The following is a 72,089-nucleotide window of genomic DNA, read 5'->3' as shown; positions in this document are numbered from 1 at the left end:
ACAGTAGAAAGGTTAAAAACATTCTTACAACATCATAATGTGCAAAGATCTTCTCAAAGTCTCTCTTTCTCTCATCTTGACTGCTGGCCTGAAGAGGGTAGGAAATAGAAACAGTATCATGCACTGCTTTGCAACAAGTTATTACATTTAGGAGTCACAAAAGATGAAATGAATAAGATATAAAGTACTAACATCCATTTTGAACTGCAACAGGAAGTTGTCTTGCAGAGCCAGAATTCTGGGGAGGAAATACAGTTTCATATTTGATGGACTTCACAACACTGACCCTTTTATTGAGCTGAAATGGATCAACATTGAACTGACTCGAGCTGAATAATGACACTTGGCTGCTTATAATTCAGTTGAGCCCATCCATAATTGATGAACTTTGCATTGAAGAACGTTAACATGTTATTTTCCAGTTTATTACTGTGAAGCGGCTTTGAGACAATCTGTCCTGAATAAAGCGCTATATAAATAAAGGTGACTTGACTTGATAGTGTGCACTTCACTGCCATTGGCAGCTGCTCCCAAAAGTCACTGCTCATTTGCATAAAGTTAATCTTTCTCAAAATTGTTGTGTCACTAGACACGGCCACATGGTAAATTTCACTTGTTTTGCCTGAAGTGAGTTGAGCTAAGTGCCATTTACAATTTTCTGCTGAATTTATTTTGTAAATCATGTAGTTGATATATTACTATATTCATTGAGTTTTCAAATGCAGTTTGGTTGCTTTAATTGTCACGAGACTAACTAACAAATATTAAATTGTCACCTGTATGTCACTGGCATGTCGTCTACTTAGCATTTTAACCTAAATGGATTCTAATATGTGACTGATTTGGAAAGTTCTACCATGCATCTTGCAGATGTTTTATAAGACAGCATAATTATACTTTTTGGATTAGTCTCTTAAAAATGTGTTAATGAGTGTAACGGTGTGTTTGCTTCTCGCTTTCAACAGCACAAACATTCACACAAAGAGCCATTCTCACCCTCAAGGCCTAAACAGCTCCACAAGCACAGAACAAAAGCACTTTTGTTAAACACACATCACCTGGCTAGATCATTAAGATCCAGTCTCCCATCTTTGTTTTTGTCAAAAATGCTCATCTGCAAGACACAAACATTGTATTTATGATTGAAAAAAGTGATATCAACTTAAAGAATTACAATAAATGCAATCGTTTTCACACTCACTGTCAATTTCTAAAATAGCTTTTTGTGCACTTAATTGTACAGAAACAATGTGGTATACAACATATGCTCTAGGCATATCAGTAGCCTGTAAAAAACTGTCATGGGGGCCACCATTTGAAAACACATGCACAGCCAAACACTACTCACTTTAATGAGTAACACTGACAAATTCACTTGCTGTGCTAATGGAAAAACCCCAGACTCCTGAGTTCAGGTCAAAGGAAGGTTAATGCATGGGCGATCAGCTGCACTTTGCTGATGGCTGATGTAAACAGTGCTATCACTCACTAATTGACCAATATGGCCAGCATTTTAAAAAAGCTGTGGTTTTTTATGTGAGATGAGACTGAAACAATAGCCCAAAAATGACTTATGTGTACATAGACAAACAATTACAAATAGTGTATATGGAAAGCAAAAAGGATCTCTTCTTCTGACAGATTAACAAAAGTTGTAAAAAATAGTTGACACGAATCAAGGAACGCGGTATATAGCACTGCCCTTTCAGACATATTTACTGAGGTGAATCATTATGGAACATGCTGATTATGTACTGCATTTGCATTGCTCCAGTATAAAACAACAACAGCATCAACAACAACGTATACGGTAGTAGGAATATTAAATGTCAAGATGTAACCTTACAGAGGTGTATCATTTGAGAAATTTAAGTATATAAGAATTATTAATAAATGGGGAAGAATTAAAAACGGCAATGTTACCATGGTATTTGTGTATTCATCCAACTTCCTGGAGGGAATATTCTTTTTGTGGTGCTGAAACAAGTCCTTCAAGAATCCCTGCCACCAGAAATAGACAAACAATCAAAACACTATCCTTAATATTCAGACATTTTCTGTGATTGTCATGATATGTTAATGTAACTGACAGTCTCTGCCATTGAGTCATGTGTGTGCATTTACCTTGAGCTCCACGGCTGATATGTAACCACTGCTGTCAGCATCATAATTCCTCCAGATCTATCACAAGAAAAGGGCAAAACTTTTATAACCAGCAGCCGGTATATCTAATTGATGGTCATCACAACTCTAATAAACTACAACCTGAAATCACAATACTGCCGTGTCTGATGGCAACATTTAAGACAGTTTAAACATTAGATTTAAAAATGTTGTGATGTGATTTGTGTGAGATGGAGTAAAGGTTTACCTTCATGAACTCCACACTGTTATCCAACGGAGCCTCTCTACGGAAGATAAGAAGGAAGTTCTCATCCTGTGGCAGGATCATGTTGGCTAGCTAATATAAATGCAAACACACATTCAATAAAATGAGGTCATTAACTAACACACGGTTTAACTATGACAAACATTATTCTGTCTCTGCTCATAAAAGTAAACTGCTTCCTAAACTGTTCTTAAACTGTTTTTTATATAGCCAAAACAAAGAATTATTTTTAATCATAACACTGAATGATTGAATTACAGCAGTGTAACATTGTAAACATGTAAAGACATGACAATGTAAAGTCTGTTTGCAGTATAGAATCATAACCGGAAAGTGTAATGATGTCACTTTTGTCAGATAAAATTACCACTATGTGATTATATACAGTCCATTAATGACTGCACTAATGGCTCTAATTACTGGAAATACTGTTACATCTAAACCAGCATTTCAACCATCCATAGCCTCACTTTACTTAAAAAAAAATCTACTTTGCAAATATAATGGAAGCAAACCAAACCATTAACATGACAAAGAAAATAACAGATACACTTTAATGTGGTTAACCAACTGACGCAACCGTGCTGGAAACAGCCGGAAGCCATAAAGTTGCTAGATACCATCTGCAGCAGCAGAGAAAGCTTTGCCATCACTGCATGCAGAAAGCAATTTAAAGGGTTACTCCACCGCAAAATGAAAATTGTCATTGATCACTAACCTCCATGTTGTTCCAAACCCGTAAAAGCTTTGTTCGTCTTCGGAACACAATTTAAGATATTTTGGATGAAAACCGGTAAATAAATAACAGTGTCAAGGTCCAGGAAAGTATGAAAAGCATCGTCAGAATAGTCCATCTGCCATCAGTGATTCAACCGTAATGTTATGAAGCAACGAGAATACTTTTTGTACACAAAGAAAACAAAAATTACGACTTTATTGATTCTCATCGCTTCATAACGTTACGGTTGAATCACTGATGGCAGATGGACTATTCTGACGATGTTTTTTATACTTTCCTGGATCTTGACACTGTTATTTACTTGGCAGTCTATGGGACAGTCTCACCAGTTTTCATCCAAAATATCTTAAATTGTGTTCCGAAGACGAACAAAGCTTTTACGGGTTTGGAACAACATGGGGCTAAGTAAATGATAACAAAATTTTCATTTTGGGGTGGAGTAGCCCTTTAAGAATGACTATTTATAGTACAACAGCCTGAGTAAACTCCATTTAAAAACACATTTGCATCTTTCATGATTGCTCTTTTTTTCTGCAGGACTAATAATAATAAAAGGAAAATGTAAAAAATTGTGATGTACTTCGTGGATCGCCAAGCGTCCATCAGATGTGAGATCATAGGTAGACATAAAGCTCTTCTTTATCTGCTGTACTCTCTCCCCTGTAATCTTATCCTAAAGACAGCAGAGAAAACAAACTGGTTACCATAACTACATTTCCATCATTCAACTCTCATTATTTCCCCATCATCACTCATCATAGCCATTGGACTGGAACAGCTGTGCACCAGATATTCAATGAATATCTGACACAACCTTTATTATAAGCCTTATTACAATACATCCCAATAACTCTTATTCGATGGGTTTTAGAATCAGTATCATAGAGGACATTTGTTTGCTTAGTAGGGACAGTGCAAGTTCATAAACATCAGTGTCAAATACAAAACGTAAACATGCTGCATTATAACAACTTTGTTAGAACACTGAAAATCTATTTTTATCTTGTATGTCTAACCACAGTTTCCTGAAAAGAAAGTGTTGTCTGATTTCTTGAGATGTTGCACAAGTTCCTGAGTAACAGTCTAATTTAACACTCTAAATATATTGGTTACGAGTATACAAGTGCACACATACTTTTTTAAAACCATTATAACCATAGTTTCCATCCAAACAGCATAAATACTACAGATATTGTAGCTATAATGAAACTCTTCTATAGTATTAAAAAAAAAATAAAAAAAAATGACAATATATATATATATATATATGTATATATATATATATATATATGTATGTGTATGTGTGTGTGTATAAAACATTCTTAGGTCCACAAAGACTTTAAATTCTGTCAAAAGGTGATCCAGTTTTGTCCAGTGGCAGTGTCTATTAAGTATCTGCTGCTATGAAAGGTAAACAGATGTTAAACGGCTGTTGTGTGTGTTAGAGAGCAAGGGAACAGATCCTAATGTGTAAACTGGCCAGAGAGCACTCTTAGAGAACACTTACTGTACAGAAAGAGTGCTTTATGTCTAATGGGCTTCCATACTAATGTGCTGCACAATGTAATAACACCCGTGTCATCAAAAACAGTTATAAGAGTGATGTGTTTACAAGATTTTATTCATTCAAATTTAATAAACCGCGTGGGCTTTAATTTCAAGTACTTTTTTTTTACATACCTTTGGCCCTAATTTTTCCAGCATGTGACGGAAAAAGTCATCCAACTCTTTCCCTTCAATGTAGCCATTATCTGCGGAAAAGTTTTTATCTTGTAATCAGATGAGCAAGATACAGAGGGTATTTCAATTTGAACATGCATCACTATGTAAATAAGTAAACCTTTAAAAAACCACAAATAGTTATCATTTGAAACCAGAATGGAAATGATTTTAAATTCTCACCATCAGCATCAAAGTGTTGCCAGATTTGTAGAAAACCAGCAGCATCTAGATTGGCAAAGGCACAGTCCATGATGGAAATATAAAATAAATGATAGTGATACTGAGCAAGAACAGAAATGTGATGCAGCTGTGCACAGAGAGGGACACTTTTCCTTGGCTCGCTGAGTAAACACAGAATAAAACCCCTCCTCTTTCACAACACTCTCATCAGTCATTTGCTAAAAGACTGATACGATCTGAGGTCAAACTGGGTAGGTTTCCATGTTTTTTTTGTTGTTGTTTTGTTAATACCGTTTTTTTATTTTATTTATTTATTTAATCCAAATAACCATTAGGTGCTGTATTATATAAACTCTGTAACAGCACCATAAGTTACCCCTATGTTTGCTGATGTTTCCCATTGTTAGATAACTTTGGTTACTTTATTCTCTAGTCTAATGTGCATATTAGACAGAACAAGCAGGGGACATTGCAAAAAGATTTTTTTTTTTTACATTTTTTTTATTATTATTATTATTATTTTATTAGAGTTTATCAACTTAATTTTCTTACTTTAGTCTTTGGGTTCATGGCTACAGCATGTTTAAGTTCTTAACTATTTATCCATTATAAAATAAAGCAATGTTTATTTTACTGTTATTTATTTATTTTATATATTCTTTTGCAATGGGACATTTTCTATAAAATGTATAATGTTATTATTATTAATATTTTTATAAAAAATACATCTCACGTTGTAAAAAATTTGGAGCACACTTTGGTTTGACTGAACCTCAGGCTGGAATACACTACATGACTTTTAGAATCTGAACCGATTTTAAAACACTAGGCATCATACACTTACCAACTTTGTAAACAGTTACAGAGGAAAAAACTGAGCATTCTACAGTTTAGTTCTGTTTCCTGTGACCTAGTTTTCCTAGTGTTCCTGTCCTTAATAAGTTTATCTGCACACCTGTTTTGCCTTTGAGTTGATTGCCATGTGTATTTCTAGCCCTCTGTGTCCTTAGTTTGTGTGGTCGGTCTCATTGCTAGACATTAGTTGTGTATTCTTGCTCACAAGCTTCTTTAAATGTATTTGGTACTTGTTACCTTCTGTCTTCGTTTCCTCTCTTCCCCCACATGTTGTGACAGAAGACCGAACCTACACTTAAGAAAAAAAATAGATGCGCCATCGCTGCCATCAACACTCCACCACCCAGCTAAGGAGAAGCGGTGTTGGCGTTCATTTTTCAGTGCAGCCAGTGTTTGGAGGACTACGTGGAGGAGTTCTTGAAAACCTGCCACCTTGCCCGCTGCGATGAGGTCTGCTTGATTGAGGAATTTCGTTACGGGCTGGTTGGCGACATTTGCATCATCATGCCTCAGGGAGATCCGTGCTGGACTATCAAGAGCTACATCAACTTTGCTTACAGGATCTGCATTCATGGTTGATGAAGCAGATGTCGAGGATTACATCAGCGTCCAGCCCCAATGTGCAGACTTCTCGCAGTGTGGCCCAGAGCCCAGCCAGTATTCATCCCGGCGGAAACTAGATCGTAAGTCTGAGCCCACTACAGAGACAGAGCGGCACCTGATCATGTGTAAAGAGCCAGCTAAGGAGACTGAGCTATACAACACCACGGAGCCCGAGGCCTATGTGAAGTCTGACCAAGTGTGCGAGCCGGCAACATCAATCGTGTCCGTGAGAATATTAGTGGAGTACGAGGGCATGAAGGATAGCCCCACCCACATTCCTACTACTGAGGGTGAGCTGCTCAAACTATTTGATCCCTTCTTTTCCAAACTCTCTCTTCCTTCTGGTCCTGTCTGTCTTCTTCCCTGGCTCTGTCCAGCCGTAGCCTTCTGTCTTCACTGTTTCCCTCAAACCCAGAATCTTCTGTTTCCCAGCCAGTTTTATCTGGCTCTGAATCTCCTGTCTCCCTGCAGGTTCCGTCTAGCCTTGAAGCATATGTGTATTCGCTGGTTCTGTCCAGCCATAAACCTTCTGTTCCGTCCCATCATCTCCACCATGGACTGTTACCCTACATGCTCTGCCAGTTTTACTCATCCCTCTGGCACCTCTTTGGACAAGCATCCATGCCAGCCAAGCACTCAGTCCCATCTCCACTGCCACCTGTCATCCCCTCACCTCACCCTCAGCCTGCCATCACTTATCTGGGTTCGCATCAGGTATTCCAGTCTCATTCTCCGCTTAGGTGTGAGGATCCCTTGTCTCCACCTCCAACCACTGGATCTCTGACTCCAACTTGGGCCTGCGACCCATCGACTCCGTCTTGGCTCCTAGCTCCCTTGTCTCCACCGTGGCCTGTCATCCCACTGGCTTCACCCGGCTCCCCCGTCCCTGTGGCTCCACCTTGGTCAGTCACGACCATCCGCTGCTTCAGGATTCCACTCCTCCTGCTTCACCTCGTCCCTCCATCCCTCTGGCTCTATCAGGCTCCTCCCTCCCTCCGGCTCCATCTTCATTCTCAGTCACTCCAGCATACACTGGTAAATCCCCTGGAGAAGCACCTGAAAAAAATCAGGGCATAAGGGTGGTACTAGACATGGCTGATGGCCTGATTGGTCATAACATTACATGTGATAATGTTTTCACATCGTACGCCCTGGGTTAGGAACTGCTAAAAAGGAAGGTTACCATGTTGGGTTACCATGTACCATATTAGTATCCTTGATAACAGAAAGAACTGTTGTGTTTCTTACTGATTTTCTGATGGTAATAATGTTCTTAAAAAAAAAAAAAGCCTGTGTGAAATTGTTTGTTTTTCTTAGGGTCATATTGACCCCAAACATAATTTGTGTTACAATCCTTGATAAAAGAAGTTGTTAATCATTCCAAATGTTATAAATTACAAAAATATATACTTATTAATAGTTTAAAACAATTAAAACACCACAAATGTATATACTTTTCAAATTTTAGGTGAATTAGTGAGATTTTATGGTGATTCGCAAATTTATCCACAGTCTTGCAATAGGTATTCTGGATGTATAAGGGGCAGGGAATAGGTAGTGTTTTTTTGTTTGTTTGTTTGTTTTAGGCCTCTCTAAATAGTCTACAAAGACATAAATGTGATGTTTTCACATTTCAGGGTAACAGGAGGGTTAAATTAAAATACTATTTCACAATATTAGAATACTGTATTTTTGATCAAATAAATGCAACCTTGATAAGCATAACATTTTTTTTTTCAAAAACAGCGTCTTACTGATCACACATATTTGAATCACAGTATGCTTTATTTACATATTTCAACATTTAATTAATTAGTTAATTTTGTATAATATATAAAAAGGTGAAACATTTCTTTTAAAACTCAGATCTTGCCTTGGAGTGCCAATGCCTTACTGTATTAAATTTCAACTATATTTATTTTTATTTTTGTTAACATATCCTGTTCTTCTTGTTGCCTAGGAAATCACATGTAAATAAGTTTGAACAGGGTTTGAGCTAAACTCTGCAGGGCAGTGGCCCTCCAGGACCAGATTTGAGGAACCCCATTTTAAAAGAATAACACTGAACGTTGTAAGGCACGTCAAGTGAAGTGAGGTTTGAGACACCTAGACTGGTGGCAAAGTAGTTCATGTGACTTTCTGAAATAAATATAATCTAGTGACATTACCAGTTAGTTTCACAATCATTACATCCATTTATTCAAATACTAAGAAATTTGGTGTTGTAAACAATCACAACCTTATTAATCACTTTATAATGACTCTTTGCACACTATTAAAAAATAAAAAAAAATAAAAATTTAAATGTAACCTGCAACTGTTACCTTGAACATTTTTGTTTTGTTTTGTTTTTATGCATTAACATGCATTTTTTTGTGATCTGATTGTTAGGGAAGTTTAACCCTAAATAGGATTAAAAATGGTTTCCTTAATCTGAGTGGTAAATTACTTTGTTACATTTTCTAAGTTTGCCACCTGAAGAAAAAAAATAACCTTGATTCAACAATGTTAAGTGTTTGAAAAATAATTATTTGGTCCTTCGTGGACAAGTGGGCAGCCATATGAAATGAATGGGTGAGACTATAATTCAGAACATTTTTTTTGTCCAATAAAAATCAATGAAGTTCATATATACTGTGACGTGTGTCCCGAGCGCTCGTCAGCGTCGCCCTGGCAACACAGCGGAATCACCGGCACTAGCTCGTCACGGGCTGAGCGGCCGCACCTGCAGTATGAAGAGGCGTCTACTTCAGCCGGGGAGGAAAGCAGGATGGTGAGCAATGTCTCCCGACACAGAGCCTAACTCTTTCCTCCTCTGTCACAGAGAGCAGCATGTGACCGTCAGCCCCCACCAGGAGAGCACCGCACGGGATCCACCACTCAAGACCCAGAGAGCACGAGGGAGTTGGAGCACTACGGAGAGCACCGTCTCACTCAGAGCACTAAGTTATTAATAAATCCACCCTTCGGGGATTTTCTCGTCCATCGGTTGTCGTGTCGTTCCTCACCCCGCCACACTGGTGGAGAAATGCGGGCATAGTGTGAGGTGAAACACCGACAAACCGACCCCTGAGGAAGTCACCGTCACCCATTTGTTTTTGCAGTTTGTTGACATTTGGTTTTTTGTTCCCTCTGCTCTGGTTCCACAGGCGGCCGCTCCTCCCCCCGGCATGGAAGAGCTGCTTAAACACCTCACCGAGGTGAGCATCCGCCAGCAGCAAATAATGGAGCACATGGCCTCACGTCAAGGAGACGCCGAACGCGAGCTCGCCACTCTCCGCACCGCCGCCCACCGCACGCCGCTGCCTGACCCCCGTGTCCAAGCCGTCCAGCTGATGCCGCGAATGACAGCGCACGACGATGTGGAGATTATATGCAAATGTTTTGAGGCCACCGCGATCCGGGAGGCATGGCCAGAGGACGAGTGGGCCAGACCTTCTCGCGCCGCTGCTGACCGGGGAAGCGCGGCGGGCGTATTTCACCATGACGGCGGAGAGAAGCCGGAACTATGAAGAGGTGAAAAGGAAATCCTGGGCCGAGTAGGCCTCTCCCCAATCTGTGCGGCGCAGCAGTTCCATGACTGGGCATATCGAGCTCGACAGCCCGCTCGCGCCCAAGCGGGCAGAACTAAACCGGTTGGCCCACCATTGGCTGTTGACAGGGGGTCCCTCCGCACACAAGGTAGCTGAGCGTGTGGTGATCGACCGACTCCTCCGCGCCCTCCCCCGCGCGTTGAGGCAGGCGGCTGGCATGAGGAATCCCACCGATCTCGACGAGCTCGTGGAGGCCATTGAGCTGGCGGAGGCCGCCCAACACCGGGAGGTAGGGGAGCGAGCGCCGCCTTTTCCCCGAAGGGTGGTCCAGGAGCGACGCTCGCCGGAGGGCACCCAGCGACCCCGTGAGCAGGCCTGCGGTTTCCCAGCCCCCAGGACGAACCGATGCCCACCGAGCCGCCGCGCTCCCCAGGACGGATATGGCTAGCAGGCTGTTCAGTGCACGACCCGCCGCCGGAGGCACCACGAGCCGAGGTGCATATCAATGGCCGGCCGTTCATCGCCCTCCTCGACTCGGGCAGCGGGGTAAGCCTGATACAACCCACGGTACTTCCGCCCAGAACCGGTTCCAGAGCCCGGCTGGCGATAACGTGCGTGCACGGGGATACCAGGCAGGTACCCGGCACGGCGAGTGACCATCACCGCGACACCTGGTTCCTTCGAAGTGGGAATCTTAAAGGACCTACCGGTACCCGTTCTCCTCGGCCGGGATTGGCCGGGGTTTGATCAGCTCCTCCCCCCTCCAGCACACAGCCTGCTAGCCGGGCCGGGGACCCACCGACGCCGGAGATCAGCAAGGCGCCCTCGACGACGCCCCGCGCTGCTGACATCGGACAGCCCGCGAGGAGGTGAGTCCCCCTCCCAAAACTCTAACCTGTTCTTTGAGGTCTTCCAGCAGATAGCGGGAGGGGGAACCCTCGCCAACGAGCAGCGCGGGGACGAACGCCTCAAGCATTGCTGGTCTCAAGGTCGGGTGGCGGAAGGAGAGGATTTACAACCGGCTCCCCACCCCACTCCCCATTTCGTTGTCCAAAACGGCATGCTTTACTGTGTCGCGCAGCGAAGGGGGGAGGAAAAGACGTTGCTGGTGGTACCGCGAAGCAAAGTCCAAACGGTGTTGGAACTCGCCCATGCCCACCCGATGGCTGGCCACCTCGGCGCTCAAAACACCGCGCAACGGATCCGGGATCGCTTCCACTGGCCAGGACTGGAGGGGGATGTCAAGCGGTACTGCCAAGCTTGCCCGACGTGCCAACGGACATTTCCTCCCCCCAGCCCGCTGATCCCGCTGCCTATCATCGAGGTGCCCTTCGAGCGCATCGGGATGGACCTGGTAGGGCCGCTGCCGAAGTCCGCCCGGGGGGCATGAAACACATCCTGGTTATCGTGGATTATGCCACCCGCTACCCAGAGGCCATTCCCCTCCGCAAAGCCACCGCAAAGAACATCGCACAGGAGCTCTTCCTATTGAGTAGTCGGGTTGGCCTACCAGCGGAGATCTTGACCGACCAGGGCACTCCTTTCATGTCCCGGATCATGGCTGACCTCTGCAAGCTCCTCAAAGTCCGGCAGATCCGGACCAGCGTATACCATCCACAAACGGATGGACTCGTGGAACGGTTTAACCAGACCCTGAAACAAATGCTGCGACGAGTCGTGGCCGAGGACCAACGCGACTGGGACCAAATGATCCCGTATGTGCTGTTCGGGATCCGGGAGGTGCCCCAGGCTTCCACCGGCTTCACGCCCTTCGAGCTCCTCTTCGGCCGCCAACCCCGAGGGCTTCTGGATGTCGCCCGGGAAGCTTGGGAGCAACAGCCGGCGGTAGGTCGGACCACCCTCGAGCACATCAAGGCCATGAGAGAGCGGATCGACAGGGTCATGCCATTGGTCCGGGAGCACATGTCCAAGGCCCAGCAAGACCAGCAGCGCCTCTTCAATCGGGCCGCCCAACCACGGGAGTTCCAGCCGGGAGACTACGTCATGGTTCTGGTCCCCACATCCGCCTGTAAATTCCTGGCACGCTGGCAGGGCCCATACACGGTCACCGAACGGGTAGGACCCGTCACCTATAAGTGCGCCAACCAGGTCGCCGAAAAGAGGAGCAGCTCTATCATATAAATCTGTTGAAGCGCTGGGTGGGGACCGGACCCCAGCTCTCGGCCCTCGCCACCACCTCTCCCGTGGTTGTAGGCATGGATCCCAATCTCTCCGCGGCCCAGAAGACGGAACTGCAGCACCTGGTCGGTCAGTTCTCGGATGTGTTCTCCCCCCTGCCAGGTCGGACGACCGTCATCCAGCACGAAGTCCGAACACCACCAGGAGTTATCGTCCGGCAGCGACCCTATCGTGTCCCGGAGGCTCGGCGACACGCCATCGAGACAGAGGTACAGGAGATGTTGAAGTTGGGGGTAATTGAGCCCTCACGGAGTCCTTGGTCCAGCCCCATCGTAATGGTCCCGAAGCCCGACGGCACCCTCCGGTTCTGCAACGACTTTCCGCCGCCTAAATGAGGTCTCGGAATTTGATGGCTACCCCATGCCCCGAGTCGATGAGCTCCTGGACATACTGGGAAGGGCCCGGTTCATATCGACTCTCGACCTCACCAAAGGTTATTGGCAAGTCCCTCTGTCTAAGGATGCCAAGCCCAAGACAGCCTTCTCAACCCCCGGTGGCCACTGGCAATACCGGGTCCTTCCCTTCGGCCTGCACGGGGCACCAGCCACCTTCCAGAGGCTCATGGATGTCCTGCTGAGGCCCCATATGGCCTACGCCGCGGCCTACATCGACGACATGGTCATCCATTCCGAGACCTGGGGGGAGCATTTAGAGCGGGCTCCGGAGGGTGCTGCTGGAACTCCGCCGGGCGGGGCTCACCGCCAACCCCCGGAAATGTCCCCTGGCTCTCTCCGAAGCCAAGTACCTGGGCTTCTGCGTGGGTCGCGGCCTTATCCGGCCCCAGGAAAAGAAGGTGACAGCTATCCTCTCGGCACCGCGGCCCCACTACCAAGACCCAGGTGCGAGCCTTTTTGGGGTTGGCGGGATACTACCGGTGTTTTATCCCTAACTTCTCCTCCTTAGCCTCTTCCCTGACAGATCTGACCAGGAAGGGGCAACCCGAGAAGGTAGCCTGGAGTCCGGAAGCGGAAGAGGCCTTCCAGCAGGTGAAATCAGCCCTCACCACGGAGCCAGTCCTGCGAGCCCCCGAAACCTGCCCCTTCCTGGTGCAAACCGACGCCTCAGACACCGGGTTAGGAGCCATTCTCTCCCAGGTCCAGGACGGCGAGGAACACCCGGTGATCTATATTAGCCGGAAGCTGACCCCGACCGAACAACGGTATGCCGCCGTGGAGAAGGAAGCGTTGGCTGTCAAGTGGGCAGTCCTGGAGCTTCGTTATTACCTCCTCGGCCGCCGGTTCACCCTGTTGACCGATCATGCGCCACTGCAGTGGATGGCCCGCGCAAAGGACACCAATCCCAGGGGTGACCCGGTGGTTCCTTGCGCTCCAGGACTTCCACTTCACCGTACAACACCGGGCGGGGACAGCCAACGCCAACGCGGACGGCCTCTCCAGGATAGGGGCAGCTTTCGCAGGTCTGTCAGGCTCCACTCCCCACCCTCCCCATATCTCCCCATTGTTCCGCAGGCGCAGGTCGACGCTTAGGGGGGGGGGGAGTGTGACGTGTGTCCCGAGCGCTCGTCAGCGTCGGCCTGGCAACACAGCGGATTCACCGGCACTAGCTCGTCACGGGCTGAGCGGCCGCACCTGCAGCTCATGAAGAGGCGTCTACTTCAGCCGGGGAGGAAAGCAGAATGGTGAGCAATGTCTCCCGACACAGAGCCTAACTCTTTCCTCCTCTGTCACAGAGAGCAGCGTGTGACCGTCAGCCCCCACCAGGAGAGCACCGCACGGGATCCACCACTCAAGACCCAGAGAGCACGAGGGAGTTGGAGCACTACGGAGAGCACCGTCTTCACTCAGAGCACTAAGTTATTAATAAATCCACCCTTCGGGGATTTTCTCGTCCATCGGTTGTCGTGTCGTTCCTCACCCCGCCACAATACACATAAATAAAGGGGTAAGTTTATACTACACTTTCAGTGTGGCGCACACACACACACCCACACACACACACACACGCTTCAAAGTCAGATCAATGTCCTACTGCAAGATTTGCTGATACTTCCAAACAAAACATGTCTGAAACATGCTACTTGCTAGGTTTATTGTTTATTCTTACCTGTTTGGTACCCTTTTACTTTTTTAATTATTTAATATATATATAAATATTTAGAAATAAATGATTACTCTGTCTCCTACTTTGTCTTGTCCTTATCCTCTTAGTATTCCTGTAAAATTAGCCTAAAATGCCTAAAACACGCAGTGTACTGCAGGCAGTACAGTGGAATGCTTAATAGGTTATAGCATGGGCAGATTTGTCTGTAAGCATATTTTGGCATCTTTGTATAGTCTCACCCAACACAAATGGGTTTGAAAAAAATCTACAGTTTTAATTTGTGATAAAATCTAAAACAAGAGGTTACGTTTGTTACAACATTGGTTTAGATTTCAACCTATGCAGCCAGTTAGTAGGCCTTCTACAGCCATCTAGTGGCCATTGATAATTCATGTTATTGCTATTTTTATAAATAAGCATATTTTACATGAAAGTCAATGGAGTAAATTTGAAATTTAAAAATTTCAAAAATACCAAAAAATCACAAAAGAAATGCATAAATTGATTGGTTTTACTTTGAAGATAGGGTTATGACATTTTTTTTTTTAATAATTAAGGATCACACCTGAGACATTCGTGCTTAAATTTATCCACGAAGGACTCATTAAGGGCTGCTCTATGAAGGATGCTTGAGAGTTAAGAGTAAATAAATATTTTATATAAAATATATGGTAACATCTTATGTTAGGGTCTCTTAACTAGTTGCTTATTAGCATGCATATTACTAGAATATTAGCCATTTATTAATACTAATTAAGCACATATTAATGCCTTATTCTGCATGACTTCATTCTACCTCCCTAATCCTACCCAATACCTAATTTTTTAGATTACTTTATTATTTATTAATAAGCAGCAAATTAGGAATTTATTGTGGGAAAAGTCATAGTTAATAGTGAATGTAAGTGTTCGCTATTTTAAGTGTTACCAAATATATTAATATATTATTAAATATATATATTGATGCACGTTCACGAGAGTGCCACAACACATATGTATAGAACATCCATCTCTCTTATACCCCTTTTCCACCAAGTGCTGGTTCAGAGCCTGAGCCTAGTTTCAAATCGGTTCTTTGTTTTTTGACACCCAAAACACCAGCTCCAAACCAGGAAAAGTGGTTGGTAAGTAGCACCAAAACATTGCTGGTCTAGAATTGGGAGTGATTGGAAAGCAGACGACTCTCTTTATGCTTTCGGATCGCTTTCATCGATGCTTTGGTGTCGTGCACTGATTGGTTTGCATGGTGTTGATGCATCTCGAACAAGCTTGGTGTGTTTGGTGCTGCTGTGCTAGTGTTACTGGGAACATATTCACATATTCATTGACATAAGACCTGGGTCTGTGGTGGCTCTCTAGCCCGTGGAAAGGCAAACCGGTTCTTAGAAGGCTCGCCAGTTGAAACAGCTCTGAACCGGCAATAGCACTGGGTCTGAACTAGCACCCAGTTCACAATGGTGGAAAAGGGGTACAAGTTCATCTTCTGTATATTCTGGTTCGAATAAGTAAGGCTGGGCAAAAAAATTGCAAGTGATCCTCTCTGTCGAAATCTTCAGACATGTTTACGAAGACAATAAATGTTCAACACAGAATGCTGGCTCCTGCGTTGGCAGCACCACACTCATGGGTCGTGGTACTCTATTGAACGTGCATTGAAGACTGGCATGTAAGAGAAAAAATTGTTAAATAAAGTCAAACTGGGCCTTGTGACAATAAATGATGCCGTTTCACTACTTTCTGCATTTACTGGAAGGCCTTGTTTATAACAAACATGCTTCCATCATTCTTCCGGAGCGAGTCCCGTTCAACGCTATTGAATGAAGCACGTTGATGGGTGGGATCTCACACTCGCTCTTGTTGATGTGTGCGCGGACATGCTCTTCCAGGAGAAATGCCCATATGAGGAGCCAAGAACGAAAAAAACTTGTACGAACCCGGAAGTAAGATTTTTAGCACAGAAATATTCCGTCATACGTCCAATTTTTTTTTTTTAATTTTGTCCATGCTTAGCATGAGAATCCAACTCTTTAACAGCGTAAACAACTCTGAACGCATGAAACAGCATTGTACCCCCCCCCCCCCCCCCCTTTAAGGTTGAACCACTGATGTCACATGGACTATTTTATCGATGTCCTTGAATTTAATTAAGAAATATCTTAATGAACAAAGGTCTTACAGGTTTGGAATGATGTGAGGGTGAGTAATTATTGACAAAATTTTTGGTTGAACTAACCCTCTAATGTTGCCCCCAAATGATTAGTTCTGGGTTGCTGTGTGTTCAAGCTTCCATACCATTCCAACCACTGTGGGGTAAGAGTCAGGCTTGTATATACTGAATTGTATGGGTATTAATTGTGTGTTCCTTGATATGCTTTTTTATTCCCAAAACGTTTGTGTGTTTGGAATGACTTGAAAGTCTAGTAGTGTGTGATCATAAGTCATGTAGTGTATGATGGCCAGTTTTCCCTCTGTGACTATTTGCAATGTCGGTAAGTGTATGATGTCTAGTGTTTTAAAAATCTGTTCAGAATTTAAAAGTTGTGTAATGTAGTCCAGCCTTAAGATTGCACTATATCTTGTTATTGTAAAATGCAGCTAGACAAAAAAAATTGTCAAGACATACTTTAGGTTGGCTTAAGAAAGCCTAGCCTGGAAGTTTGAATTAGTTGTAAAAGCTTTAAGTCTAAAACCATTTTAAAGTATTTTCATGAGAGTTGACAGAAGGATCTGGTGGTTAACCATGTCAAAAGCAGCGGACAGATCCAGCAGGCTTAGACTTACATTGACGTAATATTTCTGTGGGGACAAAAACATAAACCATAAACTCAAAGACAGTGGACACTGTTTATTCATACTGCAGCACAAACAAAAGACATAGAATTATATTGTTTCTGTCTTCCTAATGATTCTACCCCACACTATAATGACAAAAGAAAATGTAACCACTGGTGAATAAATGGTACTGAATACACACATGGTTCCCATAACAATGCACATATGTTCTGCTTAATAACAAACAATCTACATGCTGGTTTGGGAAACAAAGCTTAATCCATCATAAAAAAAATAAAATGAAAAAAAAAAACGAGTGTCAGTAGATAAGATGATATTAAAAGCATAATTTGCAGTGAGAAACCCAGCTTGTAGGAGTGTGGCATCAGTAAGACATTAATTTTGAAAGAGATGTATATAAAACAATGAGTGATCAAAACACTTAGCAGAGAAACAAATAATATAATCAAAGAATCACACAGACACTTAAGCCATGGATATGTTCTGCTGTTCTGGGGCTCAAATACCTGTGAACAATAAATATAATAAAGTGACATGTAATAGATTCAAAACAAATATATATCATATTTTTAAAATATGCAGAAACAATACATCAGAAAACTGAATTAGATGAGAAAAAACAAAAACCTTGTTTCTTTTCAGACAACACCAGGGGACCCATGGAAATGGAAGCACTGTCATGGAATTCGGCAGACCTGCCCTCTCTCCAGTGGTATCCAGAGTCACATTGCTAAAACAGAAAAAAATACAGGATCATTGGGCTGTGTACTGATTAAAGCAATCAGATGATTCTATACTTAAAACAGAGGGCAGTCGAAACAAAGATCTAAGCAACCATGTGTTTTAGGACATATTGCAATAAAACATGACATGATACTAAAATATGAAATGTTAAATCATTAAATTTAAACATTTAGGATTCAGCATTTATTGATATCTTTATTTATTGAGGTTTTGTTGGTGATCAATATTGTATTAAAGAACTAAAAAGACTGACAATATTGTTTTTTTTTTTATTTAAATAAATGACAGGAATTTCAGAAAGTATATATGTAAGTAATAATTGATAAGGGTCATTGATTTATTAAAAAATGAATGCACAACCATTACACTTTCAAACTACTGTAGCAATGATGGCTTGCGCTGTCTCTAAGCAGTCACTAAAGAACAAGAGGACAAAGGACAAAAGAGACAACTTGTGTAATTATCTTTTTAAATATTTGGTTGAGAGATAAAGTATGTTAACAAGTGGTTTATTTATTTATTAAATTTAATTTATATCTGTATTTGTTAAGGCAATATTTATTTATTTAACTGAAACTGCACATTTCTGTTGTGAAGTTTCTCACAGAAAACAGCAGATCAAACACATGAAATGTGTTGTATGCAGTCAATGAAGTAAGGACAAGGACAAGGTTCACCAAGGTGTGTGTGTGTGTGTGTGTGTGTGTGTGTGTGTGTGTGTGTGTGTGTGTGTGTGTGTGTGTGTGTGGTGAAAAAGAAAGCGAGAGCTTGTGTAATTATCTGCAAAGTGATATAGAACTGTAATGTGATCAAACCAGGAACTACTTCATAGCTGGGCAGTCATTGAAAATTCATCAACACCTTGGAATGTCTTTCAACCATTGTGCATATGTATGAATATACATGTCCTTTTTTGTGAATTGATTGTATAATTCCCTTTTAAGAAAAAGGGAATTATACAATCAATTCACAAAAAAAAAAAAAAAAAAAAATAAATAAAACTATAACCATGCTGAAAAAAAAATCAGAAACATTTTATTCATTTTGAGAGGGTTTGCAAACTCACAGTTGAGCAGTGGTTTCCCGTAAGAAGGCAAATGTGAACAGTACAGTGCACATAAACCTTAGTGAAGTTTGCAGTGAAGACAAACATACTGAAGGAGAAACGGCTGGATGTGGAGACTCCATTCTGCAGCAGTTCCACTGTGTTATCATTTGGACTTGGACACCTGAGAATAGCAGTAGTGACAGTCAACCATTGTATAAAAGGACCATTGTATAAAAGAATTATGTCTACAAAAACACAGAAAAATGATTTGCAGAATCACTAATCATCAAATTTATGGTAGCGTAAAAGCAGTGCTTTCAGAAAATCTGTACCCCAAAAATGATAAGAATGTCCTGTAAAGCATCACAATAAACAACAATTTCTGCTCTTTTAAGATTTTTCTTTTTAGATTAAAATACAGCCTTACTCTCCGCTGATGAGGTCCCAGTGGACAGAGTGATTAGGATCATTCTCAGGTGTAGCCCAACATGTGTCAATCACTGTGGCAAACTGACGGCTGTCAACCCCCTCTACACGAATTTCCAGAAACATCTGCTGGTTCAGCTCCACATTCACACTTCCAGTGAAGGGCTGGGAGAACTCAGCATCCTGATACGGAACCATCCTGACCTGATATGTCCCTTGACCAGCAGGAAGCTTCTTGTGGACAATGCTGTTAAAATAAATGTAGGGTTGATATGTTGATAAATTGATTCTGTATCAATTTAATGTTTATTTTCCGATATACAGTAACAACCCTGTTGAAAAAAACAGCATATGCTGGTTAGGTATGTTTTGACGCTGGGATGCTGGTTTATGCTGGTCCTTTGCTGGTTTGTGCTGGTCATGTGTGGTATATGCTGGTCCTTTTGCTAGTTTATGCTGGTCCTTTGCTGGTTTATGCTGGTCATGTGCTGGCAAACGACCAGCAAAAGGACCAGCATAAACCAGCATATGACCAGCATAAACCAGCAAAGGACCAGCTTAAACAAGCATCCCAGCGTCAAAACATACCTAACAAACATATGCTGTTTTTTTCAGCAGGGAAATGTGCTCTCGGTTTATAGAAAATTACCATATATAAAACTATTTTTTAATTTAAAATAAATTGGCACAAACAGAGACAGAACATGAAGTCCCACCTCTCTAGTGGATTGATTTCCATATTCATAGAAAGTGTTTGGGTTTGGGGGTATATACAGCTGAAATTCATCTTCAGAATTCTCTTCCTGCTGATGGGACCTTTAGTCGAGCCCGAAGTTCCAAAAATAAAGTTCTCATAAATGAAGTGGGTGCCATTGGCCTGTGGACCAGAGACATAACATTTTAGTTTGAATTTAATTCAAGATTGTATTTACACGATTTTGTATCTACAAATATATTTTAATACCAGATTTCATTAAAAGCTACTGTATTAAGAGCAAAACTCATCAGTCAACTGAAAAAAGGGGGTAAAATGTTTGATTAAAAAAAGCTTAGCACTCTTTCCTTAGTTGTACTTCGGCATTATTCAGTCAGTGGTAAACTGAGATGTGTGAGAGCTGAGTGTGTTTTAAATAGCATATACTCTTATGGGTTTAAATAGCATAATATCTCCTACCACAAGACTTGTACCACAGATGTGGTCATTGTTGTCAAAATAGAACTCCACTCTGCCATTCCAGACTGTTCCTTTGCAGTTGGGGTCATTGAGGTGTAAGTTGTCAGTAGGAAAACCAGCCTCAAAGAGCTGACAGCGAGACAGAGACATGGAACCAGAGCTGCTTTCACAAACCTCAGAGAAATCTGACAGAAAAATAAATAAATAATAAGAACACCCAAGTAAGCTTTAATAAAAAATGTGACTGATTACTGAAAACGTAGATTTGAATTGTTGTTGTGCAGTGTTGTCCAACCGAAAGATTCTGGGTCGGGTCTTTGATGACTCTTGTTACAGAAACAGCCATAAACACCATTTTTCTCTCCACACCATTCATCCTCCGTGCAGTTGAGCTCAAAACAGGGGTCATTCAAAGCTAAGAGAAAAAACAAAGAATGAATGAAGCAGGTGGAACATTTCATAAGCTTAAAGAAACTAATTGAATTACATTACCAGGGTCATATGTACAAAGTTTTAGCCCTCAATTTAATTATCAACTTGGATTATTTTTATTTATTTAATTTTGTTAATAATAGCAAATTAATGATGAATATTTTGTTTTGCTTATATCTGTTTTACTCATTCAGTTTCTAATCTCTCTTTTAAGTAATGCAGTCTGGTATGTTTAACTTTACTGTGAGTTATACATGAAGCGAAATGTACTCATATCCTTTGAGCAACTTTTCCTAAAGTCACCACTGGGGGTGTTATGACCAAACAAATCTAATCAACAGTACTGCGTGCATGCTGTTGGCAGTGTTGCTGGGTCTGTGGTTTTCTCTCGGAATTTGGCTACTTTTGTTGTGAAAACCTGGCAACCCTGGCTGTTGGTGAGCTTGACCCCATAATTAAGGAATAAATGGTACATAATTGAAAACTTTGTTGTGCCGTTGAAAAAAATAAATAAAAATATTCTAATGATATATTGGTTCTTTAAAGTAGATCATGTTATTTGGATCATGAAATGCTGTTGTATTGCTAATGAGAAAAAGTCCTCTACAACATCATAGCTATACAACAGTTGTATAAATGTGTTTGACTCACCTTGGCAGATGACTCCAGCATCTTCTTGGTGCCCACAGTTATGTGATCCCCATCCAAGTGATGAACAGTTTTTCAGTGTTGATTCATTCCCACGGCACTGAACATCATCCAACCAGATTTGTCCAGAACCTTGTCCAAAATAAGCAGAGCTCTTTGCCTCTATCACATTCCCACAGCCCAGTTCTCTACACACCACTGCCGCGTCTGTTGAATCCCACAGATCATCACACACTGTTCCCCAGATTCCATTGTGGAGAACCTCCACTCTTCCAGAACAGAGGTTGGATCCATTCACCAACCTGACAGCTATTAATCACAAACAAAATAAAGATAGAAGAACAGGTCATTAGAATTTTTTTGCTTGTTTGTTTGTCATTTTGATGAGATAACTAAGTGGTAATATAGTGGAGTTTCATCCTCCCCATCGTCTTTACCTCCGACTCCTGGCTGTGAGGCAGTTGTGTTCAATGTCACTGTTGCTGCAGGAAAAAACAAACACACAAATACACAACATTATGGTTTGATGATAATTTTGGAATGTCAGATTGATTGCAGTGCCTCAGATTTGTCCAGTTCAATCAAATGCTTAGGCTGTTTTACAGGTGGTGAGAAAAACAGATCTGGTTCTAATTCAAAGGTGTATAATTACCTGTCCGTGGTGCTGCGCTAGTTTGTGCCTGGCCTATTTCAGAAAAAGAGAGATAACTGAAGTCTATAAGAGTTCAAGAATGGATTTCTGCATTTGCATAATCTTTTCCACAGTGAAAGTGATATTCAAACAGACAGTAAACAAGAAATGGATTTTTAATTCTCTATACCATTTGCTGTTAACATGCTAAGAAAGTCGACCGCAACGATGCCACGCCAGAAGTGAGGCGGTACCTTTGCAAATTGGAGCAAAATTCAGTGTCTGACACTGAGATCAGGCCAATTAATTTAGCTAACGCCACCAACTGGGCAAAAGTTACAAAGTTACAAATGAAGCAAAATGTACTCATATTCACTTTAATCGACTTCTCCTAAAGTCACCACTGGGGGTGCTATGACCAAACAAATCCACTCAACAGTACTGCATGCATGTTGTTGGCAGTGTTGCCTGGTCTGCGGTTTTCTCTCGGAATTTGGCTACTTTAACATTGTTCCCGCGGGTTAAAGCGACCCCAGTAACGTGATATTTAGCCCCTGGAATGCAAATTTTACCATGAACCCCACCAAAAAATAACCCCCAGAACACGATTGGGCTGGATTTGTGCTTGTTTTGAGTAGCGATTTGGTGGCTTTTGTTGTGAAAACCTGGCAACCCTGGCTGTTGGTGAGCTTGACCCCATAATTAAGGAATAAATGGTACATAATTGAAAACTTTGTTGTGCCGTTGGAAAAAAAAAAAAAAAAAAAAAAATATTCTAATGATATATTGGTTCTTTAAAGTAGATCATGCTATTTGGATCATAAAATGCTGTTGTATTGCTAATGAGAAAAAGTCCTCTACAACATCATAGCTACACAACGGTTGTATAAATGTGTTTGACTCCCCTTGGCAGATGACTCCAGCATCTTCTTGGTGCCCACAGTTATGTGATCCCCATCCAATTGATGAACAGTTTTTCAGTGTTGATTCATTCCCACGGCACTGAACATCATCCAACCAGATTTGTCCAGAACCTTGTCCAAAATAAGCAGAGCTCTTTGCCTCTATCACATTCCCACAGCCCAGTTCTCTACACACCACTGCCGCGTCTGTTGAATCCCACAGATCATCACACACTGTTCCCCAGATTCCATTGTGGAGAACCTCCACTCTTCCAGAACAGAGGTTGGATCCATTCACCAACCTGACGGCTATTAATCACAAACAATATAAAGATAGAAGAACAGGTCATTAGAATTTTTTTGCTTATTTGTTTGTCATTTTGATGAGATAACTAAGTGGTAATATAGTGGAGTTTCATCCTCCCCATCATCTTTACCTCCGACTCCTGGCTGTGAGGCAGTTGTGTTCAATGTCACTGTTGCTGCTGCAGGAAAAAACAAACACACAAATACACAACATTATGGTTTGATGATAATTTTGGAATGTCAGATTGATTGCAGTGCCTCAGATTTGTCCAGTTCAATCAAATGTTTAGGCTGTTTTACAGGTTGTGAGAAAAACAGATCTGGTTCTAATTCAAAGGTGTATAATTACCTGTCCGTGGTGCTGCGCTAGTTTGTGCCTGGCCTATTTCAGAAAAAGACAGATAACTGAAGTCTATAAGAGTTCAAGAATGGATTTCTGCATTTGCATAATCTTTCCCACAGTGAAAGTGATATTCAAACGGAGGGTAAACAAGAAATGGGTTTTTTAATTCTCTATACCATTTGCTGTTAACATACTAAGAATGTCGACCGCAACGATGCCACGCCAGAAGTGAGGCGGTACCTTTGCAAATTGGAGCAAAATTCAGTGTCTGACACTGAGATCAGGCCAATTAATTTAGCTAACGCCACCAACTGGGCAAAAGTTACAAAGTTACAAATGAAGCAAAATGTACTCATAGCCTTTAATCGACTTTTCCTAAAGTCACCACTGGGGATGCTATGACCAAACAAATCCACTCAACAGTACTGCATGCATGTTGTTGGCAGTGTTGCCTGGTCTGCGGTTTTCTCTCGGAATTTGGCTACTTTAACATTGTTCCCGCGGATTAAAGCGACCCCAGTAACGTGATATTTAGCCCCCTGGAATGCAAATTTTACCAGGAACCCCACCAAAAATAACCCCCAGAACATGATTGGGCTGGATTTGTGCTCGTTTTGAGTAGCGATTTGGTGGCTTTTGTTGTGAAAACCTGGCAACCCTGGCTGTTGGTGAGCTTGACCCCATAATTAAGGAATAAATGGCACATAATTGAAAACTGTTGTGCCGTTGAAAAAAAAAAAAAAATATTCTAATGATATATTGGTTCATTAAAGTAGATCATGTTATTTGGATCATGAAATGCTGTTGTATTACTAATGAGAAAAAGTCCTGTACAACATCATAGCTACACAACGTTTGTATAAATGTGTTTGACTCACCTTGGCAGATGACTCCAGCATCTTCTTGGTGCCCACAGTTATGTGATCCCCATCCAATTGATGAACAGTTTTTCAGTGTTGATTCATTCCCACGGCACTGAACATCATCCAACCAGATTTGTCCAGAACCTTGTCCAAAATAAGCAGAGCTCTTTGCCTCTGTCACATTCCCACAGCCCAGTTCTCTACACACCACTGCCGCGTCTGTTGAATCCCACAGATCATCACACACTGTTCCCCAGATTCCATTGTGGAAAACCTCCACTCTTCCAGAACAGAGGTTGGGTCCATTCACCAACCTGACGGCTATTAATCACAAACGATATAAAGATAGAAGAGACAGGTCATTAGATTTTTTTAGTTATCTTTTTGTCATTTTGATGAGATAACTAAGTGGTAATATAGTGGAGTTTCATCCTCCCCATCATCTTTACCTCCGACTCCTGGCTGTGAGGCAGTTGTGTTCAATGTCACTGTTGCTGCAGGAAAAAACAAACACACAAATACACAATGTTATGGTTTGATGATAATTTTGGTATGTCAGATTGATTGCAGTCCCTCAGATTTGTTCAGTTCAATCAAATGTTTAGGCTGTTTTACAGGTTGTGAGAAAAACAGATCTGGTTCTAATTCAAAGGTGTATAATTACCTGTCCGTGGTGCTGCGCTAGTTTGTGCCTGGCCTATTTCAGAAAAAGAGAGATAACTGAAGTCTATAAGAGTTCAAGAATGGATTTCTGCATTTGCATAATCTTTCCCACAGTGAAAGTGATATTCAAACGGAGGGTAAACAAGAAATGGGTTTTTAATTCTCTATACCATTTTCTGTTAACATACTAAGAATGTCGACCGCAACGATGCCACGCCAGAAGTGAGGCGGTACCTTTTCAAATTGGAACAAAATTCAGTGTCTGACATTGAGATCAGGCCAATTCATTTAGCTAACGCCACCAACTGGGCAAAAGTTACAAAGTTACAAATGAAGCAAAATGTACTCATAGCCTTTAATCGACTTTTCCTAAAGTCACCACTGGGGGTTCTGTGACCAAACAAATCTACTCAACAGTACTGCATGCATGCTGTTGGCAGTGTTGCCTGGTCTGTGGTTTTTCTCTCGGAATTTGGCTACTTTAACATTGTTCCCCGCGGGTTCCCACGGCCCCAGTAACGTGATATTTAGCCCCCTGGAATGCAAATTTTACCAGGAACCCCACCAAAAATACCCCCCAGAACATGATTGGGCTGGATTTGTGCTTGTTTTGAGTAGCGATTTGGTGGCTTTTGTTGTGAAAACCTGGCAATCCTGGCTGTTGGTGAGCTTGACCCCATAATTGAGGAATAAATGGTACATAATTGAAAACTTTGTTGTGCCGTTGGAAAAAAAAAAAAAAAAAAAAAAAAGAATGAAATATTCTAATGATATATTGGTTCATTAAAGTAGATCATGTTATTTGGATCATGAAATGCTGTTGTATTACTAATGAGAAAAAGTCCTGTACAACATCATAGATACACAACGGTTGTATAAATGTGTTTGACTCACCTTGGCAGATGACTCCAGCATCTTCTTGGTGCCCACAGTTATGTGATCCCCATCCAAGTGATGAACAGTTTTTCAGTGTTGATTCATTCCCACGGCACTGAACATCATCCAACCAGATTTGTCCAGAACCTTGTCCAAAATAAGCAGAGCTCTTTGCCTCTGTCACATTCCCACAGCCCAGTTCTCTACACACCACTGCCGCGTCTGTTGAATCCCACAGATCATCACACACTGTTCCCCAGATTCCATTGTGGAGAACCTCCACTCTTCCAGAACAGAGGTTGGGTCCATTCACCAACCTGACGGCTATTAATCACAAACAATATAAAGATAGAAGAACAGGTCATTAGATTTTTTTTGGTTATTTGTTTGTCATTTTGATGAGATAAATAAGTGGTAATATAGTGGAGTTTCATCCTCCCCATCATCTTTACCTCCGACTCCTGGCTGTGAGGCAGTTGTATTCAATGTCACTGTTACTGCAGAAAAAACCAAACACACAAATACACAATGTTATGGTTTGATGATAATTTTGGTATGTTAGATTGATTGCAGTCCCTCAGATTTGTTCAGTTCAATCAAATGTTTAGGCTGTTTTTACAGGTTGTGAGAAAAACAGATCTGGTTCTAATTCAAAGGTGTATAATTACCTGTCCGTGGTGCTGCGCTAGTTTGTGCCTGGCCTATTTCAGAAAAAGAGAGATAACTGAAGTCTATAAGAGTTCAAGAATGGATTTCTGCATTTGCATAATCTTTCCCACATTGAAAGTGTTATTCAAACGGAGGGTAAACAAAAAATGGGTTTTTAATTCTCTATACCATTTTCTGTTAACATACTAAGAATGTCGACCGCAACGATGCCACGTCAGAAGTGAGGTTGTACCTTTGCAAATTGGAACAAAATTCAGTGTCTGACATTGAGATCAGGCCAATTCATTTAGCTAACGCCACCAACTGGGCAAAAGTTACAAAGTTACAATTGAAGCAAAATGTACTCATATCATTTAATCGACTTTTCCTAAAGTCACCACTGGGGGTTCTGTGACCAAACAAATCTACTCAACAGTACTGCATGCATGCTGTTGGCAGTGTTGCCTGGTCTGTGGTTTTCTCTCGGAATTTGGCTACTTTAACATTGTTCCCGCGGGTTAAAGCGACCCCAGTAACGTGATATTTAGCCCCTGGAATGCAAATTTTACCAAGAACCCCACCAAAAATACCCCCCAGAACACGATTGGGCTGGATTTGTGCTTGTTTTGAGTAGCGATTTGGTGGCTTTTGTTGTGAAAACCTGGCAACCCTGGCTGTTTGTGAGCTTGACCCCATAATTGAGGAATAAATGGTACATAATTGAAAACTTTGTTGTGCCGTTGGAAATAAATAAAAAAAAAGAATGAAATATTCTAATGATATATTGATTCATTAAAGTAGATCATGTTATTTGGATCATGAAATGCTGTTGTATTACTAATGAGAAAAAGTCCTGTACAACATCATAGCTACACAACGGTTGTATAAATGTGTTTGACTCACCTTGGCAGATGACTCCAGCATCTTCTTGGTGCCCACAGTTATGTGATCCCCATCCAATTGATGAACAGTTTTTCAGTGTTGATTCATTCCCACGGCACTGAACATCATCCAACCAGATTTGTCCAGAACCTTGTCCAAAATAAGCAGAGCTCTTTGCCTCTGTCACATTCCCACAGCCCAGTTCTCTACACACCACCACTGCCGCGTCTGTTGAATCCCACAGATCATCACACACTGTTCCCCAGATTCCATTGTGGAAAACCTCCACTCTTCCAGAACAGAGGTTGGGTCCATTCACCAACCTGACGGCTATTAATCACAAACAATATAAAGATAGAAGAACAGGTCATTAGATTTTTTTGGTTATTTGTTTGTCATTTTGATGAGATAACTAAGTGGTAATATAGTGGCGTTTCATCCTCCCCATCATCTTTACCTCCGACTCCTGGCTGTGAGGCAGTTGTATTAAATGTCACTGTTACTGCAGAAAAAACCAAACACACAAATACACAATGTTATGGTTTGATGATAATTTTGGTATGTCAGATTGATTGCAGTCCCTCAGATTTGTTCAGTTCAATCAAATGTTTAGGCTGTTTTACAGGTTGTGAGAAAATTTCAGATCTGGTTCTAATTCAAAGGTGTATAATTACCTGTCCGTGGTGCTGCGCTAGTTTGTGCCTGGCCTATTTCAGAAAAAGAGAGATAACTGAAGTCTATAAGAGTTCAAGAATGGATTTCTGCATTTGCATAATCTTTCCCACAGTGAAAGTGATATTCAAACGGAGGGTAAACAAAAAATGGGTTTTTAATTCTCTATACCATTTTCTGTTAACATGCTAAAAATGTCGACCGCAACGATGCCACGTCAGAAGTGAGGTTGTACCTTTGCAAATTGGAACAAAATTCAGTGTCTGACATTGAGATCAGGCCAATTCATTTAGCTAACGCCACCAACTGGGCAAAAGTTACAAAGTTACAATTGAAGCAAAATGTACTCATATCATTTAATCGACTTTTCCTAAAGTCACCACTGGGGGTTCTATGACCAAACAAATCTACTCAACAGTACTGCATGCATGCTGTTGGCAGTGTTGCCTGGTCTGTGGTTTTCTCTCGGAATTTGGCTACTTTAACATTGTTCCCGCGGGTTAAAGCGACCCCAGTAATGTGATATTTAGCCCCTGGAATGCAAATTTTACCAGGAACCCCACCAAAAATACCCCCCAGAACACGATTGGGCTGGATTTGTGATCGTTTTGAGTAGCGATTTGGTGGCTTTTGTTGTGAAAACCTGGCAACCCTGGCTGTTTGTGAGCTTGACCCCATAATTGAGGAATAAATGGTACATAATTGAAAACTTTGTTGTGCCGTTGGAAAAAAAAAAAAAAAAAAAAGAATGAAATATTCTAATGATATATTGGTTCATTAAAGTAGATCATGTTATTTGGATCATGAAATGCTGTTGTATTACTAATGAGAAAAAGTCCTGTACAACATCATAGCTACACAACGGTTGTATAAATGTGTTTGACTCACCTTGGCAGATGACTCCAGCATCTTCTTGGTGCCCACAGTTATGTGATCCCCATCCAAGTGATGAACAGTTTTTCAGTGTTGATTCATTCCCACGGCACTGAACATCATCCAACCAGATTTGTCCAGAACCTTGTCCAAAATAAGCAGAGCTCTTTGCCTCTGTCACATTCCCACAGCCCAGTTCTCTACACACCACTGCCGCGTCTGTTGAATCCCACAGATCATCACACACTGTTCCCCAGATTTCATTGTGGAAAACCTCCACTCTTCCAGAACAGAGGTTGGGTCCATTCACCAACCTGACGGCTATTAATCACAAACAATATAAAGATAGAAGAACAGGTCATTAGATTTTTTTGGTTATTTGTTTGTCATTTTGATGAGATAACTAAGTGGTAATATAGTGGAGTTTCATCCTCCCCATCATCTTTACCTCCGACTCCTGGCTGTGAGGCAGTTGTGTTCAATGTCACTGTTGCTGCAGAAAAAACCAAACACACAAAAACACAACGTTATGGTTTGAACTGAACAAATCTGAGGGACTGCAATCAATCTGACATACCAAAATTATCATCAATCAAATGTTTAGGGAAGAAACGAAAAAAATCAAAACCTATATATAAATATGAGTTCTTTTTGCTGGTCTTTTTTATTTATTTTTACTTAGCTTGTTCTATGTTGTTTTTTTTGTTTTTTTTTGTTAGTCTGTATGTGTATTTTGTATACTCTTTGTATGTATATGTAACACCGCACCAGCAGAGGGAGCCCTCGCCTGAGTACTGACTGTGTACCGCTCCCTAAGCTTTGCATTACCTGATAAATTTGATGGATCTCAAGTCAAGATTTACTTCAATAACCAGGAAGACTAGTTTGTGTCTGATGAAAAGAAATGCATTTTCTTGATGACTTTATTATCTGGCAAGGTGATCTACTGGGCTGCGGCAGTTTGGGAAATGGATGTGCGATTTAGAAGATCTTTTGATTATTTCATCCAACAACTGCGAGAAGTGTTTGAATATCCCGCTGGGGCAAGGATATCAACCCAGATTCTTCAAATGTCACAAGGTAACCATACAGCCGCCGAATACACCATCATGTTTAGAACCCTCGCTGCTCAGAGCGGATGGAATGATGTTTCCATGAAGGCTTTATTTCAACAGAGCCTCAACACTGATCTGCAGGCAGAGTTGGTTTGTAACGGGAAGAATTTATCGTTTTCTGACTTTGTAACTCTCACCATCAAAATTGACAATCTGATGAGACAAGCCCCGAAAAAAAAAATGAAAAAATACGAGAGAATTTAAACATGTTCCTCCAGCCATCATTCAACCTATCACAACATCAACCACCAAGCCAAGTGATGAACCGATGCAACTAGGTCTTTCCAGATTATCTGAGGAGGAAAGGATGAGGCAACGTCAACTCTGACTATGTTTTTACTGTGGTGAAGCAGGCCATCGCAGTCAGGGGTGCCCACACAAGGCCCAAACAACTTCTCTAGGTAAATATTGAACACTTTTCATTCCCAAGTAACAAGTCCTTCAAGCTCCCTATTAAACTAAAAACTGAAGATATTTCTATTTCTTTAACAGCAATGATCGAGTCTGGAGCAGCTTTGAACCTCATTAACAAAGATCTCATCAAAAAATATGATATTCCTACCCAACCATGCAATTTTCCGATCAAGATCAAAGCTGTCAACGATACCTCCATTGGAGAGGGGATATTTCATCAGACCAAGCCATTAATAATCCAAGTTGGTTTGTTTCACCAAGAATTAATCTCATTGTATGTCATTGATTCCCCAAACATGAAGTGATCCTTGGATATCCATGGCTATCCATTCATGACCCCATCATTTCCTGGCATCAGGGTGAGTTGACCAAGTGGTCCCCTTTCTGTGAGAACCATTGTTTTTCCCAAGTTCCCCAATCATGTTTCACTACTAGCATAGAAAGCCCAGAAATGAACAAGGCAGTCAACATTCCCAAATGTTATGACGATCTGGTAGAGGTTTTTAGTAAAACCAACACAATTAACACCTCATCATCCTTGGGACTGTGCCATCGATCTTCTTCCCAGTGCAATGCCTCCAAAGGGTAAGATTTACCCTCTGTCTAGAAAAGAAACCCAAGTCATGGAAGAATATATTGAAGAGGCCTTAAGCTCAGGATTCATTTGACCCTCCACGTCTCCAGCTGCAGCAGGTTTTTTCTTCGTTGAAAAGAAAGATGGAGGATTAAGGCCTTGTATTAATTATAGAGGACTTAACGATGTCACCGTGAAGTTCCACTACCCCCTACCACTGGTTCCTTTAGCCCTAGAACAGCTCCGTGAGGCTACCATTTACACCAAACTTGACCTACTGAGTGCATATAATTTGATCAGAATCAACAAGGGTGACGAATGGAAAACTGGCTTCCTCACCACTAGGGGACACTATGAATATCAGGTTATGCCCTATGGGCTTGCCAATGCTACAGCTGTTTTCCAGTCGTTCATTAATGAGATTTTCCAAGACCTTTTGAACCATTAAGTAATAGCCTACATTTACGACATCTTGATTTACTCAAAGTCTGAAGATGAACATATCAGCCATGTCAGGACCGTCCTCTCTCGACTACTAGCAAACCAACTGTACATCAAGGCAGAAAAATGTGAGTTTCATGTCAGACAGATGTCATTCCTGGGTTACCGTATTAGTCACCAAGGAGTAAAAATGGATGAATCCAAGGTCAAGGCAGTCACGGAATGGCCACAACCATCCACCCTAAAAGAGCTTCAAAGGTTTCTGGGGTTTGCCAACTTTTATAGATGCTTCATCAGAAATTACAGTATGATTACTTCCCCTCTGATATCCCTCTCAAAAGGAAAGCCTTCGAAGTTGAAGTGGACTGAGGAAGCCAGCCCAGGCATACAATACACTGAAGGCAAAGTTTCCCACACCCCCCATCCTGAAACATCCTGACCCTATTCTTCCATTTGTGATGGAGGTAGATGCTTTGGACTGCGTAATCGGGGCTGTGCTCTTCCAGCGCCATGGCCAACGCAGTAAACTGTATCCATGTGCATTCTTCTCTAGAAAGTTAACTGCAGCTGAAAGAAATTATGATGTTGGGAACAAAGAACTATTGTCCATGAAACAGCCATTGAGCAATGGAGACTGGTTAGAAGGGGCAGTCCACCCCTTTCAGGTAATAACTGACCACAAAAACTCTTGAGTATATCAAAAGTGCCAAACGACTAAACCCACACCAGCTCTCTGGTCCCTTTTCTTCCCCCGATTCCAGTTTATAGTGACATATCGTCCAGGCAGTAAGAATAGTAAGGCAGATGCTCTATCTAGGCAGTATGATCTCCCCATCGAAAACCTCACACCAGAATGCATACTCCCTTCTATTGTGATCACTCCTATCACCTGAGGTATAATGAAGGAAATACAAAGGGAACAACTACAAGAGCCAGTACCTGTCAACTGCCCACCAGATAAACAGTATGTTCCACAAAATCTACGTCACAGAGTAATTCAATGGGTTCACACTTCTATCAGCTCTGGCCATCCAGGAATATCCCACACTCTTAATTTACTGCAAAATTCATTCTGGTGGCCCTCGATGACCAAGGATGTCACCACTTATTTCAAAGCCTATCAAGTCTGTGCCCAATCAAAGTCCCCCAAGGAGTTACTTTCAGGTCTCCTCCAACCACTGCCCATCCCACGACGTCCCTGGTCCCATCTATCTATTGACTTTTTCACAGACCTGCCTTTATCCGGAGTAATGAGAGGGTGTGGGGCAGCGCACACATACATCTTCAGAGAGCTGTGAGAATACAGGAACTCCAGGCCAACAAACGACGTCGCCCACATCCTCCCTACCAACCAGGACAGTGGGTCTGGCTCTCTACAAGGGACCTTAAATTGCGGCTACCAAGCAGGAAGCTCAGCCCCAGGTACAGATGGTAGACAACCAAAATGGGGAATGCCACCGCGCGTACCGCCGCCGCAGGGCCGCGGCATTAACTGCAAATCAGTCGCGTGTTAAAATCATTCGCGAAACTACCGCCAGGTGGCGCAAAGGGACGGATTGCGAACTGAATGTAATTGTAAAATGAAAGGAAAGACGTAAAACAACAATAGCATTATAATATACATTATAACATCCTTAAAAGCCATTAAAAATAGGATAGTCTTAGGCTACAGTCTACTCATCAAAAAATAAAAAAAAATAAACCTTTACACAAAGGCTCTTATGCATGCTTTTGTTTTTAAAAGTATAAGTTTCATATATATATATATATATATATATATATATATATATATATATATATATATATATATATATATATATATATATATATATATACGGATTAAAATGTTTTCATTTAGGTTCATTCTTGGTTTAAAAATAATAATAATAATAATATTAATCTTCAGGTTCCATTTGCAGAGCGAAATGAGAACGGTCCAGCATTTACAAATAATTCTTATTAACTCTGTTATTATTCTTGATTTTTCAAACTGCTCACACTTTGCATTTTGAATTATGCCTTTACTGTGTGACCAATAATTGTGAATTGTGACTTTGATCGCGCTGGTGCCGCACGCGCACATATTCATTGGAAACAGCAGTCGTTCACCGAGCCATGCGGCGCGAGCAGCGGGCCACTTTGGCATAATTTTTGCTAATTATTATTTTTTTTTTTTTTTTCGTCGATACTGAAACGTGTGAAATCCAAAGCCTGTTTTACCTAATGAATAAGAGTTTAGCTTCAAATGGGCAACATGTTTGGATTTGTCCCGAATGAGAGAGATAAGCCCAACATAATGTATCGCTTTAAATTATTTTTAATTATTATTATTATTTTTGTTGTTGTTTATAAGCCTATATTATTATATAGCCTGCTGCAATTATATTTATCCATTAGAATTATATATTTGTAATTCTTGTTCTGATAATTTTTTTTAAATTTAAAGGATTTGTTGTAAAGTGAAGGGAACTAAAAATGTCCTGTTGGTACATTAGCCTATAGCACTTTTAGGCCTGCCGTTATTATTTCTGAATGTAATAAAATGCAACTCTCACAAATGTAATTTATTTTTTAGCGGGTTTTCGTGTATGTTTTTATCCAGCTTTTATTTTTCCATTGCATCTAAAAATTACTTTGTGCATCACATTCACTTCGTGAACAAACAAATATAACTTCAGATCTGCCTCCTGCGATGCTCAGCTGTGGACGATTTCAAAATTTTTGATTTAATGGTTGCTGTCACATTTTATACAGGAATTGTTCATTTAAAAAAAAAAAATCTAATTATATTGTTAGTTTTATGCTAACATGCACTCAAGTCTTCGGATACTATACAAGATACAAGTTCATTTAGGCTAGCATGCACTGTGACATTTTACCGTTTCAACTTATAAATTCCTTGAGATTTTAAAGTCAGTTTAATAGTATTGAAATTCAATTTATCTCGAAAAAAAATTTTTTTTAATTAAATTATTTCTATGAATTAATAAGTTAGCATGACTTTTTCATCATAGCATTTTTTACGAGCTGTATTCGTTTTCTGAAACCAAGCATCCACTTTTTTCTTTTTTAAATCTATGAATCACTCGCATATCTCCTACAACCTACAAATCAGGGCTAATAGAGGTTCTTTCTTTAATTATTTATTTATAATGTTTATTCTTGAAGAAAATAAGTATTTATTCTTTAATAAAATAAGGGATCCAAATATTTGTAATGTACAATAATATAGGTCTATATCTGCCTGCAGTTAAAAGGTTATATTTGTTTTGATTCATCCATTTATGTTACAATTAGCCTATTCTAAAAATATAAAAATAAATAATGTCATAAAAAATGCCATCGGTCTGAATACATTTTACCATTATAGAATTGGGGTAGTAATTTAGGAGGTTAAAATACAGTGAAATTACAAATGGCATGGGATTTTAAAGCATGACAACTGAAGGTCTATGAAACATTTGATGCATTTTTTTTTTTAAATGGTGGTTATTGTTTTTTTCAACTAAAATATTACTATTTCAACCATATAGCCTGTGAATAAATAAATAAATAAAATGCATACTTTTCAGTGAAAGAACACTGAGAGTGTAGGTTGCTTCTGGTGTTTGGATTTGTACTTCAATATAATGAGCTCCAAGTTTAAGAATAGCCTACACTAGTTGTATTTTTTTGTTTGTTTGTTTGTTTTAATCTCTATTTAACAGCATTAACTTACAATGAAATACGTCTTCCTTCAGGCAGACTGAATGTTTTCCTGCCTTGCTAAATGTTGGGTCAGTTAGCGCGAGTCACGCTCGCTGTGAAGCGGGAGCAGCAGACGGAGGATTCCGCCTGGTCTTAAAGCCTTCCGCAAATGCCTACGTTCACAAATAACAATGATTTTGGCAAAAATAATGATTAATTATCAATTGATAATTTGATTTATATTTTGGTCTAGTGAAAATAATAATATGGGCTGCGGGAAAATAATGAATAAAAAGAGAAGGGCTGCTGTGAGTGCAGGCATGTTTCAACCCAGTAACATGACAACATACCGTTCCTCACAGCCCAAAAACAGACCGAATTCAGTTCAGCTGGAGGGGGTGCGGGAAGTAGTTCTGTATAGCTTGTGGGGGTCGAGATAAAGGTGTGAATTTCTTGCTCTTTCATATGGACAGTCTTATGAGGGTTTTCAAACTTGCAGAACAGGTTTTAGGACAAATTTTAAAGAAAGGTTTGATCACTTCAAATGTTGACTACTGTATAGCGCAATAAAGTTTATTAGTTATTATAACTTAATTTCAGAGGAAGTTGCCTTAACTCTTAACTTAAAAAAAAAAAAAAAAAAAAAAAAAAAAAAAAACTGTTGCATTAGGGCTGAGCTATAGGCCTATGGCCAAAAAAAAACCCTCGATTTTTTTCACAAAAAAATACGATTTACAATTTAAATCGATTTTTTTTTTTTGCCTCCCTACTTAAAATCAATATTCAAATGACAAAGAAATTGTTCAAAACAAGTTTTAATACAAAAATATATACTAGCCCATCATGGCATCCACTCGGCTTTAAGAGCTGTTCAGATTAAAACTGGCAGCTCCGCAGTGAGTCAGTGTCATGGACGGAGGACAGACCAAGTGTAGGCCTAAGTCAGTTTTCTAGTCTATATTTTCATCTCGTTATGCCGCTGGTTTAGGTTATGTATTTATTTTTATTTCTTATATAAATTATTTGTAAATATAGCAGACACTGTCTAACCGTGTCTACACCGGACGGCCTTGTTCATATAGGGCGAAACATCTCTCTCACTCGGCAGTACAGTAGGCCTATGTGAGCGGAGTGGAGCAGCAACAATTTCCCTCCGCGCTCCGAGCATTTAATAATCACTAAGCTCCGCATTCATTGATACCAGAAACACTGCTCCGCCTTCACTCCGTGGCTAAAGTTGAAATGTTATGTTCATAATAGCTTATAAAAATAAAATAAAAAATAAATAAATAAAATTACAGGAGAGTTTCAAAGGGGATTAGGCTATTGTGTGCAAACTTTTTGTCCTACCAAACGCCAAACTAATAAAATTGTCAGCATTAAAAGGTATAATTGCTGCTTTCTGCTGTGCAAATTTTGTTTGTGATGAAAATAACAGTTTACATTTTCGTCAGTTATTTTATCTACAGATCGATGCATTTGTTACAGATTTCTGCTCATTCAAAATCAGTTACAGATGAAGTAGCCTACTGTAAGATTACATTTGTTTGAATGCATTATTGCGACATCGATTACGTGTGAATGTGCTGTATCTGTTTAAATCATGCTTTTAACCCGAAAATAATCAGAAAAAGGAAGACAAATTCCTTGAGAACTAGCCTGTAACATCCCGCTCGACAATTGCCGTCATTATAGTCTTCTGATCGGAGAGATTATGTGTATCAAACTATAGCTAAATATGATTATCATGTGAATTCTTGCTAAATATGCAGTTATATTACGGGCTGTTGGCATGAATTGTATTCGTGATGGAGCGGTGCTGGAGCGAGTGAAAACCACGACGCTCCTGACTTTTAAAAAATCCGCTCCTCTTCAGTCAGAATCACTCGCTCATACTCTGCTCGGCAGCATGTCTCAAATGCGCGGGGGAGGCTTGAGCCCAATCATTCTCAAAACATAAAATATTTATTTTATTTAAATTTTCGTTTTTGTGTTTCAGAGGAAAAATCAGTGTTAAGGCATCTCTCCATTACAGACCGTTCTGAAGGAAGAATTTATGCAAACGCGTATAAAATTCTTTAAAAACTTTAACAGAGATGTCTAGAGGGTATTTAATAGGTCTACTTCCCATGTAAGATTTTTCTAGTTACTAGTCGTTAATTTGTCATTATTCAACTAATCGCAAATTTATATTAAATTTACAACTGTAATCCAGCCTTAATATATTCCACGCTCAAGAATATGCATTAAGTTCGTCACAAAGCACAGGCAGAAGTAGCCTAATAATTATGAAAAAGGAGACATTTTAATTATTTATTAATAAACAAATGTTTGCTTGTCGGCCGCAAGATGAAATTCACAGTGCTGACTCTCTCCACATGGACGCGCCTTTAAACAGAAATACAACCTTCACAGATTACATAATGCTTTCGTTTTGAATTGATTCGTTTTAAAAGACATTTCAAGCTTTATGTAGATATATTTCTCATGTATGTGAGACGCCACAATTTTCAGTTATTTCATTATTAGGAAAAAAAATCACGTGATCGAGAGGGCGCCTCCCTGTCATGCATGCGCATTAATAATTTTTGCACAAACACTTGAATATGAATAATAATTCACATTTTGCATATGCATTACAAAGTAAATAATTTTTTTACATGCAATTATCCAAAATAAAACCAAACCAGATTCGTAATGAAGATAAAATATGTAGATAAATAAGTATAAATGCTGCGCATGCACTCAGCATCACGCAGAGCAAATATTGCACTGATATTTTACGGAATATTATACAAACCTGCATTTAAATGCGGCTGCAATTTATTTATTTATTTTTATTTATTTATTTTTACTTTACTTAAATTATATGAAAGCAAGCAAAGAAGACTCCATTTAAAATCACTGAAGTTGTCAATTAATGAAGCTCTTTTTTTTTTTTTTTTACATCGTGTGCACTTTGTTGATAAGTGAGGACGTTTTATTAATCCATCCATTCTTTAGAGTTGCAATGATTTAGTTAAATCGTGCAGGTTTTAATTTATTAGTTTCTTGTTTTAATTAGGCCTAAATAATGGGAGCCAAAATTATACAGTGCCTTACGTTTTACTAAAATAAAGAAAATAATTTATAGAACACGCAAGCCTAGCTCACAATAGGCTATCACTTTTAATGCTCTGATGCAAAGTAAACCACATTTTCTTTTTAATAATATAACACATAATTCATATTATATAAATAATACTGCACACTATTTAAATGTGTCTAATCTAAAATATGGTGTAGGGAAAATATAAGCACAGGCTCATAGGCTTGACATGTGTCCTGCTTGAATTCGTTCTAAGAAACGCACATATCATCATAGGGACTAAACTTTCATCTGTGAATATGAAATATTTTTTCTTTCATTTTCCCCGACTGCAATCAAATATAACACTTCGGTGAGGCAAAGCTGACGTCTATTTGCGAAAATGTGCTTTGATGCGCTTGTTTGAAAACCTGTGATTAAAGCGCAACTCAGCGGTCAAAAGCTGCAAATGCACTTTGCAGACGCCGCGGCGGAGGTACGTGCGGCGGTAGAAGCAACGTTTTGGATGTCCACCTACTGTATGTTGGTCCTTTCAAAATTCTAAGAATAAATGAGGTCACATACAATTTAGAGCTTCCCGCTAACTATCGTATCTCTCCATCCTTTCATGTTTCACTCCTCAAACCGGTCCACCTGGAGGCTGACCCCGACAATGAGGCTCGAGAACCACCACCGCCGCTGGATGTTGATGGAACTCCAGCTTAAAAAGGTAAATAAGTTACTGGACTCAAGACAGAGAGGGGGGTCAGCTTCAATATTTGGTGGACTGGGAGGGCTATGGACCTGAGGAGAGATCGTGGGTCGCCTCCAGCGACATTCTGGATCCCTCTCTCATGGAGGACTTTCATCGAGCCAGACCCGATCAACCAGCACCACGACCACGGGGATGGGGTTCTGTAACACCGCACCAGCAGAGGGAGCCCTCACCTGAGTATTGACTGTGTACCCCTCCCTCTGCTTCTACGTTCATTTCCTGTTTGATCAGTATTTAACAAGAGACTGTGTGTTTGCTCATTGTGAAGTATTGCCAGTTTACCTGCCTTACCAAGTGTTTCCATTGTTATTCTGCCTGCCTGTTCTGTGTATGATTCTGCCTGAGTTGTTGTTTTACGATTGTTGGATTGCCCCTTTGGATTGATAGCCTGATTTGGACTGATTATTGTGTTTGGACCTTTTGCCTGCTTACTCGTCTCCCTTGGGTATGGATTGGGATTTGGACTGCTATTGTGGTATTGACTCTGCCTGGCCTCGCCTCGATGTTACAGTATATTAATAATAATAAAAAAATATAAATAATTTCATTAAAATTACTATTGTTTTGCATTAAGTGCAGTTTTGAGGAAGGTGCCACTGTCAGGGAGTCAAAAGATAATTACATTATCATTAGCGTTGCCAGTTAACTTCAGAAATGGAAAATTAGGGCTAATTGAGATTCTTTCTTTTATTCTTTATTTATAATGTTTATTCTTGTAGAAAATAAGTGTTTATTCTTTAAGAAAATAAGGGGCAGAATAAGGGACGATCCAAATATTTGTAATGTACAATAATGTAGGCCTATATCTGCCTGCAGTTAAAAAGTTATCATATTTATTTTGCTTCACCCATTTATGTAGGCTACAGTTATTCTAAAAAAATAAAAATAAATTAAATGTCATAAAAAATGAGTCAATTTTACCATTATAGAATTGAGGTAGTAATTTAGGAGGTGAAAATACTGTGAAATTACAAATGGCATGGAATTTTAAAGCATAACAACTGAAGGTCTATGAAACGTTAGTCAATAAAGCATTTTTTTTAAACACTGGCACTTAAAGTTTTCAACTAAAATATTATTACAACCATATACCCTGTGAATAAACAAAATGCATACTTTTCAATGAAAGAACACTTAGAGAGTGTAGGTTGCTTCTGGTGTTTGGATTTGGACTTCAATATAATGAGCTCCAAGTTTAAGAATAGCCTACACTAGGTTTTTTTTCTCTCTCTCTCTCTATTTAACAGCATTAATTTACAATGAAATACGTCTTCCTTCGGGTATGTTTTCTGCCTTGCTAAATGTTGGGCTCATGATCAATAAGTTGTATTCGCCTCAAACTGATTTTGTAAAGTCAAACCGCAGACGGTGAACCTGGGTGCAGTTAGCACAAGTCGCTTGCTGTGAAGCGGGAGCAGCTGATGGAGGATTCTGCTTGGTCTTAAAACCTGCCTCAAACGCCTACATTCACAAATAACAATTGATAATTTGTTATTATTATGGTCTTGTGAAAATAATAATAAGGGCTGCGAGAAAATAATGAATAAAAAGAGTATGGCTGCTGTGAGTGCAGGCATGTTTCAACCCAGTAACATGAAAACACACCGTTCCTCACAGCTAAAAAACGGACCAAATTCAGTTCAGCTGGAGGGGGTTGGGTTTTTTTGGGGGTAGTTCTATATAGCTTGTGGGGGTCGAAATAAAGGTGTGAATTTCTTGCTCTTTCATATGGACAGTGTCTTATGAGGGTTTCAAACTTGCAGAGCCGGTTTAGATAGGACAATTGCCTAGTCATATTGGTTTTAGGACAACTTTGAAGAAAGGTTTTGATCCACTTCAAATTTTTACTACTGTATAGCGCAATTTAGTTTATTAGTTATTATAACTTAATTTCAGAGGAAGTTGCCTTAACTCAAAAAAAAAAAAAAGATACAAACTGTTGCGTTAATTTTATTTTGTTGTGTCCATACAATATTTTTTAGAGTATGAAATAAAAATTCTCACAGAATGTAGCCTATTCATTACCAATATATTGAACCATCTCTTTATGTTTTTCTAAATCCCAAACAGAGTCCAGACATCAGTAAAGTATCCAGCTATGAACATGTTTTATAGGCTATTTTAGATTTGGGAAATACACATGCATTACAGACGTGACAAAAAAGACCAGATTTTTTGGAGACAATATATTTTGTAGACTTTCTGTGATTTACAATGCACAAACCAGAAGCAACATTAAGGGTTGGCCATTCTCAAAACATAAAATATAAATTTTATTTCATTTTTTTTTTGTGTGTGTTTCAGAGGAAAAATCTGTGTTAAGGTATCTCTCCATTACGGACTGTTCTGAAAACAGAATTTATGCAAAGCGTATAAAATGCTTTAAAAACTTTAACAGAGATGTCTAGAGGGTATTTAATAGGTCTGTCCCCACATAAGATTTTTCTCGTTAGGCTAATAGTTGTTCATTTGTCATTATTCAACTAATTGCAGGTTTATATTAAATTTACATCTATAAACAATAATGAGCCTTAATATATTCCGCGCTCAAGCACACGCATTAAGTTTGCCACAAAGCACAGGCAGAAGTAGCTTAATAATTGTAAAAAAAGGAGACATTTTAATTATTTATTAATAAACAAATGTTTTCTTGTCGGCTGCAAGATGAAATTCAAAGTGCTGACTTTCTCCACATGGATGCACCTTGAAAATGAGAAATGGAATGATTACATGATTACTTCACAGATTACATTATGCTTTCGTTTTGAATTGGTTTGTTTAAAAGTAGACATTTCAAGCTTTCTGTAGATATATTTCTCATGTATGTGAGACACCCAAATTTTAAGTTATTTCATTATCAGGAAAAAATTCAAGTGATCAATAGGGTGCCTCCCTGTCATGCATGCGCATTAATAATTTTTGCACAAACACTTGAATATGAATAATAATTCACATTTTGCATATGCATTACAAAGTAAATAATTTTGTTTACATGCAATTATCCAAAATAAAACCAAACAAGATTTGTAATGAAGATAAAATATGTAGGCAAATAAGAAGAAATGCTGTGCGTCCATTTAGCATCACGCGCAAATCTTGCACTCTGATATTTTAAGGAATATGATACACACCTGCATTTAAATGTGACTGCAATTTATTTATTATTATTTTTTTACTTTACTTAAATTATATGAAAGCAAGTAAAGAAGGCTCCTTTTAAAATCACTGAAGTTGTCAATTAATGAAGCTCTTTTTTACATTGTGTGCATTTTGTTGATTATAATGAGAGAACGTGAGTTTAAACGGGAGGACGTTTTATTAATCCGTCCATTCTTTAGAGCTTCAATGATTTAGCTAAATTGTGCAGGTTTAATTTATTCATTTCTTGTTTTAATTAGGCCTAAATAATGGGAGCGAAATTATACTGTGCCTCATGTTTTGCTAAAATAAAGAAAATAATTTATAAAACACGCAACAATTTCTTAATCAGTGTACAGACAGATATCTTTTTCCCAATAAGAATATTGAATATTTGAATTTTTCCCAATAAGAATATTGAGAATATTGACATTTTGCATATAAATCCATGTAGCCTAGCTCACTAAAATAGGCTACCACTTTTATTTCAAATAACCCTAACCCTAACTTCAAGTACTAAACTTTCATCTGTGAAAATTAAATATTTTAACTAGAGTGTTTTTCTTTCATTTTCCCCGACTGCAGCCATCAAATGTAACACATCGGTGAGGCAAAGCTGACGGCTATTTGCAAAAATGTCCTTTGATGCGCTTGTTTGATAACTTGTGGTTAAAGCGCCACTCAGCGGTCAAAAGCTGCAAATGCACTTTGCAGACGCGGCGGCGGCACTCGCGGCGGCAGAACGATAAAAAAACAAAACAAAAGATACCTATCAAAAAGGTTAAATTAATGTCCTCCTAGAGGAGGTAGAGCAAAACAAAGATGTTATTTTCACCAGATTTAAAGGACACGATACAAATAAAGAAAAAAATTATCTGGGAGGACATTGCTACCAAATTAACAGTAACCAGGGGTGTTAAAAGAGGAAGGAGGCAAGGAGGTCTGCAAGAAGTGGCAGGATTTTGCAAGCTTGGCAAAAATGAGGAGGGCACTACAAAGTACTGCAATTCTCTGTTATTAATTTTTCCGTTCATTCATTTAATTTAGATGTGTATTTCTATGTTTTTTTTTTGTTGTTGTTTAGTTGTCTGCCCTTTTTAATTATTTAATTCATAAATTCATTTAAAAAAAGAGTAATAAAGTGTACAATAAAGTACAAACAAAACATATTATAATCACATTGTACTTGAATAAAGTTAAAGGTGTAATCTGCCGATCGTCCTGCAGGTGACCTCATAACTCTGTCATCTTATGATGCACTTAGGGCTTTACAATTACTATAGAGCACTCGTAGATCTATGATAATTTTCAAGTGCTACTTAAGTTACGATGCTTTTGGGAAACAGACCGTAATATTATGATCAGTCAAACAATCATTTTCACAAACTTCTTAGGCTTATGATGCTTTTGGGCCACCAACTGAGCAAATGTTACAAAGTTGTAATTGAAGCTCATAGCCTTTGATTGACTTTAGTATATTCATTAGTATGTTCATGCCATTGGGTGACATTAACACCTTAACTGCAGAATAAATGTTTTATATAAAAAAAAACTTGTAATTGGAAAAAAATGAAATAATATAATGATATATATCATATACAGTCAAGGCCAAAAGTTTTGGCAATGACAGAAAATTTGTGTTTTGCAAAGTTTGCTGCTTAATCTGTTGTGGTGTTCATGTTTTTTGATCCTGACACAAAATGACCAGCTAACATTAATTGTCTAATCATATCAGCAGCACATGTGAAAGTATGAATGAGTACTAGTCAGGTGAAATGTTACACCAGTGCAGATCTTGCTCAGGAATGGCAGCAGGTTGGTGTGAGAGCATCTGCACGCACAGTGAGGCCAAGACTTTTGGACAATGGCCTGGTGTCAAGAAGGGCAGCAAAGAAGCCACCTCTCTCCAAGAAAAACGTCAAGGACAGACTGAACTTCTGTAGGAAGTACAAGGATTGGACAGCAGAAGACTAGTGCAAAGTTATTTTCTCTGATGAAGCGCCCTTCCGACTATTTGGAACATCTGGAAAATCAATTGTTCGGAGAAGAAAAGGTGAACACTACCATGAGTCCTGTGTTGAGCCAACAGTGAAGCATCCTGAGACCATCCATGTGTGGGGTTGCTTTTCAACCAAGGTAGTGGGCTCTCTCATAATTATGCCCAAAAACTCTGCCATGAATAAAGAATGGTATCAAAACGTCCTACAAGAGCGACTTCTTCCAACAATCCATTAACAGTTTGGTGATGATCCGTGCATTTTCCAGCATGATGAAGCACCATGTCACAAAGTAAGTTTCATAAAGAAGTGTCTCAAAGATCATTACATTGAAATTTTGGATCAATGGCCAGGCAACTCCCCGGATCTCAATCCCATTGAGAACCTGTGGTCAGTAGTGATGGCAAGATGAAGCCTTATGAAGCATTGAAGCTTTTCAGCCAAGTGGTTCACAAAAGGGTTCATTTCATGAGGCTTCATTTGCTCACAATACCACCTGGTGGCCAAAGAGTGTAAAACATGCAGATACATTACAGATGACCTGATGTGATCTATGATGCACTGTTTTGCGCCAGTTAATGCTTAGAAATAATGTTTTTAAAAAAAAAAAAATTCACACGGACTTATCTATTTATATGAATATAATGTGTATTTTATAATGACTGTATAGCATAATACAACATAATTGTGTAATAAACATATTGGCTTGAAATGAATGGGGCTATCAAATGTGTGTAAATCAAGCCTTTTCTCATAAAAGGCGGGGGGGCAATATTATTAGTCTAAAACTGGAAAGTGACTGAGTTTAACAAGGCAGAGGACTGTGAATTTGCATGATTTGAACCACTTCCTGAACCAGTCTGGCCAAGCGAGTCTTCGGACGTCATCGCTATAAATTGATACAAGCCTCAATACACGCTTCACTGAAAGCTGCCAGGATTTCTCGACACACACACTCCGAAGCCTCGGCACAAAACGTAACATCACTAGTGGTCAGATATATATATATATATATATATATATATATATAGTGGGTACGGAAAGTATTCAGACCCCCTTAAATTTTTCACTTTGTTATATTGCAGCCTTTTGCTAAAATCATTTAAGTTCGTTTTTTTCCTCATTAATGTACACACAGCACCCCATATTGACAGAAAAACACAGAATTGTTGACATTTTTGCACATTTATTAAAAAATAAAAACTGAAATATCACATGGTCCTAAGTATTTAGAGCCTTTGCTCAGTATTTAGTAGAAGCACCCTTTTGATCTAATACAGCCATGAGTCTTTTTGGGAAAGATGCAACAAATTTTTCACACCTGGATTTGGGGATCCTCTGCCATTCCTCCTTGCAGATCCTCTCCAGTTCTGTCAGGTTGGATGGTAAACGTTGGTGGACAGACATTTTCAGGTCTCTCCAGAGATGCTCAATTGAGTTTAAGTCAGGGCTCTGGCTGGGCCATTCAAGAACAGTCATGGAGTTGTTGTGAAGCCACTCCTTCGTTATTTTAGATGTGTGCTTAGGGTCATTGTCTTGTTGGGAGGTGAACCTTCGGCCCAGTCTGAGGTCCTGAGCACTCTGGAGAAGGTTTTCGTCCAGGATATCCCTGTACTTGGCCGCATTCATCTTTACCTCGATTGCAACCAGTCATCCTGTCCCTGCAGCTGAAAAACACCCCCACAGCATGATGCTGCCATCACCATGCTTCACTGTTGGGACTGTATTGGACAGGTGATGAGCAGTGCCTGGTTTTCTTCACACATACCACTTAGAATTAAGGCCAAAAAGTTCTATCTTGGTCTCATCAGACCAGAGAATCTTATTTCTCACCATCTTGGAGTCCTTCAGGTGTTTTTTCATGTGTCTTGCACTGAGGAGAGGCTTCCGTCGGGCCACTCTGCCATAAAGCCCCGACTGGTGGAGGGCTGCAGTGATGGTTGACTTTCTACAACTTTCTCCCATCTCCCGACTGCATCTCTGGAGCTCAGCCACAGTGATCTTTGGGTTCTTCTTTACCTCTCTCACCAAGGCTCTTCTCCCCCGATAGCTCAGTTTGGCCGGACGGCCAGCTCTAGGAAGGGGTTCTGGTCGTCCCAAACGTCTTCCATTTAAGGATTATGGAGGCCACTGTGCTCTTAGAAACCTTAAGTGCAGCAGAAATTTTTTTTTATAACCTTGGCCAGATCTGTGCCTTGCCACAATTCTGTCTCTGAGCTCTTCAGGCAGTTCCTTTGACCTCATGATTCTCATTTGCTCTGACATGCACTGTGAGCTGTAAAGTCTTATATAGACAGGTGTGTGGCTTTCCTAATCAAGTCCAATCAGTATAATCAAACACAGCTGGACTCAAATGAAGGTGTAGAACCATCTCAAGGATGATCAGAAGAAATGGACAGCACCTGATTTAAATATATGAGTGTCACAGCAAAGAGTCTAAATACTTAGGACCATGTGATATTTCAGTTTTTCTTTTTTAATAAATCTGCAAAAATGTCAACAATTCTGTGTTTTTCTGTTAATATGGGGTGCTGTGTGTACATTAATGAGGAAAAAAAATGAACTTAAATTATTTTAGCAAATGGCTGCAATATAACAAAGAGTGAAAAATTTAAGGGGTCTGAATACTTTCCGTACCCACTGTATACACACACACACACACACACATTAGGTGGACAACCAAAATGCCTATTACCACCACGTGTACCGCTGCCGCAGGGCCACAGCGTTAACTGCAAGTCAGTCGCGTGTTAAAGTCGTTCATGAAACTACCGCCAGTTGACGCAAAGGGACAGTTTGCAGATAACAGTAACATTATAACTGTAACGGAGTGACAGATGCGAGACATGCGGACCTATATGCAAGCTTTTATTCCTTGACATGGTCGAAACAGTAGGAAACAAGTATGGTATGGGCAAGACACAAGAATAATCCAAGGGCAAGCAAGGGTCTCCGATCAGCAGACAATATCCATAGAGCTAGGCAGAAAGAGATAATCCAGGCACAGATAATAGTCCAGGCAAGGGCAAACAGAGTCCCAATGGCAAGACGGCAGGGTAATCCAAAAACAAAGGCAGAGATCGATACACGGGAAAACAGGCAAGGAAAGACTAGACTAAACTAGGAAAATAGACTGGCTCCGTTTCGCAGCTAACACTGGGAGAGTGAGAAACGCAGAACAATACTCAGCAGTTCGAGAGAGGAAGTCCAATGCTTATAAAGCGTGTCTGATTGATTGTAGCTGTGTGTGTAATTGGTCTCAGGTGCATGGTGTGATTGTTTTCAGGTGAGCAGGAGATTGATGACAGCTGTGTGCAATCAGTGTAATGGATGATAGGGAATGTAGTCCAGGGTATGTGTAACAGTCTGTGTAATGTGAGAGTCCATGTAGTGAGCAGGTGACCTCTGGTGGTGAGTGAACGGAAGTTCGAAGACCGGATTCATGACAATAACGTCCTTAAAAATCATTAGAAAATTAATTTTTAGAAAGTTTATTTCAAAACATAAGATCGTAGGTCGTAGAATGCAGCCTAACGCATCAACAACAACAACAACAACATAAAAAAGAAAAATAATTAAATTTACACAAAGGCTCTTACTGCACGTTATGTTTATTAAACGGTCATTATGAAAACCATAAAAGCTACACAATTTCCTTATGTTGTATTAAGGGGCTTTCATTTAGATCAACAGGCTTATGAAAGTTTTTGAATGAAAAATTCTGACCTTGGCCGTTGGTCCTCTATACAGGGCTGCACATTCATGAGACTATTCGCGTCACAATTTACTCACACCATAAAAATACAAAAAACTTGGAAAAAAAAACAATAAGTTGTGAGAAATCAAGATTAATAGGCTAAAAACGACATAAAAATCTAAAAATCATACAAAAAGTAGGATATTAACTTGGAATATTTAAATTACATTTAAAGAAGTATGCATTATGCCATAAATAAATAAAAGGGTTTAAAATGTGGCTTATTGTTGAGTGTTATAGGCCAGGCCTAGTTCTAGCACATATTTTGGCACTAGTCACATTAATGTCACAAATTATGAAAGGCTTGAAACTTACATTTAATAATTCGCTGATGTATTTCAGCAGGTCACACATACTTATTCGTTATCTGGCCTTTTTTAACATTTTATTCCTGTATACAGAGCCCATGACATGCCGAAAATTATGTCCGTGAATTAAGAATTTGATCACTTTTTATTGTTCCTTTGTATTAATTAAAACGTGTTTAAATAATAATTAAACAATTTTTTAATAATATAATAATAATAATAATACTGATAACAATACGGTTTAGCATAGGGCCTACAGAGTTTGGGCGTGCGGGAGATTGGGGGAATATGTAAAAAATAGAAAAGGGAATTAGATAACACAATACAAATTAAGAATTTTGTAATTTAATTAAAAAACAACCCATGATTCACAACATTCGTTTCCAAACACAGAAATCAGGTACAGCCCTGCACGGACCTCAAACCTAAGCCCTATAGCCGGCCTTTGGCCGACAGCATATTCTCGGCCCAAGTCTGACTGGAGCCCATGTCTTTTTTCTCTCTCTACTTCCTAATTATACAGCTGCTGTTGCAGCCATTAAAATAGTTCAGTTTTGTTTTTAATTGCAAAGTTATATGTCTTATTGTTTCATTAATAATTGATTTAGAAAAATGTTTGGAACATTTTTTGTTTGTTAAATTAAAGTGTGTGTTTTTTTTTTTTGAGTGACGACCAAGCGGATAGCAGCAGACAGCTGAGTTGATCACGTGTGATCAATTGAGCATTCTCAAATCATCACGACTTGCTTAAAATAAAATCTAGATCTGCACTAGACATAAAAGACTTAAAGCATATTACAATGTTAGTTTAAACATTTAAAAGTGCACTTGTCACAGTGTAAGATTAGGTTAAGGCACTGTGACTAGCCTCATACACAGTTAAACATTAATACATGGCAAACATTTTAACATCAAGCATGATTCGAATGCCGGCATATAAATATATACACAGATCTGTGTAATGTTGTAGTGTATTGTTCATCTGTGCTTAATGAGTATGTTTTATGTTGTTTAATCTATTGTGATCACTGTTGTTACTTTCCAACCAAACTGATCCAAGCACAATTTCATATCATCTGCCATAAAACATTGAAATAACCACAGACACAAGTTCTTGATCTACTGTCAGTTATTGGGCAATAAATGGGGGGGGGGGGGGGGGGGGGGGGGGGGGGGGGGGGGGGTGAGCATCTGGAGCATCCATGTGCGTTCATGTTTGAAGATGAAGAGCTTCCCAAAAGAGTAACCCTAGGATTTATGAGTTATAATGTAAGAGAATATGTACCAAAGCCCATGAGATGTTACAACTGTCAAAGATTTGGTCATACAGCCAAAACCTGCAAAGGTTTGATTATGATTATGAGCAGTGTGGTCACAAGGAGCAACCTAGATGTTGTAACTGTGGTGGAAATCATAGTGTGCCTTATGGTGGCTGTGAAATACTGAAAAGGGAAAAAGAAATACAACCGATGAGAATTCAGGGTAAGGTGACGTATGCAGAGGCTGTGAGGATAGTAAGTCAGACAGGAGGAAATGGAGAAAGAAGCAGTACAGTTAAGCAACTTGATAAGGATTCAGATCAGGCAAATAAAGAGAAGGTGATCGTTGACATTAAGAAACTAGTCACATTCATAGCAGGAGTAATCAATGCTATAATGGGGATTAAGTCTAAAACAGAGAGAATACAGATTATTGTAAAAGCAGCAGTCCAACATCTAGATATCAGAGGACTGACATGGGAGGAGGTAAGAAATGATCTCAGTATCCAAACAAGTCAAGAACAGTCAGGAGCTGGTTAGTGTGGATAATGGTTCTCTGTCTGCAATGGAATGCGAGAAGCTTGTTGGCTAATGGACAGGAATTTAAAAAGTTTACAGATGATTTGCCTAGTAAGCAAGATGTGATTTGTGTACAGGAAACGTGGTTGAAACCAAACTTGAATTTTAGAATTGTTGGTTATTCATCTGTTAGAAGTGATAGGGAGGAGGGAAATGGATCTGCTACATTTATTCAGCAAGATATTGCATATAGAGAGGAGAGAAAGATTATGTTGGTGTAGAGATCTGGACAGGTGAGGGAAAGGTTGTAATTATTAATTTTTATAATCCTTGTAAGAGGTTAGATTTAGATAACTTAATACAAATTGATGGGATGGATAGTGATAAGGTGTTGGTATGTGGGGATTTTAATGCACATAGTACTTTGTGGGGAGGATCTAGAACAAATACAAATGGGGAGGATGATGGAGCATTATGGAAAAGAAGGAATGTTGATCACATTAAAATAAAGATCCAGAGGCAATTAATGTGGTTGAAAAATGGTCATATCCATGGGGATTTAAGTTTTCAGTGGAAAAAAACTAAATCACTACTATTTACAAGGAAAAGGAAATCAATGGAATGGAGGTAAAAATATACGGACAATTGATTGAGCGAGTTAAAGTCTTTAAGTTTTTGGGAGTGTGGTTTGATTCCAAATTGATTTGGACTGAACATATTAATAATACACTCAGTCAGTGTGGGTTGTTGTAGGAATTTGTGTTTGTAGTCTGTAGTAAATAGCTGTTCCCTTTCGAAAGGGAACTCCACGCTGCGTCCTCTAGAGGGCGCTATGGGAACGCTGTCAGCGTTGCTGGTGTCTGAAGCATGAATGAAAAAACAACAATGAACTTGACATTGGCAGGCGGAAGCCTATGACGTAAGCTAATGAGCGACTGCAGATATAAAAGGGCACTTGTAGAACAAATCACCCTTTTTTTTGTCTTCAAGCCTCGTGTACTAAGCATGGGCGTTTGACTCACGAGGGAGTAGGATGCACTCACTGTTGCATTCGCGGAACTACTGGAGCAGAAGTCTGTACTCGAGTTTTTGCCAGCTATTGCACGAGCGCGTTCGCCTCTCGGTTGGGGTTGAACAAGCTTAATGCGATGTATTCGCGGCGGTTTCTGTTCTCGCCTGATTCTTGAGGGAATTAAGTGTTTGATCAGAATGTACGGCTCTCTGGGGAGATAGCCACGCTGCGAGAGGTGATTGCATTGAGAATGCCTAATTCTTTAGAAAATTTAGCGCCTCTCACCCGCGTTTCGGGTCTCGCAGCTGCCGAGGCAGTTAATCAGGCCGATCACGGGTATTGTAGGCGGAGCATGGAAGGAATCTGATGTGGAATGCTTTTTTCTTCCAGAATTCCTTTTGTATAGATTTATAGAATAGGAATTCCTCTCAAGTCAGGAGCCTCCTTCACCAATAATGTAGATAACCCACATTATAGGTGAAGGAGGCTCCTGACTTGAAAAAAAAAAGGCAAGTTTTTTGAGTTGTTAGGCTCTTGTTTGAGCCTCCTCTGAGCCTCCTCATCTTCTCAGCCCAGGTGTGAGGCTCTCTGTGAGCCTCCCTGATCAGCGGTTCTTGAGGGGGCTAGGCTGAGATCACAGTTCCTGGTTCTCTCAACGGAGCTCTGTGGAGCCGCTTAGACAGAACTATTAGTAGGTAGGCTCTATGTGAGCCTCACTAACTGCGTCTAGCATTGAGTAGTCAGGTCCTCTCTCGTTTAGAGACGTTACGTTGAGACCTCCACTCTTAAGAGCTCCTCAACTAGGTTGGGTGTTGGTAGGCTTCCTCTCGTTTAAGAGTGTTATCCTGCTGAAGTCTCCGCTCTCCATAGCTCCGCTTAGACAGCACTATTGGTTTGTAGGCTCCTTTTTTTGTGAGCCTCACTAACTGTCTTTAGCTCTGAGTGTTGTCAGGCCTCCTCTCGCTCCTGAGGGTCTTCATGCTGAGGCCTCCACTCTTAAGAGCTTCTCTAAGAGGGTTGAGTGCTTGGCTTCCTCTCGTTTTAGAGTGTCATCCTGCTGAAGCCTTCGCTCTTAAGAGCTCCATCAGGGGCAGTGATTGAGTTTGTAGGCTCTTTCTTTGAGCCTCACTTACTGCCTCCAGCGCTGAGTGTAGCCAGGTCTCCTCTTGCTTTAGAGAGTTGTTATGCTGAGACCTCCACTCTTAAGAGCTCCCCTGCCAGGGTTGAGCGTTGTTAGGTTTCCTCTCGATTACAGAGTCATTCTGCTGAATCCTCCGCTCCCCAGAGCTCCGCCTAGGCAGTATAGGGGTGTAGGCTCTTCTACTGAGCCTCACTAACTGCCTTTGACGCTGAGTGTGGCTAGGTCTCCTCTCGTTTTAGAGAGTCGTTATGCTGAGGCCTCCACTCTTAAGAGCTCAAACTAGGATTGAGTGTGTAGGTTTCCTCTCATTTAAGAGAGTCATTCTGCTGAAGCCTCCACTCTCCATAGCTCCGCTTGGACAGTACTTTTTGTAGGTAGGCTCCTCTTCTTTGGGGAGCCTCAATAATTGTCTTTAGCGCTGAGTGTAGTCAGGTCTCCTCTCGTTCTAGAGAGTCGTCATGCTGAGGCCTCCACTCTTAAGAGCTTCTCTCGGAGGGTTGAGTGTTAGGCTTCCTCTCGTTTAAGAGAGTCATCCTGCTGAAGCCTTCGCTCTTTAGAGCTCCGTCAGGGGCAGTGATATGAGTTTGTAGGCTCTTTTTTGAGCCTCGCTTACTGCCTCTGGCGCTGAGTGTAGCCAGGTCTCCTCTCGTTTTAGAGAGTCGTTATGTTGAGGCCTCCACTCTTAAGAGCTCCCCTGCCAGGGTTGAGCGTTGTAGGTTTCCTCTCATTTTAGAGAGTAATTCTGCTAAAGCCTCCGCTCCCCAGAGCTCCGCCTAGGCAGTATAGGGGTGTAGGCTCTTCTACTGAGCCTCACTAACTGCCTTGACGCTGAGTGTGGCTAGGTCTCCTCTCGTTTTAGAGAGTCGTCATGCTGAGGCCTCCACTCTTAAGAGCTTCTCTAAGAGGGTTGAGCGTTAGGCTTCCTCTTGTTTAAGAGAGTCATCCTGCTGAAGCCTTCGCTCTTCAGAGCTCCGCCTAGGCAGTAGAGACCTCACTACTGCCTTTGATGTTGAGTGTGGCTAGGCTGAGGCTTCCACTCTTAAGAGATCCCCTACCAGGATTGAGCATGGTAGGTTTCCTCTCATGTAGAGAATCATTCTGCTGGAGCCTCCGCTTTCCTTAGCTCCGCATGGACTGTAATATTGGTAGGTAGGCTCCTCTTTTTTGAGCCTCGCCAACTGTCTTTAGCGTTGAGTGTTGTCAGGCCTCCTCTCACTCTAGAGAGTTGTCATGCTCAGGCCTTCACTCTTAAGAGCTTCTCTAAGAGGGTTGAGCATGGTAGGCTTCCTCTCATTTTGAGAGTCATTCTGCTGGAGCCTCCGCTCCCCAGAGCTCTGCTAAAACAGTACTATTGGTATGTAGGCTCCTTTTTCTGTGAGCCTCGCTGACTGTCTTTAGCACTGAGTGTAGTCAGGCTGTTATGCTGAGGCCTCCACTCTTAAAAGCTCCCCATGCAGGGTTGAGCGTCTTGCTGAAGCCTCCACTCCCCAGAGCTCCGCCTAGGCAGTAGTCACTACCTGCCTCTGGCGTGGAGTGTGGCTGGGTCTCCTCTCGCTTTAGAGATTCGTTAAATACTGAGACCTCCACTCTTAGAGCTCCAGACTTGGACGGTGAGCAGTCTATGATGATTGAGCATGAGCCTGCCGTAAAGCCTAGCATTTCACTAGTAGGGATGCTGTTCCTAAAGTCCTGACTTGGGAAAATGGTTACCTAGGCACTTTTCCCTCAGCATGGCGGCGTTGGTATACCGTTCCCATAGCGCCCTCTAGAGGACACAGCGTGGAGTTCCCTTTCGAAAGGGAATGTCTCAGGTTACGCATGTAACCATGGTTCCCTGAAAATAGGGAACGAGACGCTGCGTCTCTGTGCCATGCTTCGGCATCATGCCGTGTCTCCTCAGACAAAAAAGAGGGTGATGTGTTCTACAAGTGCCCTTTTATATCTGCAGTCGCTCATTAGCTTACGTCATAGGCTTCCGCCTGCCAATGTCAAGTTCATTGTCGTTTTTTCATTCATGCTTCAGACACCGGCAATGCTGACAGCGTTCCCATAGCGCCCTCTAGAGGACGCAGCGTCTCGTTCCCTATTCTCAGGGAACCATGGTTACATGTGTAACCTGAGACGTTTTCTTGCTTATGTGGTTCAGATCAATTGATTTAGCTTAACTAGCTTGTAAATACTTTGTATATAGTGTATATTTTGTACAGCTTTATTTTCTTTTTGATTATTTTGTTACTTTTACACCGTGTGTTGGGGTTTGTTACCACGTGTGTGCACCAATAAAGCACCCTTCACCTGACTCCAAGCGGCTTCTGTGTCACTTTTGCCTTGTATCCCCCCAGTCAAATCCTAACTGCACTGTTAGGCACATATCTAAGCATCTGTGTGGAGAGTGGAAGCTGAAGCATGCTTAATGAATGGAGGCATCGGCACAATCACTTCATTTTGTTCTTCATAACAGTGGAAACAACTTGAAGTATGGCATCTTTTCTGCTCATACAGATAAGACTAATATGACATTCAGAACTGTAAATGGTGTACCCATATTTTTGTGTGCACTCACAATATCAACAACAGAGAGACAAAAACTTTTGTTTTGTTGTACTGTTTTATACTTGTTTTGCACTGTTGTAATTGTACGCAGCAACGCTGCAGTCATTTTGGCAATACAAATGTAAAAATATATTGCAGTAAGAAGAAACTGTCCCAGTTTAGTTTCATTATTGGGCAATTCCAGCGTTACTGAAGTGACATTCGTCAAAACCTGAAATATAAATTCTCACAGAATGCATTCATTGCTAATATATTGAACCATCTCTTAATGTTTTTCTAAATCCCAAATAGAGTCCACTCCAGACATCAGAAAAGTATCCGTCTATGAATGTGTTTTATAGGCTAATTTAGATTTGGGAAATACACATGCGTTAAGGGCGTGACAAAAAAAGACCTAAGTTTTTGGGAGACATTTTGTAGACTTTCTGTGATTTACAATGCACAAACCAGATTCAACAATATCTGCAGAATGGGGAGGGGTTGACCATTCCAGAAACATACAATATCAATTTTATTTAAATTTTCGGTTTTGTGTTTCAGAGGAAGAATCAGTGTTAAGGATGCGTCATCTCTCCGTTAAGGACTGTTCTTAAAGCAGAATTTATGCAAATGCGTAATGCTTTAAAAACTTTAACAGATATGTATTTAATAGGGCTGCCCCCCATGTAAGATTTTTCTAGTTACTAGTAGTCGTTCATTTAAGTAATTATTCAACTAATCGCATGTTTATATTAAATTAACATAGTCTACTAATCCATATGAGCCTTAATATATTCCGTGCTCAACCACACGCATTAAGTTTGCCAAGGAGCACAGGCAGAAGTAGCCGTATAATTGTGAAAAAGGAGACATTTAATTTATTTATTAATAAATTAATGTTTTCTTGTCGGCTGCAAGATTAAATTCATGGTGCTGACTCTCATCTCCACAGTACTGGACGCGCCTTTAGTTAGAAATGCAACCTTCACAGATTACATAATCAGGGAGTATTTGCTTTGTTTTGATTTGGTTTGTTTAAAAAGTAGACATTTCAAGCTTTCTGTATAGGCCTAAATATTTCTCATGTATGTGAGGCAACCCAAATATAAGTTATTTCAATATCAGGAAAAAATTCTGTTGATCACGAGGGCGCCTCCCTGTCAAGCATGCACATTAATAATTTTTCAAAAAAACACTTGAATATAAATAAAAATAGAGCACATTTCTTTTAGGTTACAGTATGGGATCCGCAGTAAAAAATAAATCTTCACAAGTCTACATCCGAGACAGATGCAGTTATAACCTGTAAACTGAAGGCTATTTGACGTTTTATAATTATCTAAGATGTTCATACTCCAATTGGTTGATAATTAGTTGTTCTTGATCAATATTAAATGGATGTATGACTCTCATAAACTTGTTTTAATAAATCCCAGCTGGCACATGACTAACCTTCAACGTTGAAATAAGGTCAGTTGTTGTTTTAACGTTGAAACAATGTTGATGCAATGTTTAATGCTGACACGACGAACCTTCAATGTTGAAATATAGTTAAAACAATGACAGTTGTTGTTTCAACGTTGAAAAATGTTAAATGCTAAATGGTTGAAAAAGGTTAACAAAAACACTTGTAAATCAATGTTTTTTTTTTTTTTTACAAGATCTCTGAGTTGAATGAACTTAAAGTTTTCAACAGCATACAAAAGAAATTTCTGCCTTTTAAATTATTATTATTAAATTATTTAAGATTATTATTATTTTAATAGCATTTTACAATATTTTGATCAATTAAATATAAATCAATGTTAATACATTTTAATTTAATCTTTATTTGAGTAAAGTTTTTTTTTCTTCACATTTAAGTACAGTACAGTTATGTAACTTGTTACAACACATTTTAATTTAATAATTTAAGTTTTTTATTTACCAGTATAAGCACAGTGCAGTGTAAATGTTCAAACTGTGTTTACAATGTTAAAGTGGCTGACAACAATAAATATTCTTATTAGGAATTAAACTGCTTAATTTTTGAACTGTGCAGAGCTGTAGCTGAATAGTTAGGTCTATTACGCTGCTGAAATTTAATGTTGGTCATTATGGTGGTACTTAGAGAGCCAAAGTGTTACTTGGTATAAAAAGTAGAGAACCACTGGTTTAAAGAAATGGTATAAAATTAAATCCTGCTTTTTAAGAACTTTTCAGTAAACCATTTCTTCTTTAATCCATCTTATTGGCAAATTGGTAAGGAATTGTTCATCTGCTACATTGCACTGCCACTTCTGGTAGAGATACATTAGCCAAATGTCCACTGTTGGGCCAAAGAGCATCAGCGCCGTGGATCATTTCAGAAAGTTAACAGCTAACACCAGCATTAAAGAATTTTAAAAATAATTTTAGTTCAAAACTCACTTTCAGACAGCATCGAGTGTTTGAAATAACCTGATCCGATGTGGATTATGATCACCATACAAGGCAGAAATATTTATAAGCGATGCAAAAGACTATGCACGTTAGCCATTAACGTACCATAATAAACATGGTAAATACGACCACTTGAAGAAATCAGACATAAGCTTATTCTCTATCACAATTGTGTATTTATTTAGTAACATATTTTATCTGTCATAAGTCTTGTCTTGAGAGTTTAAGCTCCGCATATGTCATAAAAATATAATAATGGTGTTTGTTCGGGAACATTTATAAAAATATAGAAATTATCATTCTTTGTAAATGTGATGTATACTGTGACTATAGATAAACAGAAACAGACTCAACTGAATAAGTAGGCTAGGTAGGCCATGTTCATAACACTTTATTTCTGTATGACTAATTTTCAATCCTGATAAATTAATTCATTATGATCAATGTATCACTTATTGTAAAACATTGATGCTTTTGGATTTAAACCTTTAACAAAAAATGCAAACAAAAGACTGCTTTTATCATGTTCGTTTTGTGATCGTGCTAGTTCCAGTGACTTATTTCTTATTAGTTTTCTTATAACTTCTCTTTGATGGTGAAATTATTGGGTTGTGTGACGTTGTTCCTGAGAGGCGTGTAAAGGGCGGGTTTTAGTGACGCGCCGCAGGGCTTCTGGCCAGACGGTGGAAACACATCATGATTTTGGCCTCGGTATTTTGGCCTCGGTGCTACAGGTCCAAGGCTATTAGCCCGCCCAGCCCGGCCCGTTTAAAGCACTGGCTCACACTGGCCTGACAGTGGAAAAGCGGCTATTGACCTTTTGTGTTAGGTTTTGATTTTACTTGGTTTAATAAAAATGTACACTTGTTTTACTAAATTCTGTATAGTTAGGTTTCTGATTAAAACAGTGTAACTGGGGGCTCTGAAAAAACTGCTTGTGTATAATTTGTTAATATTGTAAACTTTCATATGAATACATTAAATAAGTGTTTTATGAATAGTGTTGTGTACTTTGTTTCCGACCCCACTGTTATTGAACTGTAAAATGAACATTTTGTGATTTGTTTTGCCTTCAGTTTTCAGTTTAAAGATATTTCACAATATCAAAGTTGATATTTTGAGTATTTCTTTTTGGTGTTTTTGTTTTTATTTATACAGGACAGTACAGAAAAGTGCACAAGTGAGAGAGAGTGGAGGGGACGGCATCAGAAAGGACCTAGAGCTGGAACACTTTCAAGGATCACACGAAGCACAACCACAAAAGGCTGTTAGTTCTAACATTTTAGGGTTGAAATTGTCTTTCCCTCTCAGGGGGCCCCCTCTAATGCGGGGCCCTTGGAATCACCCTAACCTCCCCCCCACTTACAGCACCCCAGATTGCAGGTTTCATTCTTGAACTGTTCAACACATTTTCACTGCACAAATGTACAAATCTCTTGTAATGAGACACATTAGTAAAACATGTTTTCACAGAAATTTTAGTTTTCCACCAAAATAAAAGATCAACTGGTTTCAGTCATGAATGTACAAGTGTTTCTCTTGCAAGTGCAGCGCAAAATATGCATATTATTTTACAAAAACCTTTAATTATTATTGTATTTGTATTGTTCTTCAGCACGTTATAAACAATACATCCATGCACAAACACTTCAAGCTAATGTTTGGGATTATTTTCATCTGTTTTATACAGTATGTTTCCAAAATAAAACTGCTGTTTTACAATTTTGAGCATGTGGTAGTTTATTGAAGTTGATTATAAAGCCATTGCTGCCAGTCATTTGATTTTTAACCTTTATAATGTACAGTGTTGATCTAAATGCAAACTAGGCTCTAACTGAATGTACAGTTGTGTATTCACCCATGTTGAAAGTACAACAGTGAAACAACGTCGCATTATCAACGTTGATTCACTTTGCAAAATCAACACCTAATTCAACATTAATCCAACGTCTACAGAACGACCATAATTCACTCATGATGAAAGACAGTGAAACAGTGTCGTGATTGAAATGGTGAAACAACGTCACAATATTCACTTTCACTTTTTTTTTTTTCCAATATTAACGTTGATCCAATTTGCAAAATCGAAACATAATCCAACGTTGATTCAACCATGGTACCGACGTTGATTCACCGGTGAATCAACGTTGAAATGCTGGCTGGGATCTCTTTTGTATTAACTGATACAGATACAAATCAGGTTATGTTAAATATTATTGTTCAAATAATTATAAAATTCTACGGACTGCAAATAAGATTGTAATGCATATGCAAAATGTGAAACTGCAAAGTGATGTAATAAATGAAAATTATTTTTTTACATGCAGTGACACAAAATAAAACCAAACAAGATTTGCAATGAAGAAAAAAATATGTAGGCATAAGAATAAAATGATGTAACCCCACAGCACATCTCTTGCGCGTTGCACTCAGCACCATGCGCACCGTGCAAATCTTGCACTCTGATACACTCCTGCAATTAAATGCGGCTGCAATTATATATATATATATATATATATATAAAATTTTTTTTTTTTTTTTTTTTTTTTTTTTTTTTTTTTGTTTTTTTTTACTTTGTATGAAAGCCAGTAAAAGAAGGCTCCCTTTAAATAGCTGAAGTTGTCAAGTAATGAAGCTTTTCCCCTCTCTCTCTTTTATTTATTTTTTACATTGTGTGCACTTTGTTGATTATAATGAGAGAACTTGAGTTTAAGCGTGAGTACGTTTTATTAATCTGTAGCTTCTTTTCAGTTTCAATTATTTAGCTAAATCGTGGCCAGGTTTAATTTATTCTTTTCTTGTTTTAGTTAGGCCTAAATAATAGGAGTAAAATTATACAGTGCCTCACGTTTCACTAAAATAAATGAAATAATTTATAAAACACGCAACAATTTATTAATAAATGTATACAAATATCTTCTCCCCAAGTAGTTCTCTGTCAAAATAAAGGACAGGTAACGAATAACAAAGTATGTGCGTGGCAAAAATGTATGCTGTTTTATTAAAGGAATTTTAAAATATAAATTAAAAATGTACTTGTGACAAATATTAAGTAATGTGAGAATATTGACATTTTGCATGTATGAAGCCTAGCCTACTAAAATAGGCCACAACTTAATGCTCCGATGCAAAGTAAACCGGCATATCTTTAAGATAATATAACATATTGTTCATATTATATAAATAATACTGCACACCTGTTAAATGTTTCAAATCTAAAATATGGTGTAATACTGTGTAGCTTAGAGTAAATATAAGCACAGGCTCATAGGCTTGACATTTATCCTGCTTGATTTCTTTCTAAGAAACGCACATAACTTCATAAGTAGGCTACTAAATATTAATCTGTGAATATTAAATATTTTAACTACAGTGTTTTTCTTTAATTTTCCCCAACTGCAGTCGTCAAATGTAACACATTAGCAAGGCAAAGCTGAGGGATATTTGCAAAAATGCTCTTTGATGCATTTGCTTGATAACTTGTGGTTAAAGCACCACTCAGCGGTCACAAGGTGCAAATGCACTTTGCAGACGCGGCGGCTGCGCCGGCGGCGGTAAAATCTCATTCTGGTTGGCCACCTACTGTATATAGCCAATAAAAGCCTTTAAAACTACTACATTCTTCCGCAGCCTTGAGAAAAGGCCAAAACAAGATCATTCCTCCTGAACAAATCTGGTGGTAATACTAAAATTTGAATTGACTGAACACACTCTATGAGCAACAAGATTAAGAAGTTTTTAGGAATTGCTAGAGGTGTGCAGTTCCAAACATGGGAGAAAGATAATAGATTATAATAATTAATGATATAGTGGAAAACTTACCTGGTGTTTGTCCATTGATTATTTCACCTGTCAAATACAGAATATACACATTATGCTTTAATTTTTGTAAAGTGGTAGTTGGATTTTTATTTTTTTTATTTGTATTTGTAATTTTAGTGTCAGATTCTTGGCCACAATTCTGTATTGCTAGAATTGTAAACCCCTCACCATTATTAAGCAGCAGCAGAGACACGCACAATGAGATTAAAAACCTCATTATGAGAAACTGCACCTCCTGCACCTGCACATTTATAAGTACACACACACACACACACACACACACACACACACACACACGTATGTATAAACATTATAAATAAACTTTACAATAAAAGATAAAAAGTCAATTAAGAAGCAAACATATTATAGAATAAATATTATTTAAAAACTTAAAACATTAATGTACACACACATTTTTGCAAATACAATACAAATACAAGTGCAAATACAATCTCTGGAACAAGCATTGGTATATTTACACAAAGAGAATTACAATTTTAGAAAAATACATTAAAAGCAGATGGGATGAATAACAGAAAAGTTTTTTTTACCAGAGAAAAATGCAGAGCAGAGCAAATTCAAGGAGATTCTCTCTTTACCAGCGAAAACAGCTTTACCAGAATACAGTGATGCTGAACTGCAGGTGTCAGAATCTGATCAGCACCTTTATTTATACATGTGGGCAGACCATGACTGAAACTTAAGTATTACTCAACAATACCTTAAAACCTGTTTTTCCTTTCCACACCTATTTGTTTGTAAATTAATCAGTGTCACCTTTAGTCCCCTGTGTTTACCTACCATGTCACACAATACAGATCGTTTGAAAGCAGCTTTACAGGAATAAACAGGAAAGTCATGATTCAATGTAAAGCAGCTCTAAAAAGAAAATATTGTCATTGTTCAGCTGAGGTCAGTTCAGTGTTGATTCAGTTTTTTTTCAATAACTGTGTAAAGATCACCAAATATGAAATGACTTCTGAATGAAATTATAAAACAGCTCTGTAGAAAAAACCTTGGGAGAAACTAGGCTCAGTTGGGGGGGCAGAAATTTCTCTGGCCAAACAAACCAACATGGGGTGGTTAAGGCTTGAATAGGCTTGCGATAGGTATTGACAGTGTTACTGGAGTTAAGTTGCAACACCAGTTCGTCACTTGCCCACCATGGCACCGCCCCACCATCTTTTTATTTTAATTTTTTTATAGTAATAAAAATAATTTAGCTCATTTAGAGAACATACACTACAATTAAAAAATGACCGCAGCTGCTCAATACAACATGCCGAACAACAGTCGCATCACAGAGCAGCAGCAGGAGTCAGATTTAATTTAACACATGAGGAGACTGAGTCAGGTTTACTGACAAGAAGTGTGAGACAAGAAAGACAAGATGATGGCGGAAGATTTAGTTTCAAAACGAAATGCAAAAACATCTGTTTGGCGATATTTTTGATAAAAAAATTCCAAAATCGCCTTAGATAAACTGTAAAAGCCAATTGTTTTTTTTTTTTTTTTTAAAGCAGCAGACAAAAAACTTTTATTTTTTTTTTTTTTTTTACATTTGTTTCTAGAAACATAGAGAGCTTTTATTTGTTTCTTATTTTTTTGTTTCCACAGTGTTTGCTGACTTTTACTTTAGTTAAACTTTGTGCAATTTATTTATTTTATTTTACAGTTTATATATATATATGTTATTTTATATTGGGTCTATAGCATGGTGTCTTTTTGTATTTTTTATATTACCGGTGTTGTCGGTGTTGTATGTGGAAGTTTTGTAAATTTCATAACCGTTGTGTGGTTTTTGTTGTTGTATTTAAGATTATAGATTATTGTTTCTTTAGCATGGTTTCGTTGTATTACTGCCATTTAGCCTTAAATGTTTTCACTTTACTCTTAAATAGATGGAATGATGGAATGATGGATGGAATGAATACTTCAAAATCAAGAAAATCTGAATCATGGAGACTCATTCTCACTTATAGACTTATTGTCTGAGTTAAAAGGGAGTATTTTCTGTTTCAGCTGATCGCACTAGTGCCTCACGTGCACATATGTATTGGAAAAAGCGCAGCCAATCACTGTGCCATAAGGCACGAGTAGCGGTCCATTTTGGCATATTTTTTGCTCATTATGATTTTTTTTCCGTCGATACTAAAACATGCGTGAACTACAAAGCCTATTTTACCTAATGAATAATATTTAAGCTTAAAAAGGGCAACATCACAAATATGGAAACGTTTGGATTTGTCCCGAATGAGAGCCCAACCTTACCTTATGTTTCGCTTTAAATGATTATTATTATTATTATTATTATTTGTTTTTGTTTATATTATTTGTTTTTGTTTATATATATATATATATATATATATATATATATATATATATATATATATATATATATATATATATATATATAAGATCAGCATTTAAATACTAGAATAAACACAATAATTATCTGCTTGATGACACTATTTTTATTATTGCAAAGTGAGATGAATGAAGAGCATGTCTGGAGAAGGGAAGTTTCGTTTATCAAGTTAGTCAGTGATTTTTGCAATACAGGTTCAAATCCCGGGTTGTGGTGTTTTTTTTTATTTATTTATATATAATAAAATAATATATAAAATGATTAATACAAATGTGTTCTGCAGTTCGCTGGTGTTTGTTACACCATTTTTCTTATTTTTTATTTTATTTTAGATGGAGCATGTCCATTTTACACTAAGCAACCAGTAGCGACTGAATTCATTCCAGCTGGAGGGGGTTGGGGTAGTTCTGTATAGCTTGTGGGGGTTGAAAAATAAAGGTGTGAATCTCTTGCTCTTTCAAATGGACAGTGTCCGATGAGGGTTTCAAACTTGCAGAACAGGTTTAGACAAAGTGTTTTCATGCCTCGTTGGGTTCCGCTTTTGCTATTTTTGCAGCTGCATAGGCCTAAAGAGTATTACATACAATATAATATGTTTTTGTTTTATAGCAGGAGAGATGAGGCGCTTCTGAAAGAGAGACAAAGAAACTGGCGAAAGAGACGTGCATCTACCAAAGAGACAAAAACTTTTGTTCTTAATGTATAGCCTATGCTGCTTTGTACTATTTTCAGTTTTAATTGTACGCAGCAATGCTGCGGTCATTTTGACAATACAAATGTAAAAATATATTGCAGTAATAAGAAACTGTCCCAAGACATCATGTAGGCTTAATTCTTTTTAGTTTCATTATCGGGCAATTCCAGCATTACTGATGTGACATTCGCAGTCAAAACCAGAAATATAAATTTTCACAGAATGTATTCATTACCAATATCTTGAACCATTTCTTTATGTTTTTCTAAATCCCAAACAGAGTCTAGACATCAGAAAATGATCCGTCTATGAACGTGTTTTATATAAGATTTGGGCATGACATGACATGTTATGGACATAACAAAAAAGACCTGAGTTTTTGGGAGACAACATTTTGTAGATTGTATATCACTCTCTGTGATTTACAATGCACAAACCAAAAGCAACAATATCTGCAGAATGGAGAAGGGTTGACCATTCTCAAAACATAAAATATCAATTTTATTTCAATTTTAATTTTTGTGTTTCAGAGGAAAAAACAATGTTAAGGCATGTCTCCGTTACAGAGCGTTCTGAAATGCTTAAAAAACTTTAATAGAGATGTCTAGAGGGTATTTAATAGGTCTGCCCCACACGTAAGATTTTTCAAGTTATTAGTAGTCGTTCATTTAAGTCATTATTCAACTAATCATATGTTTATAATAAATTAACACAGTCTAATCCATAATGAGCCTTAGCTAATATATTCCGCGCTCAAGCACACACATGAAGTTTGCCACAAAGCACAGGCAGAAGTAGCCTAATAATTGTGAAAAGAGACATTTTAATAATTTATTTGCTTTCGTTTTGAATTGGTTCGTTTAAAACTAGACATTTCAAGCTTTCTGTAGATATATCTCTCATGTATGTAAGGCACCCCAGTTTTAAGTTATTTCATTATCAGGAAAAAAGGAAAAAAAAAAAAGATTGCGAGGGCTCTTCCCTGTCATACATGCGCATCAATAATTTGATTGAACACAAATACTTGAATATGTATAGTATAAGAGCACATTTCTTTTAGGTTACAGTATGGGATCTGCATTAAAAATAAATCTTCACAGGTCTACAACCGAGACAGATGAAGTTATAACCTGTAAATTAAAGGCTATTTGACGTTTTAAAATGATTCTTTTAATAAATCTCTTTTACATTAAATAATAAAGATACAAAGCAGCCAAGTTACATATTGTTGTACAAATAATTTTAAATTGCTATAGACAGTGAATAAGATTGCAGTTTCACATTTTGCATATGCATTACAAAGTTAATTATTTTGTACATGCAATGATACAAAATAAAACCCAAAAAGATTTGTAATGAAGAAAAAATATGTAGACAAATAAGAATAAATGTTGTGCGTCGCACTCAGCTTCATGCGTGCCACGCAAATCTTGCACTCTGATATTTTAAAAAATAGAATACACTGGCTGCAGTATTTTTTTTTTTTTTTTTGAGTTTTACTTAAATTATGAAAACAAGTAAAGGCTCCCTTTAAAATCACTGAAATTGTCAATTAATTAAGCTCTTTTTTACATTGTGTGCACTTTGTTGATTGTAATGAGAACTGGAGTTTAAACGTGAGGACATTTTTGTCACTGGGATGCGGGGATGAACTCAAGCGCAGACAGGATGCACTACACACAAGGTTTATTACTGACAAAAGGGAAAACAAAACCCACGAGGGGGAAAACAACGACTAGGGAAAAGACAAACACTTAACAAGACTCTGACTAGACTGAAAACACACAGTAAAACAAAAGACTCTTCACTCTGGTTATCACAAGACAGCAATACAATCCACAGGTTTGACAATGTGTAACAATGAACCGCACCAGACAGTGAACACAAGGGGATTGAAATAGGGAGACTAATGATAACATAACAGGTGACACAGGTAAAGCAATAATGACAAAACAAGGATAACAAGGGGGCAGGGCAAGGGAACGAGACAACACAAGCACATGACCCAAAGACAAGGCCACGTGCTTGCACACAAAACAAGACTAGAGAAAATCAAGGACAAGAGGGCAGAATCATGATAATTTTATCAATCCGTATATTCTTTTCAGTTTCAATGATTTAGCTAAATCGTGGCCAGGTTTAATTTATTAGTTTCTTGTTTTAATTTGGCCTAAATAATGGGAGCGAAATTATTCAGTGCAGTTTTACTAAAATAATGGAAATAATTTATAAAACAAGCAACAATTTTTTAATCAGTGTACAGACAGATATCTTTTCCCCAAGTAGTTATCTGTCAAAATAAATGACAGGTAACAAATAACAAAGTATGCGCGTGTTTTATTCTGTTTTATTCATTCTAAGAAACGAACATAACTTAAGTAGGCTACTAAAGTTTCATCTGTGAATATTAAATATTTTAACTACAGGGTTTTTCTTTAATTTTCCTCTGATTGCAGCCGTCAAATGTAACACACCAGCGAGGCAAAGCTGATGGCTATCTGTGAAAATGTGCTTTGATGTGTTTGTTTGATAACTTGTGGTTAAAGCGCCACTCAGCAGTCAAAAGCTACAAATGCACTTTGCAGACGTGGCGGCACATGGGGCGGTAGAAAGCACACTTTGGTTGGCCACCTACTGTACAGTACTAAAGCATTATGAAACTACAATGACATAAATTGCTAATGTAATTGTCCACTTCAGTCACATCTGGTTGCCCATCAGTTTCACTGTGGGCTCATTTACCAGTCCACTGGGTTTGTGTGGTGTGCAAAATAAGCCCCACCTTGGATCAGCACCTTAACGTGGTGGAAGCCTCAGAGACCCTGGGAGCTGTGTTGTCTGGAACATTAGCTACTGGTTGGGGCCCCCAAAGCAAATTTGACTTAGGTAAGAGGCCAGACAAACACTGATTCAACATAAACCCTAATGTCAAAAAAGACGGGAGAGACCTTGCCCAGAGTAGGGATACCGGGGCCCTCTCCAGGAACCAGGCCTGGTAGAGGAGCTTGCAGATGAGTGACTCTGACCTATAGGGGTGCAAGGAGAGAGATATGGGGCTGGTGCAATGTAAAATGGGTGGCAGGCAAGTGCAAGCAGAACATTTGTTCCTTAAAAAGGTCATTGGATGACCATTTTCCACAGGTTGATATGATTCTTTAAGGTTTCAATGAAAGTCTGTAACATAGTTTGGTTAAAATTTCTCAATGGTAGTGTAAAACAACACTGTTTTGTACCGTCAAAAACAGCTCTGTTTACAGCATGCTGTTTTATTGCATTTCGCTTTAAATGCAAATGAGCTCTGCTCACCCCGCCCCTCTCTTCCAAGCCGCTCTTTGAGAGATGGTAAACTTTAGGCGCATTCATCGTAAAACTCATTAATTAACACATTATTAGGAAAGGCGATTTGCAAAGATTCAATAAAAACCCTTGCATCATGAATGATTCATGCGAACATAGACACATTTAAGTAGATAGCGCATTCCCTTCAGAAACAAAAGTAATCCACTGTGTCTTCAGTGGCTCAGATGTCGGGAGTAAATGACGACTGCTATGTTCATTATTATATCCAACAACAGAACACCTCAATCGCTTAGGAGACATTCTTGTCTACTTCTGTCCCTGTGGTGAAACAATGGCAGACTGATGACAGCTCACTCAGGGCAGGTCTAACGTAAAACGGCAGTCTAGTCTGTGCTGATCATCTGTGTGACGTCACATTTATAAGATGGATTGAGGATGATGAGCCCAAACTACACTCAATAGCTAAGTAATGCTGACATAATTATGGTCCGTGATATTGGCACAGACATAAACACAATACACACAGGGAAATTACTCAAGATCTTTCCCCTTCAAAAGCTCATTTTAAAAGTTGTGTTTTCAACTGAAACCTAAAAACTTCCAAAGATGGACCCTGCTGAAGAGGAAGACTCTTTGGTAGCCACTAATGTAAATGCTCTATCTCCTTTTGACTTTTACTTAGAACGAGGAACGTCTCGGTTACTTATGTAACCCTAGTTCCCTGAAGGAGGGAAAGGAGATGTTACATCAGTGACTGACAAATTGGTATCTCGCCTAAGAGCCCAATCACCTTCGATTGTTAACAAAACAAGCTAGTGAATGTTGGTGTGCGAGCTTTGCATCGGGCACCCCGCCCCGCAGCGCGGGTATAAAAGAAGAGTGTGTGCAGTCACACATGTAGTTTTTCACTGAGGATCCGAGACGGTGTGCCTTGGCTGTACAGCGGTGGTACAGCAACTGTGGCGATGGAACATAAGGTCTCCGTTCCCTCCTTCAGGGAACAAGGGTTACATACGTAACCGAGACGTTCCCTTTCAGTCAGTCATGTTCGACGTTACGTCAGTGACTGACGAATTGAGATCCGTATGGAAAATGCCACTATTGCTGACCCCCTCCAGTGCCCTGAGAAAGCTGGCAAGTCCCCCCACGCCAGCTGGGGCAGAAGATAGGACAGGGCTTAGGCAGAGGAACCCGCCACTTCTGTTCTGTACAGTGGGATATTGGATAACACTGGGAAAGCATATCCAAGTAGGGGAATGCTACAGAAGCCACATCCTACATAAGAAGGTATCATGTGGAAGTTACACATATGGACTGGCCATAGGGCAGTGCTACATATGGAAGTCCCTGCGGTAGAGTCTGCCCGCCCGGGGTGAGAGCACTATGCAGCAGAGAAGGCAGAGAAATCTCGGCCAGGGAAAGACACGGGCTTACCTAGAGGGAAGCCGTACCTGGCGTCTGGCGCTCTGCCACGCCTGACCATCGAGAGTGCAGGAGGAACTTCAACAGGGTTCACCAAAAGGGAAACTGAACTGAGAAACACTTAAGCGCACATATCCGGTCCATAGAGGGGAATGGCGCAGCAAGCATGATCGACACTGAGTGGGTCCGGTGTTACCGGCCATCTGAGGTGAGTACACGAGAGGACACAGGCTCTCCACGGAGATTATAGAATCTCACAATGTGTTAGGTGTCACCCAGCCGGCAGCTCTACAGACCATACCAAGAAAAGAGAGCCTCTGCACGGGGGGAGAGTTAGCTTTTTCCCATTTGACCCAAAGCCCCAACTGGCTGAGGTGGCTGATTACCACGTCCCTCTGTTCGCACAACTGTGCTCAAGACTGGGCCAGTATGAGCCAGTCGTCGAGGTGGTTGAGAATGCGAATGCCTCTTTCCCTCAACGGAACAAGGGCTGCCTCCACGACCTTTGTGAAGACACAAGGCGACAGGGATAGCCCAAAGGGGAGGACCTTGTACTGAAATGCCCGTCCCTCGAATTGATGGTATTTTTTTCATACTATGAAGGTCAGTGCCCATCAACTGTCCTGGGGTATTGTAATCAGACTGGTGTTTCCTTTAAGCACTGTAGAACTGCATTCACAAAACCTTGCTCCACCAACAAGTATTTATGAGGTCCATGTAAATCAGAAAGCATTAACTATTCACTAGCCTCACTAACTCACTAAGCCTTGCAAATTAGTTACTAGTTCTGGACATTTTTGCTTTGTGAAGTATGATTCATTAGAGAAGCCTTCCTGCAAAACTAGACCACTGTGTAATACCTGTAATTAAAAATGTCTATTTTTGATTATTGAGGTCATGTTCCTTATAAGAATGCTGTAGTGTAATATCAGAAGGTTATTTTAACCCTTAACAAAAGTCCCTAAAAATGCAAAAAGTATTAAAAAAAATGTATGCCCTTATATATGTATGGGTCAAGGGATGTGTTGTCTTCTTTCTGTGCTGTATGAATTAAGTACTGGTGCTAAAGGAATCAATTCATGTTAAGGAAAAGTAATCTAAAATACATAAATCTCCTACTTAGTTATGTATTTATTCTTGCATAATGCTATTGATGTATATGTTTTATTCACAAATTTATATGAGTATTCAGCATTGACAAATGAGAGGCAAATTTTTATTGTTGCATTTAATGGAGATTAACCTCCCCAGCAACAAGTTGTTTTTGTTTTTTCCCCTTCTGTTCCTTTAAACTAACAACCTTCCTTATAACTAATGGCATGGATCTCATCAGAAGTACAGTTTGTTCCATTCTCTGTTTAACCTGTTAGCCAGCACCCCCCATTATGGGATTCACAGCTGAAAGTGCCCTACCTAACTTAAAATTGTAAAAGTTCCTTACTTCAGTGTGTTACACACATAATTTTGGTGTCTTTGGAAAAAAGACCCTTTGGGCTGTACTTTTTTTCAACCAGAGTTGATAATGCTCAAAAATATTAAAAGTTACAGACACTGAAGTGCCTTGAAATTTTTTTTACCAAACTGATTTTTTTTTATTTGATATAAAAATACATGAAATTAGTCCTGGAGCAATCTAGAAAAGTAATGAGATGAAAGTCAAATGTCTCATGAGTTTCTATTTCAAATCTGAAGGAGATACCATGAAAAATTAGATTCCTGGAATCATTTTTCTGAGACTATGTCTAGTCCACCCCACCCACCAAATATAAAAAATATTTACCAACTGTTTTGAAGGGTTCTACAAACTATTTTAGTCATTAAACATACCACTGCATTTTTTTTTAATTATAAAAAAATAGACAGAAACTTAGACATCATATAAGTGATTTATTTGAGCACTAGAAAGATACAATTAGAATAATTTGATTAAGAAAATTAAGAAAAATAAAAAAGATTTAACTTTGTATACCAATTGCAGAACATCCTGAGATTGCTAGAAATGCAGCATTTACAATGAATTACAATGAAAATACGTGCTGATGTGCTGATGGCCAGTTATAGACATGGTAATCATATAAATGCGCCATAAAGTCAATAAATCACACTCTATTCATATATATGGTGTTCACATTGATAGCCGTGATTACACAGTAATAGCGAGCTGATTTGCACTCAAACAGATGGTAATCATGCAGATACAGGCACATTCAACATAAAACACACACACATATATAAAAAAATGTTGAAAAATAAAAAAATAAAGAAAAAGGCGATCACTAAGTTCCGCCTTCATCAGATGACAGGTGTGTCAGAGCGCACGCCACGAGCCATCACGAGAGAGCACCAGAATTCAAATAAACAATCTTCCGCCTATCTTTCACTTTTTTTCTTGGGTGGATCGTCTCATTCTGTTTGTGACACTGTACGCTACAAAACCATGCCGTTTTTTTACTACTAAGACGCAGTTTCTGAGCATGAGTTATTCCATAACGGACACAAACAATTCTGTTCCTGAAGAACTGAAACGTAAACAAAGGAATTATCTTCCATATTACAACATTATTGCTTCATTGGACTAAACATGCTCCATGAGATTTCATTCAGTGGACCCTTACCTTCCTAACCTAGCCGGGATTTACAGCTGTGGATGTGTTTATGACTCGTTGTTACGACAAATCTGATATGTACTGCATTTTCATTTTTCATGTTTTGATGTGTAGTGCTTACACAAATTTAACAAATACATTCTTTATAAGCTTTAAGCGATGCTTGAGGCTTAGATCTTAATAATGATATATAGTTTGTCAAGATTAAATTTGTCCCGTTTCATTTAATCTATTCGTAAATATTGACAAGTGCAAACAAGGGGAGTTCAGGACGCCAGCATCGGGGTGCAGCTTAACAGGTTAAATTTCACTAGCTAGGACCACGCCACAAACAAGCTATGAAAAAGTTAAACAGAGTGTTGGGGAAGAGTAGAAAGAGGATGAAGGGGTAGAGGGAATGGAATGATGGTCAGGTTGATCAGGGCATCTAGAATTGATGGCTCAGAGAGACTCAGGGTGGGGGTACCATCTCTATCATATCAGACAATTAGGACCCCCGATACAACCTGAAAGAA

At 39.3% G+C, this 72,089-nt stretch overlaps 2 protein-coding genes across 6 annotated transcripts in view; both read right to left on the bottom strand.

Annotated features, from left to right (window-relative positions):
* LOC109058948 (secretagogin-like) overlaps nucleotides 1–5,191 on the bottom strand; it is a 9,172-nt gene extending 3,981 nt beyond the window's left edge. The window contains exons 1-9 of the mRNA XM_042744448.1: nucleotides 5,031–5,191; nucleotides 4,809–4,879; nucleotides 3,709–3,801; nucleotides 2,372–2,461; nucleotides 2,125–2,181; nucleotides 1,924–2,001; nucleotides 1,059–1,114; nucleotides 193–238; nucleotides 29–88 (exon numbers count right to left, since the gene is read on the bottom strand). Of these exons, the coding sequence (XP_042600382.1) occupies nucleotides 29–88; nucleotides 193–238; nucleotides 1,059–1,114; nucleotides 1,924–2,001; nucleotides 2,125–2,181; nucleotides 2,372–2,461; nucleotides 3,709–3,801; nucleotides 4,809–4,879; nucleotides 5,031–5,100 (621 nt within the window). The 5' untranslated portion in view covers nucleotides 5,101–5,191. The remainder of the gene's footprint in view (nucleotides 1–28; nucleotides 89–192; nucleotides 239–1,058; nucleotides 1,115–1,923; nucleotides 2,002–2,124; nucleotides 2,182–2,371; nucleotides 2,462–3,708; nucleotides 3,802–4,808; nucleotides 4,880–5,030) is intronic.
* An 11,944-nt stretch (nucleotides 5,192–17,135) lies between these two features.
* Nucleotides 17,136–61,887, bottom strand: LOC109058946 (scavenger receptor cysteine-rich domain-containing group B protein-like). 5 transcript variants are annotated; one of them, XM_042744410.1, is made up of 27 exons: nucleotides 61,736–61,886; nucleotides 61,353–61,425; nucleotides 61,185–61,211; nucleotides 29,654–29,698; nucleotides 29,221–29,526; nucleotides 28,335–28,367; nucleotides 28,118–28,162; nucleotides 27,682–27,990; nucleotides 26,799–26,831; nucleotides 26,583–26,627; nucleotides 26,149–26,454; nucleotides 25,256–25,288; nucleotides 25,041–25,085; nucleotides 24,607–24,912; nucleotides 23,735–23,767; nucleotides 23,517–23,561; nucleotides 23,083–23,388; nucleotides 22,199–22,231; nucleotides 21,984–22,028; nucleotides 21,550–21,855; nucleotides 20,762–20,881; nucleotides 20,467–20,651; nucleotides 20,009–20,169; nucleotides 19,294–19,539; nucleotides 18,885–19,047; nucleotides 17,702–17,804; nucleotides 17,137–17,580 (listed from the first exon to the last, which is right to left on the bottom strand). In XM_042744410.1, exons 2-27 carry the CDS (start codon nucleotides 61,399–61,401, stop codon nucleotides 17,573–17,575), a joined length of 3,336 nt encoding a protein of 1,111 aa, XP_042600344.1. In that variant the 5' UTR covers nucleotides 61,402–61,425; nucleotides 61,736–61,886; the 3' UTR covers nucleotides 17,137–17,572. The 5 variants fall into 5 exon arrangements, with proteins under 5 accessions (XP_042600361.1, XP_042600352.1, XP_042600344.1 ...); XM_042744427.1 differs by lacking the exon at nucleotides 22,199–22,231 and having other exon boundaries at nucleotides 17,136–17,580; nucleotides 61,736–61,887; XM_042744418.1 differs by lacking the exon at nucleotides 23,735–23,767 and having other exon boundaries at nucleotides 17,136–17,580; nucleotides 61,736–61,887.
* Nucleotides 61,888–72,089: the final 10,202 nt, after the last annotated feature.

Source organism: Cyprinus carpio, chromosome A4, assembly GCF_018340385.1.
Source record: "Cyprinus carpio isolate SPL01 chromosome A4, ASM1834038v1, whole genome shotgun sequence".
In the NCBI taxonomy this organism is placed as follows: domain Eukaryota; kingdom Metazoa; phylum Chordata; class Actinopteri; order Cypriniformes; family Cyprinidae; genus Cyprinus; species Cyprinus carpio.
This window is presented reverse-complemented; position numbering and strand designations above follow the sequence as displayed.

Coding starts and splice junctions, on each gene's coding strand:
- LOC109058946 (XM_042744410.1), bottom strand. CDS start 61,401: ATGAGGTTTTTAATCTCATTGTGCGTGTCTCTGCTGCTGCTTAATAAT. Junction 29,699..61,184: donor AATCAATGGACAAACACCAG/GTAAGTTTTCCA, acceptor TTTTTTCTGCAG/CAACAGTGACATTGAACACA. Junction 26,628..26,798: donor TAGCGCAGCACCACGGACAG/GTAATTATACAC, acceptor TTTTTTCTGCAG/TAACAGTGACATTGAATACA.